This window comes from Magnolia sinica, chromosome 16 (assembly GCF_029962835.1).
Source record: "Magnolia sinica isolate HGM2019 chromosome 16, MsV1, whole genome shotgun sequence".
Taxonomy (NCBI): domain Eukaryota; kingdom Viridiplantae; phylum Streptophyta; class Magnoliopsida; order Magnoliales; family Magnoliaceae; genus Magnolia; species Magnolia sinica.
In genome coordinates this window covers 45,887,820-45,959,908 of record NC_080588.1, presented here as the reverse complement: position 1 = coordinate 45,959,908, position 72,089 = coordinate 45,887,820, and the positions used below count along the sequence as shown (strand labels likewise).

Here is a 72,089-nt window from a genome sequence, read left to right as displayed (position 1 = left end):
CCCTGTGATGTATGTATTTTATTCACGCCGTTTATCCAGTGGATAGCTTACTGTGATGTATGTACTTTATTCAAACCACCCATCCAGTGGACTCCATTACGATGTAGGTGTTGTGTTGTCCACGCTACCCATCCGTTCTTCCAGATCATGTTTAGGCGTGGACCTAAAAATGGTATAGATCCAACGTTCAAGTGGACCCCACCATTGAAACATCCCTGGAACCCACCCTGACGTATGTGTTTTCATCCTCACTGTTCTAACAGTAGGGACCCCATGCTAGGGAGCCCACCCCAATGTGTGGGCCTCATCCATGTTGTCCATCCATTTTTCCAGATCGTCCAGGGCATGATCCTAAAATATGAAGCAGATTCGTACCTCAAGTGGACCGCACCACATGAAACGATGGTGATAGAATAGCCCACCGTTGAAACCTTCCATGGGCCCACCTTGATGTGTGTGTTTTATACACACTGTCCATCCTCCTTGCCAGCTCATCTCAGGGTAGGAGCCCAAAAACGAGGCAGGTCCCAAGTTCAAGTGGACCACGCTGCAAGAAACAGTGGAGATTGAATGCTTACCGTTGAAACCTTCCTGGGGCCACCTTGATGTTTAAATCCCATCCAACCGGTTGATTTGGGGCCACGTGGACCTGAGAGGAGGGGCCCCATCAATTGCAGCTTGATCCATGGTTTTGTGGGCCCCACGGCTAGAAACAGTGGAGATTGAATGCTTACCATTGAAACCTTTTAGGGGTCCACCGTGATGTTTATATGCCATCTAACTTGTTAATAGGGTCACGAAAACCTGCAGGAATTGCAAACACACATATCAGTATGATCTAAAATTTATGTGTGCCCCACTACATGAAATAGCGGTGGTTAGAACACCCACCATTGAAATCTCTGAGGGCCCAGAAGTGGGGCCCACCGTGGAGTTTATCTAACGTCCAACCTGTTGATGAGGTTAGGCAAACCTTGATGGAAGGAAAACACAAATATCAACCTGCTCCAAAACTTTTGTCGACCCCACCCCTTCAAACAGTGGTGATTTATCACCCACCGTTGAAGCTCCAGGGAGTTGGGCAACCGTTATGTTTGTTTGACATACAACATATTGACCAAGTTACTCATATCTGGACGTGTGGAAGGCCCCACACGTAGGGCAGATCCAAAGCCCAAGTGGGCCCCGCCACCCTAAATAGTGGTGATCTTCATTCACTGTTGAAACATTCCTAGGGGCCCACCTTGATGTTTGTTTGGCATCCAACCGGCTGACTAGGTCCATCAGACCTGAATGAAAGGAAAACACAAATATTGGCATGGTCCGAAACACGTGGCCCACTAGATAGTGTGGTCCACCGTGATATATGGGGTTTATACATGTGACCCACTGAACAGTGGGGTCCACCGTGACTTATGTGGTTTATCCACACTGTCCACTGGACAATGGGGCCGCCGTGATGTTTATTTGTCACCAAACCTGTTGGTGAGGACACCCGGACCTTGGCAAGGGCCTGGCCCAAAAATGAGACAGATCTGAAGCGTAAGCAGACCTTGCCATAAGAAAACAGTGTTGATTGCACGCCCATCGTTGAAAATTTCTATGGACCCACCGTAATGCTTGCGTGCCATCTAACCTGAAATGCAATATCAGCTTGATCCTAACTTTCTGTGGGCTCAGAAGACCGTGGGGCCCACTTTATTTCTGTATGTATGGGTTGTGAGGCCCATGTGGCTGCGGAGCCTCTGTGTTGTGTTCGTATGTGCCATGGGCCCATAAGACCGTGGAGCCAATGCGTTAGGTATGTGTATGTTGTGAGGCCCACAAAACCTGTATTTGTGTATGGGCCATGAGGTGTGCGAGGCCGCAGAGTTACCATGTTATGTTTGTTTGTGTATGTTGTGGGGCCCACTGTGTGGTGCATATGTGTAAGGCCTGTACCCTAGTATTTCTTTCCGTACGTCAGAGACTGACTGTCCATTCCAATACTCACCACTAGAGGAAAGATATATGATCATTCGTGTCGATTGGACGGTCAATCTATATCCACTGGTTTACCCATCAAATTAAAATTGCGTTCCATTCATCTTTTTCGTCACCTATAAATATACTCAACGTATCATCAAAACAATGATCCGAGTTACCAGTACACGTACGTGAACAGTCACGTAAATCCATCAATACGCTTAGATCATCCCAAAAACTCACTTGGTGCATGTCCATTTATAAAGTTGACCGTATAGTTGATCAGGGTTCTAACCATCAGTTACTTCAATTTTTGCCCATCATCTAATTGTCTATGGCACTTGTATCCGCCGAATAGGTCACCCAAACAGGAAAGTAAACTGGTTATTGAAAAGCACATGGGATACGACTAAAAACCCCTAGTTAGTTTATCTATGTGAATCACACACGTTATAATGAATTAGGATGACACCTAAACCTCTACAAATACCATCTGTGTCCATTATAGCCACATCAAGGTTTAGGAAAACCTAATCAGGATCTTTTCACGGGTAAAATAATGTTGGTCGACAACTACCAGGTTAGACTATGTCAGATTCAACTCGATTGTACAACATGAAAATATTCCTAATTTTCACAATTTAATTCTACTTCGAATCACACAAGCATCGAACTTGGATCAAGTTCGAACAATCTTATCCCATTTACAATTATGCACACCCCCCAATTCCTCTATTTAAGCAAGTTACTTGCACTCATTTAGAAGGAAAAAAAAAAAGCCTAAGGTAGAGGGTTTAGGAAGCCTAGTGTGCCGTGTGATCTCCAATCCAGTGTGAGTATTTTCTGGCCTATAATGCATTTGTTGTTGGATTTTTTTCAAAATAATTTTATTTTATAAAAGTGAATTTAGAGAAAGAGTTGTGGCTTTTGGTAATTGTTGGTGACCATTCATTTGTGAATGGTAATGCCTCTTGGTAAAAGATGCATCATTTGAAGTTGAAATGGTGAAGAGATGTTATTGTTGAAAAGACACCATGGAAGAATATGTCTTTTCATGTAAAGGGTCTTAAAAGCATCTCTTGTGATTCTATATAAACCCATCTTTGGGTCAATCCGAAAATAACAATTCCAACAATTTCATTTGTCTTCCTCTTCTTCTCCATTTTCAATTTTGAATGGTTTTTAAAAAGTTGCAGTTTTCGGGCGCTAAACTGCAAACAATTTTTCAGGTAGTAAATCACAAATAGTTTTTAGGGGGTAAATTATAATAGCATAGAAGTCAAGGGTGTACTCTGTATAAGTGTGATTGGGGTGCGGTTTTTCAATTTTGTAGGCCAAAACCCACATTTCTCCCGTCTTGGAGAAGAGGCTTATCGTATCATAGAAGTAGATTTGTTGTAACCATATTGCAAATTAGTTTAATCACCGATTGGGTACGAATATCGCCTTAAAGATAGCGACATCGTAACGCGCCTTAAGCCGATCCTTTAACTGATTAATTTTCTATCTTTTCGCCTAAACCTTAACAATTTTAAGGTGATATTATGGCTTCTTCTATGGGTCATCCTAACTTTGTTTGAATTACACCATTTGACGTCTCAAATTTTCTTTGATGGCAATCGAGTGTACATCTCTTCCTTACATCACTCAAGTTAGATCACGTGCTTACTCAAGATCCTCCTTCACAACCATCTAATAATAATACGGCGGAACAAATTCAAAAGCGATAAGATTGGGGGCATAACGACTACCTATGCAAATATCATATCTTTAACGCTCTTTCTAACTCGTTGTATATTGTTTACCGTCAAAAGAAGACCGCTAAGGATTTGTGACAGGCGCTGCTCACAAAATACATATCAGAGGATGAAGGCAACAAAAAATTCCTTGTAAGTCAGTTTTTAGAATTCAAAATGTTAGAAGAAAAATATGTCATTCATCAAGTACATAAGTTACAGGTCATCATCGAATAGATTATTGCCGATGGCACTAATCTCGACAAATATTTCCAAGTATCCACCATTCACCTAAATGGAAGGATATTAGAAAATCATTTAAACAAAAGGAGAGAGAGAGAGAGAGAGAGAGTGTGTGTGTGTGTGTGTGTGTGTGTGTGTGTCCTTAAAGGACCTCCTAATGTTTCTTCGAATAGAAAAACAATATAAACTCCGTGACAAAAAGAAAAAACTATAAGATGTTATAAGTAATGTTAATATAGTTGAGAACAGTGTGAATCAGGAATCAGAGAAGCTACCTTTCAAGAAAAATGATCGGCTCAAACATAATAACCAATTGTTCAAAAAGAACACATCCAAGAATGGTTCATGCTTCTTTTGCAAAATCCCTTCTCACTTTAAGAAAAACTGCTGAAAATACAAAAACAAAATGCAAGAAAAGAAATAGTAAGTCAATATAATAGAAGACATGAATCTGACAATTGTCATCTATGAAGTTAATATAATGAATGAGGATGTTGAATGGTGGGTAGATTCTGGTGCTACTAGATATGTTTGTAGAAATTACAACATGTTCAATTCCTACGAAATAGTGGGGGATAATCAAGAATTATATGGCTAAATGCCTCCACATCCGAGGTCATAAGAAAAGGGAAGGTACGACTTAATCTAACTTCCAGAAAAATTCTTACTCTAAACGATATCTACATATACCAGATATTATGAGGAATCTTATATCAACTAGTCTACCAAATAAGTTTAGATTCAGACTCTTATTTGAATCTGATAAATTCACTATGTCTAAAAATAGGGTGTATGTAGGGAAGCACTGTGTATCCAATGGAATTTTCAAGTTGAACCTTATGAATAAAAATTCTTCTTTCGTTTATATGTTTGATTTACATGATGTTTGGCATGCTAGATTAGGACATATTAGTTATCGTAGTATAAATAATATGTCTAATTTTAATCTAATTCCTAAGTATACAAAACCTAATGACAGATGTAGTATTTATGTACAATACAAAATAACTCAAAAATTATTTTCTAGGGTGGAAAGAGAATCACAACTCCTAGACCTAGTTCATAGTGACATAAATATGTGAAATGAGCGGTCTAATAACAAGATGAGAAAAGAGGTATTTCATAACTTTTATAGATGATTTCTCCCGTTATACCCTAGTATACATATTGAAGAATAAAGATAAGGCATTACAAAAAATCAAGATATATAAGGCAGAAGTAGAAAACTAGTTAGACCGAACGATTAAAATCTTAAAGTCAGACAGGGGAAGAGAATATATATCCTTAGAATTCTTAGAGTTTTGTAAAACTCATGGTGTAATTCACCAAATTACAGCTCCATATTCACCCCAACAAAATCATATAGTAAAACAAAAAAACAGGTCTCTCATATATATGACAAACTCTATGCTCAATAATACATGTTTAAGTTTAGGATTTTGGAGAGAAACCCTATGGATTGCCTGTTATATCTTTAATAGGATACCTCACTTTAAGACTTGTAAAACTCCATATAAACTATGGAAGAATATGATTCCCAACATCTCATACTTTAAGGTATGGAGTTGTAGAGCCTTAGTTAGGCTTACTAAGCCTAAAAAACTCAAGATATAGTTGAGATCTCTTGAGTGTATTTTCACAAAAAAATGCACAAAATAGTAAGGCCTATAGGTTTCTAGTTGTAGAATATAATCATGCGATCCCGGTAAACACCACAATATAATCTAGATATATAGAGTTTTATGAAAACTTATTATTTTATATAATTAGAAAAGAAACAAGATCTCAAGATCCTAGTACAAGCAGTAGTTCTCAGATATCTTAAAATATCAAAAGTCTTGATAAAGAGGACATAGAACCTATAAGGACCAAGAGGATCAAAATAGACACATCTTTTGGACCCGACTTTTACCTTCTGCAAATAAAATGAGATAAAGAAAATATAACAAAGAAAACCATATTGGTATATAATATAGAAAATGATCCGGTGACAATAGATGATACCCTTATGTCTCAGGATGCTTTTTTTTTAAAATGAAGCTATAAACAATGAGATAGATTCTATATTGCAAAATGGAAAATGAAAACTTGTGGATTTGCCCATAGGATCAAAACCAATAAGCTGTAAATGGTTTTTCAAAAGAAAACTAAGACCAAATGAAACCACACAAAGGTTGAAGGCCAAATTAGTTGTTAGAGAATTTACATCAAAAGAATGTATTAATTTTTTCGATACCTATACTCCAGTAGTAAGGATATCAACTATCTGAGTTTTGGTTGCTCTAGCATCCATTTATAAGTTAGAAATTTATCAGATGGATATAAAGATAGTTTTTCTAAATGGTGACCTCGATGAAGAGGTTTATATGGAGCAACCAGAAGATTTTATAGTTCAAGAACAGAAAAATAAAATGTGTAAATTGATCAAATCACTATATGGACTTAAACAGTCACATAAACAATGGCATGAAAAATTAGATAAAGTAGTCACCTCATATGGCTTTAAGATTAATGAATCAGATAAATATGTATATTCGAAATTCTCTAATAATAAAGAAGTAATTATATGTCTCTATGTAGATGATATGTTAATCTTTGGTACATGTTTAGAAGTTATATATAATACTAAAAGATTATTATCATCTAGTTTTGATATGAAGGATATGAGTGAAGCTAATGTGATTCTAGGTATCAAGCTATTAAGAAAAAATGATGATATAACTCTATCTTAATCATATTATATTGAAAATATACTTAAAAAGTTTGATCACTATGATAATAACCCAGTTTCTACTTCTTTTTATTCTAATATCAAGTTAATTAAAAATGAAAGCCATAATGTGTCTCAGTTAGAGTATTCCAAGGTGATTGTCAATCTCGTGTGTGCTATAATTTTTATTCGACCTGATATTGCTTTTGTAGTATGTAAATTGAGTAGGTTTACAAATAATTTAAGTTTAGATCATTAGAATATTGTATCTAAAGTACTAAGATACTTGAAGAAAACAATTCACTATGGTTTACATTTTTTTGATTACCCTAGTGTGCTTGAAAGGTATAGTGATGCAAGTTGGGTCACTAATTATAAAGAATCTAAGTCTACCAATGGATAAATTTTTACACTTGGAGTTAGCTGTCATTTCTTAAGGATTTAAGAAGTAAACTTGCATATCTCACTCTACTATGGAATCTGAATTCATATCTTTGGCGGCTAGTAGTAAAGAGGTAGAATAGTTAAGAAACCTGTTATTTGAAATATCATTATTAGTAAGGCCTTTGCCACCGATCTCTATTTAATATGATAATTAAGCCACACTTTCAAAGGTATATAATAAGACTTATAATGAAAAATCCAGATATATCAGTCTAAGGCATAGTTTTGTGCGGAAACTACTTAGTGACGGTGTTTTAACGAATATTATATACAATTTATACAGAATCTAGCAGACCCGTTGACCAAGGAACTGGCAAGGGATGTTGTCAGTAGAACATTAAGATAAATGGGACTTAAGCCAATTTCACAGATAGCAGATGAGGGAAACCCAACCTAAATTAATAGGTTCAATGGGCAAAGTATCTCGCAAGAGGTGTCTGAAGCAGCACTGTTCGTTTTATATCTGTCTCATTCCTAAATGTATGTATAGTGTTGAGTACTTGTAATAATGAAAAGGAAGATGAGCCACCACTCTTAATGAGTTCTTTTAAGGATGATATAGTTACAGGGGCATTCATAAGGACTCACCTATATGAGTATCGTAAGTAGGGCCGCTTTCTGATGTTCGAGAGTTTTGGTTACTCTCATGAACTCATGAATCCAGGACAGAGTACAACGTCATTAATGTGTTATAATTTTAGAACACATGATAATTGAAACATGTGTGTGTGTGACATGTCCAGTTGTGTCATATAGAATACTTAGTTCAAGACCATATTCACTAAGGATTCTGATACAACTTTAATTTGTTTAAACTAAGTAAATGTTCAAGTTCAGAAGACACATTCTCCTATGCACATATTTTCTGTACATACCCTGACCTCTGTATTTTGAAAAATAGTGGAGGATTGTTGGGTTTTTTCAAAATAATTTTATTTTATAAAAGAGAATTTAGAGAAAGGATCATGGCTTTTGGTAATTGTTGATGACTATTCATTTGTGAATGGTGGTACCTCTTAGTAAAGGGTGCATCATTTGAATTTGAAATGAAGAGATACTATTGTTGAAAAGACACCATGGAAGAAGATGTCTTTTCATAAAATGAGTCTTAAAGCATCTCTTGTGATTCTCTATAAACCCATCTTTAGGTCAATTTGAAAATAACAATTCCAACAATCTCCATCTTCTTTTTTTTCTCCATTTTTAATTTTGGATGGTTTTTGAAAAGTTACAGTTTTCAGGAGCTAAACTACAAAAAATTTTCAAACAATAAATTTCAAACAATTTTCAGGGGGTAAATTGTAACAGCACATAAGTTAAGGGTGTACGCTATAAAAGTGTGTTCAGGGTACGGTTTTTTAGTTTTGCAAGCTGAAACCCACATTTTTCCTGTCTTGGAGAGGATGCTTATTGCATCCTAGAAGCAGATTTGCTGTAACCCTCTTGTAAATTGGTTTAATCACCAATAGGGTGCGAATATCACCTTAAAGATAGTAATATTATAATGCGCCTTAAGCATATCTTTAAGTGATAAATTTTCCATATTTTCACATAGACCCTAACATTTGTTTTTAGTTTAACCGTGTATCCTACATATATGGGTGCTCGGAACTGCCTAAACAGCTAAGGTTGATGATGGAGTGGCCCGAGATGAGGAAGGGTGGGCCACAGACCTATGTTTTGTGTTTTCCCGCGAAGACGATTGTGTCATGGCCATCTCAGCATGGAAACGGCAGCCACTTTTTTTGCATATAAGATTTTTAGCCCACTTGTGGGGTCCAGCATGATGTATATGTTACATCCATATAGTTCATCTACTTTGCCAGCTCATTTTATGCTGGAAGCTCACGAACGGGGCCGATTTAGATTTCAGGTGGATCATATGCCAACAAACAGTGAGGTAAGAGTTGACCGTTAAAACCATTCCAAGGCCCAACATGATGTTCAAACGCCACCAAAACCTATCCGAAATAATTCTTGTTGTGCCACCGTGATCTAGCCAAACTAATGGAAGGACCGGATCATCCAAAACGAGCCCCACCTAGCTCGAAAACAACAGAAAGGGGGCTAATGAGATGAACGACGTCAAGAAGACGCTGCCGTCTAGCAGCGTGACGAGGCGGAAGACCTCTTAGGCGGTAACCAAGGGTCCCCCTAGTGGGACTCACCTTGATGTATATTTGTATCCATGTCGTCCATCTGATTTTTCATATCATTTTAGGAAAAATTCATAAAAATGAAACGTATCCAAATCTCAGATGGGCCACACCACATGAAATGGTGGGTTGAACAACAGCTATTGAAACCTTTAGGACATTAAAGGAAGCCCTTCCTGGGTAGCAAACGAGTGGGACCCACTTTGATGTGTATGTTAAATCCACACTGTCTATCCATATTGTAAGTTCATTTTACACCATAGGCCAGAAGATGAGGGAGATCCGGAGATCATATGGGCCACACCATATGAAGTAGTGGGGATAATGATGTCCACCATTAAAACTTCCTAGGCTTATGCCTAGTAAATGAGGCAGATCTAAATCTTTATAGGACGTCAGCTTAGGGAACGATGGTGATTAGCCACAACATGAAACAGTAGGATAATGACAAGCACTGTTGAAACCTTCCCAGGCCTCACCCATCTAACCTATTTATAAGGCCTCACGTACCTGTTTGAAGGCAAAACACATATATCAGCTTGGTCGGATCCTTACTCTTGCTCCGGTGGTAGACTCTCAGGAGTTTCAACACCTGGTCAAGGGTTCGCGTATCATAGGTGGTGAAATCTCACTATGAGTGTGTGGGGGTGTGTGTGCATGTAAAAAAATAATAATAATAATAAAAAGCTTGTCTAGAAGCTTTGTAGCCCCCACCTACAGTTGAGGTCTCCCTAGGTGCCACCATGATGCATCTATTTCATCTATATGGTCCATCCATCTTTCCATATCATTTTAGGCCTTGAGCCTAGAAACTAGAAATGAGACATATTTACATCTCGTGTAGGCCCCACATTAATGCACCAGTTTATTCATGCTATTCATCCATATACACCTTTTACACGTGACATTCTATTATATTCGTGTACAAGTAACCCACATCTATTGTAAATTTGGTTCTTCGATTACAATTCCATGGTCCACAAATGGTATTTTACTCAATCCACTGTTTTTCCCATGGTAAGAATTTTATTCCAAAAATGGGGATTGAATGCCTAAATACCACAGTATTTCCAGACATGCAAGCATTGTGTAATAATGTTGTTAATCCCATCTAATTCCATTCCATACCATTTAATCCCAAAGACCAAACAGGCCCTCAAGATCCACCATGATGTATCTATTTCATCAACACTGTCCATCTATTTACCAATTTATTTTAGGCCTTGGGGCTAAAAATGAGGAAGATCCGGATCTTAGGTGATCTGACCGCAGAAAACATTTGAGACAGAGATGTTCACTAGTATGCCTTCCTGAGGCCCTGCCATAATGTTTATTTATCATCTAACCCTCACAAGGTCAAGTGACCTTATGCTAAGTGAAACCACCAATTTCAGCTTGTTCACCAAGCTAGTGGCTGAATGAGTATAGATTAAAGACGTGAGAGTGAAAAATCGAAAACCTAGAGCCCGATCACATAAGTAATCAATCAAATTTGTTCTTTATTAATCACTTGGGAGCCTAAGTTCATATATCAAGTTTTTCCAATGTGCTCAGTGAATTTCACTTACTTTCCATAAAAATACTATCATTTCATAATGTTAGCTATGCTCATCACCTCGAAATTAATTGAATAATCAAATGTTGATTCCGAACTTATTCCATTTTTATTTTTTTTTCAGTTTTTAATTTTATATTGACGGTCCCTTTTATTTATTCATTCTTTTTTATCTTTTCATCTTCATTCTTTTCAGACTTTTCATTCTTTTCTAGTCTTTTCATTATGCATGACCTTTTTGTCGATATTTTTATTTTTTAACTGGTTCTTTTCATCTTTTTAAGGTGGATAAAATTCTCCAGACTTAATTCTCAATATCTATCAATGATAGACATGCTAACAATCAGAAGTTCTAGCATTATTCACAGGAAGCAAATTGAATGTGTCTTGTGATTCAGATCAACATGATATTCAAACTTTCTCCTACAATTAAATGCAAGAACTAAAGTGATAGTCTACTTAGTTTATTAAACTCCAACAATTCAAAATTCAATCTCTATCTTATCATCATACTCAAAGCATTCTTGAATACACAAATTATTATTTTCCAAACAGGTTTTTAACTTGAAAGATTGAAAATTTTTAACAATTTTTGCTCAAAACTAAGAAAATGCTGATTAGTTTACCTAATCCACACCCCCCAACCTAAAAGCCACATTGTCATCAATGTAAAAAATATTAGCATCAAATGCATATGAGGCAATGAAAAAAAAGGAGAAGTGATGGGAAGGTAGTACCTAAAGAAGGAGAATCGAAGCTTTTCCATAGTTCTCAATATGTAAATGGGTTAGCACGAAGACTAAACAAATTGAAATCAAAATATCCTAATCTTGTGAAAACAATAAACCTAACTACACTTCCATCAGACTAAGAGGTCAATCCTTATACACAGGATCAATCAAAGGTATGGACATGTCCTCTGAATCAAACCTCTCAACAAATGGCTTTAGATGATAGCTGTTCACTTTGAAAACTTTGCCATTTGTCAGATTCTTTATCTCGACGGCCCCATGAGGATAGACATTCGTAACAGTGAAAGGGTCGGTCCAATGAGAGTGAAGTTTATCTGGAAAAAGATGTAACCGAGAATTGTAAATGACTTTTTGACCAGTTATAAATGATTTTTGAAGGATGTGCCGGTCATGGAACACCTTCATCCTATCCTTGTAAATTTTTGAGTTCTCGTATGCACGTTCCGAATTTCTTCGAGTTCATTCAATTGAAGTTTGCGTAGTGAACCAGCATTGTCCAAGTTAAAGTTTAGATTTTTAATAGCCCTGTAGGCTCTATGTTCCAACTCCACAGACAAGTAACAAGCTTTCCCATAGACGAGTCTAAAGGGAGACATTCCAATATGGGTCTTAAAAGATGTACGGTAAGCCCATAAAGCATCGGTCAAGTGGATTGACCAATCCTTATGGTCAAGGTTAACCATTTTTTTCATAATTTGTTTAATTTCTCTGTTGGAAATCTCAGCTTGTTTGCTTGTCTGCGGGTGGTATGGAGTACTCACTTTATGAGAGATACCATATTTCTTCATTAAGTTCTCGAATGACCTATTGTAATAGTGTAACCCTCCATCACTAATGACGACTCGAGGCATTTTGAACCAGGAAAGGATATTTTCTTTTAAGAATCTAATGATCGTTTGATGATCATTTTTTCGGCACGGGATTGCTTCAACCCACTTAGTGACATAGTTTACTGTTAACAAAATATAAATATTTCCAAAGGATTGGGGGAATGGCCCCATGAAATCGATGCCCCAATAATCGAATGCTTCAATAATTAGAATATAGTTCAGAGGCATCATATTTCAATGGGACAATCTTCCCAATTTTTTATAACTCTCACAAGATTTGTAAAACTCACGAGTATTTTTAAACATAGTGGGCCAATAAAAGTCGCACTGCAGAATTTTGGCAGTAAACTTTTTAGCGGAAAAGTGACCACCACAAGCCTGAGAGTGACAAAAGGAGATAACACTCTGATGTTCATTATTTGGCACACATCTCCTTACGATTTGGTCTGGGCAGTATTTGAACAGATAAGGATCATCCAAGAAAAACTTACATACCTCAGCTAAAAAAAAATTCTTATCTTGCGCAGTCCAATATGTCGGTGTGAAACATATGACAAGATAATTCACAATGTCAGAAACCAAGATAATTGAGAGAGTTTAAATAATTATTTGTCAGGGAACATATCATTTATCAGTATCAGCTCAAGGGAATCGAGAAGATCAAGCTTAGAAAGATGGTCAGTCACTACATTCTCCACTCCCTTTTTGTCTCGTATTTATATGTCGAATTTCTAGAGAAGAAGGATCCATCTTATCAGGCGAGACTTCGTATCCTTCTTAGAAAGAAGGTACTTCAGCATCGCATGGTCTATGTAGATAATGATCTTGGATCCAATCAAGTAGGACCTATATTTGTCTAAAGCAAACACTACGGCTTAGAGTTCTTTCTCTGTGGTAGAGTAGTTCACTTGGGCAGAATTTAAAGTTCTACTCGCATAGTAAATCACATAGGGCTTCTTCTCTTTTCTCTGGCCTAACACTGCCCCAATAGTATAATTAGACACATCACACATAATCTCAAAAGGTATGCTCCAGTCGGGTGGCTGCATGATAGAAGCGGTATCAACATGCCCTTGAGCTTAGTGAAAGTTTCATGGCATTCTTCATTGCACTCGAATGGTATATCCTTTTGAAGGAGATTACATAAAGGATGAGAGAGATAACTAAAGTCCTTTATGAATCGTCTATAAAATCCTGTATATCTTAAGAAAGATCGCACGTCACGTATGCTCTTGTGTGGAGGTAGGTTAGAGATAAGATCAATTTTTGCCTTGTCCACCATAATTCCCTTAAACAAAATTATGTGTCCAAGCACTATTCCCTTAAGAACCATGAAATGTCACTTTTTTCAATTCAAAACCAAATTCTTTTCCTCACATCTCTTTAGCACATTTTTAAGATTTTCCAAACACTCACTGAAGGATGGACCAACGACAGAAAAGTCATCCATGAAGACCTCTAAATATTGCCCCACCATGTCAGAAAATATACTTAACATGCATCGCTGAAAGGTGGAGAGAGTATTACACAACCTGAATGGCATCCTTCGGTAAGAAAATGTGCCAAAAGGGCATGTGAATGTTGTCTTCTCATGATCATCAAGGGCTATATCTATCTGATTATAGGCCGAATATCCATCAAGGAAGCAATAGTAAGAGTGACCAGCTAACCTTTCCAAAATTTGTTCAATGAAAGGTAAAGGAAAGTGGTCATTCCTTGTGATAGTATTCAATTTCCTGTAGTCAATGCACATTCTTCAACCAAAAGTAACTCTAGTTAGCACAGGTTCATTATCGGCATTAGCTACGATGATGATTCCGGACTTTTTAGGAACTACCTAAGTTAGACTCACCCATTGACTGTCAGATATAGGGTATATGATACCCACATCCAACAACTTAAGTACCTTGGCCTTAACCATTTCTTTCATATTTGGATTGAGTCGATGTTTGGTTGTCGGGAGGTTTTCACATTATCCTTAAGATGAATGCGGTGAGTACAAATCAAAGGGTCAATTCCCTTGAGGTCCGCAATCGACCATCCAATGGCTCCTTTATACTCAATAAGAGTAAAAATAAGCATACTCTCTTGTTCTTACTCAAAGTGGGAAGAAATCATCATCAGATATGTCTCATCTTGATCTAAATAAACATAATTAAGATCAGTAGGCAAATGTTTTAGGTCAAGATTCGGTGCTTTGAGGCTAGACGATAAAAGCACTACATCGATTTGGGGCAATTTCTCAAATTATGGCTTTCACTGGTTAACTTCAAGTACCATTGTAGCATCAAGTAGGACATCTATCTCCTTAATCATGTCATCATCTAAATCAGGGGAACAGGCCAAGCACATCTCTAGAGGGTCAGAGTATAGAGTCAAAAGTACTCTATCTTCCACGAAAGAATCGATTATGTTATGTCGTGGGTATCGTCATTATCCTCTAGATGTTTTCTCATATTAAAAAAGATGTTGAGCTCCAACGTCATATTTTTGAAAGATAAATTTATAATTCTATTCCTACAATTAATGATGACATTTGATGTAGCAAGGAATGGGTGACTAAGAATGACGAGTATCAGAGTGCTCACATCCACGATGGGTTGAATATCTAAAACAATAAAATCTACTAGATATCAAAATTTATCAACTTGAACCAACACATCATTAATCATCCCTCTCGGGACACGAATCGATCAATCAACAAGTTGTAACGTGGTCCGGGTGGTTTTAATTCACCTAGGCATAGTTGTTTGTAAACCGAGAAAGGGATTAGATTTATACTTACCCCCAAGTCAATAAGTGCATGCTCAATCCGGTGGTTCCCAATTACACAAGTGATGGTTGGGCTACCAGGATCCTTGTATTTTTGTGGCATATCTTATTTGAGGATGGCACTCACTTTTTCTATCAAACAAATTTTCTTTTGTATGTTTTGCTCTCTTTTGGTAGTGCATAAATCTTTCAGAAATTTGGCATATGAAGGGATTTGTTTAACGGCGTCCAGTAGAGGGATATTGACCTTCACTTGCTTAAACACCTCTAAAATATCCTGAGAGTTAGAGAAAAGTTTTGGTGCAATCAACCATTGGGGGAATGATGCAATCGACTTATTTTGAGATTTCGGTTCTATCTCCTATGGGATGTCGCTAATTCCATCATCCTTAAGTTCTTCCAAGTACTTAGGATTTTTAGCCCTCGTCGGAATATTTTTTTCAATTGTCTTTCCACTTCTAAGAGTGGTGATAGACTTAGCCTGTTCCACATGTTGATTGGAAGAGCTCAGGTCACTTATATCATATTGCAGTTTCAGATTGGGTAGAGGTTGGGATGAAAATATCCCTTTCTCCCCAATCGTTAAGTGTGACTCAATCCTTTGTATAGCCTTTGTAAGGTCTTATAATACTCAAAGTGTGCTTTGCTTGATGAGCTCTTGAGTTTGTGTGGAATTTAAACCGGTTCCTCATGAGGTTTCCCTTGATTAAAGAATTAGGTAGGGATTCCTTGAGGAATAGCAGTTTGTCTGTTCCTCCAACTGAAGTTTGGATGATTCCTCTAACTAGAATTATATGTATTTGAGGTGGGCCCTCTGAAAGGTCTTTGGTAGTTGTTCACGGTATTTGATTGCCCATTCAATATTTCTTAAAAAGCAGAAATTGTTGGGCAATTTTCAATTGTATGTATGTTGCAAGCATAAATACCACTAACAATTTCCGCGGCCTTATTGGGTTTGATAGGTTCTGCCTGCTTAAATTTCATGGCCTCAATTTTCTTGTGAGATTGGTCACTCTTGCATTTATGTCATCTTCTTCCTTCAAAATATAGATTCCTCCCTTCTCCTTTAGTTGAGCAGGCTTAGAAGTGGTGGGTCTTAGGGAGGCATCCCATGATTGCGCATTTTCAACAAGTTTATCAAAATAATCCCACGCATCATCTGCTTCCTTATTCATAAATTCCCCATTACACCATCTCCACAAATTGGCGCATGGGCGAGGTCAACCCATCATAAAAAAAAAAGCTTGTTATCCGCCATATTTCGTAGCCATGTTGTGGACATGAATTTATGAGATCCTTATATCGCTTCCAACATTGAAAGAAGGTCTCACCATCTTTTTGCACAAAATTCATGATTGCTTTCCTTTAAGGTATTTGTTTTATGATACGGGAAGAACTTTTTAAGGAACTCCCTTGTCATCTCAGCCCATGTGCCAATGGACCATGGTCTTAAGGAATGCAGCCACAACTTAGCCATTTCTTTCAAGGAGAAAGCGAACAAGTTCAATCTAACTGTGTCCTCGGACATGTTTGGAAAGTATAGTGTGGATATTATCTCATCAAACTCTTTCATATGCAAGTATGGACTTTCAGATTCTAATCTGTGAAACTTAGGAAGGAGTTTAATCACTTCTGATTTAACATCTACGGTTCCTACATTCAATGGGAATATCATGCAGGAGGGTGTACTCGCCCCCACTGGTTATAAATAATCTCGTAGAGTACGAGGCGGGGGTGCATGATGCACCTCATTCTCATCCTGGACTTCCTCAACTGAGTGTTGAGGTTGATTTATAGCCATCTCTTTTATTAACTCAAAGGATCTCAGGTGGTGTCTAATCCGGTTATGGATACTAGGGGTGCACATCGAACCATTGAACCGTGTAACCAGACTAAAACCGTTGGATTGGTCCAATTTGGTCTAGTTCTAGAGTGCTAACAATCCAGTTCCGGTTCCAAAATTTCTAGAACCGTTGATTACGGATCGATTCCGGTTTAGGGTCCTGTAAAACCGAACCGAACTGTCAACTAAACCGTAGATCCAAACCATTGATCCGAACAGTTACACGAACCATGACACGAACCATGGTTGCCTTCCCTTGTTGTGTTGGTGTCAATAGCTACAAGCTTCTTCACAGCAGATTCAGCACCATATCTTCCAACTTTGATATTTGGCACTAATATCAGTTGGATTTACCTGCATTATCTCCAAAGGAAGCCAGAAGCAAACCTTCAAGGTGACCCAAGTGACGAGTTTGCCTTCTCCACGTTCTTCCTTAAGTCTTTGTGGTAATATGTGTTTCCAATCTTGCAATTTTTCCGATTGAAAGAACCAGTGTCCTTGTTCTCATTCATTAGAATTTGCAGTCCAGTTCTGGATCCTATTGCTTTGGTGTTTGATCAGATGCTTTGTCGAAGAGAATCCAACCAACCATTGCCATTCAATGTGTGAAAGCCCTCCAAGATCTGTAGGTGTAGGGGGAGGGAGGGAGATCAACCTGATCCAAAAACTAAGATGGGCCATCACAAGGAACATATTGAGAGGGAATGCCCATTGTTGATTTTTGCCGAACTCTCTCTCTCTCTCTCTCTCTCTCTCTCTCTCTCTCTCTCCGTTCAACCATCCCTCTCTCGCTAGCCGTCCTAAAACCGTGGAACTGATCCAGAACCGAACCGGTTTTCACAGTCCGGTTCCGGTTCAGTTTTAGGGTGCTAACAGTCCGGCTCCGGTTCCAAAAATCTTAGAACCGTAGGGAACGGTTCGGTTCTAGTATCACCCCAAAACTAGACCGAATCGAACCGTGTGCACCCCTAATGGATAGGAAACCCTTCAACTACTCCTTCACTCAAGAGACAAAGAGTGTTATCACAAACCTACTTAGGCATGAAACACTCACAACCCTCAAATTCCAAACAACTAAAACCTAAGAAAAAGAAAACTAAAAACTATGACAAATAAGAAGTCTACAAATAAGAGAGAGTTAGAGAGAAGTTACCGGATTGAATTTGTTATGTTAGGATTCTATAAAACAGAAAACAAAGTAAGTTCTAAAAATAAATTCAGAAAATCCCAACCTAGGAACAAAAACTTAACCCTAATCCTAAACTAATTCCAATACTAATTATTCTCAGAAAAATAGTCATAGTCCTCGACAATGGCACCAAAAACTTGTTCACAACCCCAAGTGCAGGGTTGCAATGTAGTAATAACTCGGTGAGACCGAGGTCGAATCCACAGGGACTATACTTGTACGTATTCTGAAAGTAAGTAGAACTAGAATTAGAATAAGAACAAAAACTAAGATCTGGGATAGTTGAGAATAATTGTGAAAGAATTATCAATTAAAAGAGGAATTAGAGCGCCAAGGATCCACTTGTAGCTATTAAGATGCTACCTTGATTCAATAAACACAACTAGAATCGAAATCATATCCTATCCAGTTTAGAAGATAAAATAATTGAAGCACAATCTGATCTTCTCATTGAAATAGTTCACACATTAAGAACCATTGTTAAGATGATTGGAAGGGAATTCAACCATCCACCATGCCCAGGAGATGATGGTGAATCATAAAATTTACCAATCTCAACAATATCAAAATAGATAAGAAGATATTTGTAAGCCCCGTATCCTAGACCGTACCGTTCCATAGACTTCCGCGGTCTTTCCGGTCGAATTCCAGCAACATTCGACCCCTAACCGGTATTTACACGCGACCTTGATTCTCTTACCGTCAACCGGAGTCGACTCAACCTAAGACTTGTACCTTAGCGACCGCGTCGTCGCCGCGGTTCCGATGCCGCGACTCGCGCGCCGATGCGATACTCTGGCCAGGAGATGTGGGCCAGCGTTCGATGCGAGGAAAACGCCGCGTGTGCGAATCCCGAGAGAATCTCTACAACATGTCACCTCAATCCATCCCATCATGTCAAGTACACATCACCTTTCACCCTTTCCCAAGCAAGCCCCAAAAGTCAAAAAGTTCTTACACAAGCCCATACCTTTCTTACACCATTAGCCACAAAAGTCAAAAAAGGGGCTCTTACACCCATCACTCACCACATCAACACATCCATCACCCATCCCTCTCCCTTTTCAAGTCTCTATCTCTCATTCATTTTCAAACTCATTCCCAAGCAAGAGAGCACCATCCGTCCAAGCTTCTCCCATTCCTCCCAAGATTCAAGTGTGGCCCATTTCCTACCCTTTCATCTCCCATCTCAACCATCCAAACCTCATCTCCTCCGTTGGAATCAAAGCTAAGGAGCTAAGGAAGCCAAGGGAGCAAGAAGATCAAGTGGTGGGTGCTTTGATAGGGTAGTTTTAATGTTTTTAAGATGGGCCAAGTGAGGCCAACCGATCAATGGTTTGGATCTCACTTTGGACCCTAAGATGTGGCCGATGGCCCACTTGGATCATCATGATCATTCCATGATGGGGCCATTCTCCATGGACCCCATCATGATGTTTATTTTCCTTGCATATTTAGGGTCATCTAGACCGTCTAATTTAGTGGAGAAGGGATCTCCACCGTTGGATTTTGATTTAATGGGCCTATGTGTAATGGGACCCACTTGATGTATGATTTAGTGCAAGGGAGGGCCCATAGTGTCGGGGTCCCTCCATCACGCGTGTCCCACTCTCATCTCTCTCTTTCCCTTTCTATTTTCATTTTTTTATGTGTGATCATAACATGGTTGTATGGCCCACTTGAATGGACCCCACCATGAAGCATGTATTTGATCCAAGCCATTTGTAGGTGGGGGCCCATTTTTCATATATGTTGTGACCACACCATCCATCATTTAGTGGCCCACCTGAACAGGGCCCACCTTAAAGTGTTATGCAACACTGTCCAGCGTCTAGGGACGCTGGATGTGTAAGGGAAACAAAAATATTAGCTTGATTCACAAGCTTTTTGGGTGGACCACTTGTTCAGGCCCCACCTTAATGTATGTGTTCAATCCAAGCCGTCCAACCTTTTCCTCAGACAATTTTAGGCGTTGAGCTGAGAAATGAGGTTGATCCGAGTATCTGGTGGGCCATAGCATTAAAAACGGTGATTTTCACCTTTCAAATGTGCTTAAAATTTCTTACGCGCCAGGACATGTCCAATATTGGGCTCGATAGACTTATCATAGTCTGCAGAGACCAATGGCTGGGATGGATTTACATGATGCGGGCCGCACACTTGAAAAACCACAAGAAAATGCATTTTAAAAAAAATATATACATGTATGCAACAACTGCTGCTGTTGTCAGAATGGCAGCAGGCGCTACCTGCACACGTCCGGGCAGACGGGCTGGCGGGCAGGATCCCACGGCTCCAGCCGTGGGCCCCACCTTACTGTTTATTTGTCATCCAATCCATTCATATGGTGGGCCCTCAGGGCAGTGGACCACCCTCTAAAATCCAGGTCCATCCAAGACTCAGGTGGCCCACATTATAGGAAACAGTGTGAATTGAACTCTACCATTGAAACTCCTTTTGGGTCCACAGAAGTTTAGGATCAATATGAAATTTGTTTTTCCACTTCAATCCAGGTCTGCGTGACCTTCTCAACAGGTTGGATGGAAAGCAAACGTATGGTGGGCCCCACGTGGAGCCCATAGTGATATATGTGCTTCCTTCCCACCGTCCAAGCGGACGGTGGAGCCCCCTGTAATATACGTGTGTGTGTGCATGTGTGTGTGTATATATATATAATATTATATAATATATAATATTGTATATACTATATATAAGTTATATATTATATTATATATAATATACAGGGTGGTGGGCCTTCATGTGGGTCCCACCATTCAAAGTAGTGGTCAATGACGCCCACCGTTCAAAATTCCAAGGGGCCATAGCAGTTTCCCATCAAGTTGATATTAAAAATATTTCATGGTGGGCCTTAGGAATTTTAATGGTGGAAATCATCACCACCACTTTTGTTGGGCATGGCCCATTGGATGTGCATGGAGCCTAATTGGTGCGGCCCATTTGATGCACATATGGCCCATAAGATTAGGCCCATTTGATGCATTTTAAGGCCCACGGGTTATGGCCCATTGCAATGCACATAAGGCCCATTGGTGCGGCCCATTGATGTGGCCCACTTGATGAATATGAGGCCTATATGATATGACCCATTTAATGTATTGAAGGCCCAATGGAATATACCTAAGGTCCATTGCAATGTGCAATCCCAACATGATTTATATAATGATGTTTACGACGGGCTATACCTTAGGAGCAATGGTAGTTTGACGTCCCCATTGCAAGCATAGTGTTGGTTAAATGTCCGCATTATGACTTCCCCTAGGGCCCATACGTATAATGTGTAGGCTGTCTAGGCCCATCTTCGTTATGATCATCATACGTATGCTTGATATGGGAAATGACTGATCATAGCATATGCCTTCGGGCAGATTGTTTAGGGGCTCCCGTACAGGGGGGTGTTGCCCTATATGAGCGCACGATACGCGCAGGATTGCTGTATGACTGGATAGTGTGATTCATGCATTCGCATTGTGTGATATGGTTATTGTATGCCCTAGTGACATCAGAGCCGTAACCTCCACAGACGTATCGTGGTTGGCAGGATTGGATACCAGAAATACTGTTCTACATGGGGTGCTATAGATATCCCTGGGTGAAAATCCATAAACCCTTATGGTACCAAGAGGTTGCTCAAACGTCTAGACCGAGTGGGTGCATGAGCGCCAAGTACCGATTACCAGACGATTGCGCTTTCCACTGTGTCGTGGTCGGTTGGGAGGGGGTGCGGCCTTACCCGCCCGAGAGGAGAGGGCAATGCTAGGCTGAGTCTGACCAGCTCGAGGAATGGGTTCGCTATTGATGAGCCAAGCCCGATATTGGTAGGCGGATAGTGAGGTCTTTTCCACTCACCTTATTGCGCACGATGGAGCGGCAATCTGGCTTAGAGTGTACTAGACCCCGGTGATATTTCAGATTTTGAGCCGTATTGACATGTGGACTTAGGTGAGGATTTGTATGCTTGAGTTGCATTTTGCATTGCATGGCCTTAGTATAGCCGACATCATTCATGCTTTGCACCGCATGGCCTAGGTACGGCTATGGTATTCTTGGCTTTCATCAGCATGTTCCGCATTACTCTGATACTGCATAACTGCATTACCACCTTGAGCACACACTTTCACCACCCTCTAAGCTTCTATAAGCTTATGCGCGACCATTGCGTGCAGGTGACGTTGGATCGCAGCAGCGCTGAGGCTTGAGCACGTGGCAGATTATTTTGGAGTTTTGTTCATCTTCATTATATTTTCCTTTATAGTCATTGTACTTGTAAAGTTTTTGATCATAGTGGAAATGTGATGGAGTTTTTGGTTGTTGTTTGTAGGTTATGCCTTTGGTTATGCTTATTATAAATCAAACTGATGTTAAAAAAGATCCTCCTCGTAGCATCTCAGGATCGGAACCTGGCGAATGGGCGCTGGGAGCTGAGAATGGGGTCCTACGGAGGCTGTCGGTGCCGGATTCGGCGATCGAAAATTTTGTGAGCCCGGTTTCTGAGTTTGGGGCGTGACAATATTCAAAGCTATCACAACATCTATTGTAATTTGAGCCACAATAAACCACAGAAAACTGAAAATGTTCCTTAAATTCAAACTAGAAATCAATGAAGTTCAATATAAACATGAATTAAAGTAAGATAAACATCTCAACCCGCTACAAGCTTCACCTCTTAGCTCTAGCTAAGAAGTTTAGTTAACCATAGACATGACTAAGACTAAAACTCTTAAAGAAAATAAAAAAACTAACTAAAAGAAGAAGAATGGGGAAGAAGGAAGGAGTCCTTAAAGTTCTCCAACACTTTGCTCCACTATTTCAACCCTAATTCGTGTTTATAAACAATTAAGAGACCCATATTTATAGTATTTGCTTGGAGCGACTTTGAAACCGCCTCAAATTTACACAGCAGAGTTATGCTTCAATCGAACCAAAGTCGATTTCGAGTTGTGATTGAATTCTGTCATCAACGGTTGCCCAATTTCGGTCACATCGAGCTTGGGTTCGATCGGACTGAACTTAAGTTTCGGTCGGACCGAATTAACTCCTTTCAGCATTGGAGCTTTTTATGCACTTTTAGTCACACTGAATCCTTCTTTCAGTCGGACAGAATTATCCTTCGGTCGAACTAAATTAGCCCTGAATTTCATTACTAGACTGTTTTGTACGATTTCGGTCGAACCGAACTTGGTTTCAGTCAGACCGAATTTGTCTGTTTTCTGCTGTGCATTAAGCAATCTTCTCCAGTCTTTTCTTCATCATTTGTACTTGGTTTCCTTGGAACTTGAGGTCTTGAAATCTTCAATCTTGGTCTCCTAAGATCCACTCCTTGCTTTGGTGATTCTTGAGTATTAAATCCATGTTTTTAGCATTCTTTTCAATCCAAGCTCTCAAATTCACCTCACAATACAAACATGTATAAAGTATACCAATTAAGCATTATCATGTTCATAAAACCAAGATATAAATATGGGAAAATATGCAATATTTGACACTCAACAGTGGCCCATTGAACGATTGGATTCCACTATGACGTAATTTAACAAGAGGTCAAGTAAACCTATATGCAGTGAAAACACAAATATTTCATTAGTTTGTTATAGAAAACAGTAGGGATTAACTGCCCGCCACTGGAATTTCCTAATGTATTGTATATTTGTTTGAGGTGCATGTTTTATATGAACCGTACATTGGTTTTACCGGTCCATTTTATGCATGTAGGCCTAAGTACGAGGCTATATAAGTCTTATATGGTCCTTGACACTTGATATTTAAATTTTAGTAGGGGATTCCCTTTGGGTTCTCTTAATCTTTGTATTATGCTATTTAATGTTGTTGCACCTTATGTGGTATATATGAATGGTTATACCCATATATGGGTCATAATTGGTAACATGCTAGTATTCCTGACCTCGATAAGATCGACAGTGATAATATGCTTAGTGCAATGCATACCATGCCTATTTCTATGCTCATACGTATCATATGTGTGCATGACTATGGATGTGAATGTATCATAACGTATGCCACGGGGTTGTGGTTGGTACTCAGGTCATGGTTGTTAGCTTGCCTGTAAGCGGCAAAGTTGTGTTGATAACCATGCAATTGGGACTTTTCAAGGGACTCATATGAGATGGGGCCGCCTTTGCTTGTATACATGATTTGCATAACATGGTTGCATGACTCAAATTATGAACTCTAACATTCACGCATTTGCATGCACACCCTAAGAAAATTAGGGTTGTAGGCACCATGGAATTATTATAGTTGACAGTTGTGAGAATTGACACCTAAAATTTTGTTATAGCATATTGGACGCTAAGGATGTCCATGGGTGAAAGACCCTAAACCTTGAGATCACGGGATGCTTTAATGTCTAGAGCAAGTGGAATCATGAGTGTACGAGGGTCGTATACCAATAGGTCACGTCTTCCACTATGTCAAGGTCGGTTGGAAGGGGATGTGACCTTACCCACCCGGGGGAAGGGGATATATACTAGGTTGAGTCTGACCAGCTCTAAAATGGGTTTGTCATTAATGAGCCGAGTGAATTTTAGCATATTACTAATGAAGCGGATAGTGAGGTCTCTTCCACTTGCTTGGTTATGTATGCAATGAGGCAGCAACCGATGTCAAAAGTGTATGAGACCCCAGTGATGTCCAAATGAGAATTTTCACACCCCAAACTCGAAAATCGGAATCACAGGAATCTCGATCGTCGAATCCGGTGCCGACAACCTCCGTAGTACCCCTTTCTCGACTCCTAGTGTCCAGACACCAGATTCCGATCCTGAGATTCTACAAGGAGGATTTTTTTATATACATTTAACTCGTAATAAGCATAACCACAAGATTACCCAATTCACAAAGGCAACATCATCATCACATATCCACTAATATAATTATTTGAGTACAATGCTGAAAGGGAAATACATAAATCGAAAATCAACCTCCAGAAGACGCTGCACGCTCCAAGCTCAACAGTGCTGCAACCTAACATCACCTGTACGCATTTATCGTACATAAGCTTATAGAAAGCTTAGAGGGTGGTGTAAGTGTGTGCACAAGGTAAGTGCCAAGTATTCAACGCAATGTCATAATCATACAATGTCAAAATAGTCGCAAGGTCATGAATCATACATTATCAGAGTAAGCAAAAATACTGATAAGTCCATAAATCAAACAATATCAGAATACGCAATACAGATCAACTATACAAATAAGGAACAATATCAGAATACACGATACAGATCAATTATACAAATGAGGAACAATATCAGAATACAAGATATAGATCAATTATACAAATGAGGAACAATATCAGAATACGCGATACAGATCAACAATACAAATGAGGAGTCATAAAGAGTCAAATATCAAATGTCGTATCTAAACCATATAAATGCAGAAACACAGGTAACTCAAAATGCCATATGCCGCGAATGTAATGCAATATGCGGTGCGAATGAAATGACCATGATAGAGTGCGAAGTCAGGATGATAATACGTAGTATCGCTGGCTACGGGGTCTATCACAAGGGAATTCTATCCAAACCAGTCTCATACCTAAATTTGGATAGTCAGACTTAATGTGGTAAACTCCTGATCTCAGGTTAGTCGCGCGCCCCAACTGAAATCCTCACCATTATGAAGGTACACGTAACAAATAGTTGCGCACCACCAGCCCGAGTGGATAGTGAATGAATGAATGAATGAGTACGCAACTCCTACTCAATAAGTTCACATATTAGTATTGTTCATCTTTGGGATCATCACTGGGGTTTAGTACACTCCAAATGGCACTATCGCTCTCCCAGCCGCACAGTCCAAGTGAGCGTAAGAAACCTCACTATCCGCCTAGCCAATAGTCTACCAATACCTATCCGGCACGTCGATAGCAGACCCATTCATGAGCTGTTCAAACTCAGCCTAGCAATGCCCCCTATGCTCAGGCGGGTAAGGCCACACTCTCTCCCAACCGACCACGACACAGTGGGAGACGCTGCCTCCTGGTATTCGGCACTCGGGCGTTCATGTATCCACTCGGTCTCGACATTGGGGCGTCCTCTGGTACCAAGAGGGTTTAGAGATTTTTACCCAGGGCCTTCTATGGCAACCCGATGCTAGAACAAATTTCCAGTGTCCCTTCTGGCCAACCACGATATGCCTGTGGAGGCTATGGCCCTAATGTCACTAGGTCGTGTAGTAATCATAATGCAAGATGCATGAGTCATACGAACCAGCCATGCATCAATCCTATGCATACCGTGTGCTCATGTGAGATAACCTCTGCCTATCAGGAAGTCTCATAACAACATGCTCAATGACATATGCAATAATCAACCACATCTCATAACAAGCATACAGATGATGCGTATGGGCATGTATCATGATGCTATGCTGTCACATACTCATAATCGATATCAATAACCGACATCGACAATCAACCTCGACAATGTGGACATTTAACCAACATTGCCCTCAAGGAATGACCCACATAGAGCCTAACATATAGTGGACCCATGGCCTCACACAAGGGCCGAATATACAACACCATGGGCATCACTCAAGAGTTTAATACACATCATGACGGGCCTTTCACATAGGCCTAACATATATCACAATGGGCTCCATCGCCTGGTCCTCAAATGCATCACAATAGGCGTCATCACATAGGCCTCAATACTCGGCCTCGACAATCGGAATTGGCCTATACAATCGGCCTCGACAATTTGGAATCGATCGATAATCGAAATCGGCAAATCGGTCACGTCAATCGGCAATCGGTCACGACAATCAAAATTGATCGATAATCAGAATGACAAACCGGTCATGTCAATCAGAATCAGTAATCGGTCACGACAATCAGGGTCGCTCGCTAGTCAGAATCGGCAAATCAGTCATGTCAATCGGCAATCAGTCACGACAATCGAAATCGATCGATAATCAGAATCAGCAAACCGGTCATGTCAATTAAAATCAGCAATCGGTCACGACAATTGGAATCGATCGATAGTCAGAATCGGCAAATCGGTCACATCAATCGGCAATCGGTCATGACAATCAAAATCGATCAATAATCAGAATCGGCAAACCGGTCATGACGATCAAAATCGGCAGACAGACATGACAATCGGAATCGATTGATAATCGACCTTGATACTCGAAATTGGCAATCGGTCAAGATAATCAGCCTCGATAATCAGAATCGGCGTCAATAATCGGCCTCGATACTCGGAATCGGCAATCGGTCACGATAATCAGCCTTAATAATCAGAATCGGCTTCGATAATCGGCCTCAATGAGAATGGGCCGAACAAGGGCTAAGGGAAGGTCACAGCGTGGACATTAAACCATCATTGCCCATCAATGTGGCCATTTAACCAACATTGCTCCCAAGGAGTGGCCCACATAAAGCCAAATATAATATATAGTGGGCCCATGGCCTCACACAATGGCCCAATACACATCACTTATGGGCCTTACTCATGGGCCTCACATACATCACATCAAGCTTCATACAAGGGCCTCAAATATATCACAATGGGCCACGCCCACGGAGCTCGAATACATTACAATGGGCCTTGAATACATCATATTGGGTCTTGCCCATGGGCCTTGAATACATCTCAATGGGCCACACCCATGGGCCTCGGATATATCACAATGGGCCTCGTCAAATCGACCGTAAATGCATCACCATGGGCCTCATATGTGGGCCTCATATACAACAGTGGGCCGCGCTCCTTGGGCCTCGTGTACACAACAGGTGGGCACTGTACCTGGGCCTCAAATATATATCATGATGGGCCTCATGGATGAGCCTCAGATATATCACAATGGGCCTTACTCATGGACTTCATGTACATCAAAGTGGGCCACGTGACATGGACAACTCGGATCAAACATGTACATCACGTGGGGGCCACATGAATGGACGGTGTGAATATAAAACATATAAATCACGGTGGGTCCTATGTCTTGATGGACAGTGGGAGCTTGGATTACATCTAAGATCATTTCAATAGTGGCAGGTGCAACATGTGTATCCACGATCATAAGGGTACATGGCCACTAATGATGATCAGCACTGTCCAGCACAATCGGGACGGTATGGATGAAATAAATACATCACGGTGGGTCCCACATAACCTGCTGACGTCCTACTACTGTGTAACCCTAGAAATGGATGGACGGTAGGGATACAACACAAGCATTAGTGGCCCACAGAAGTGTTGATGTTATCACATCAGTTATATTGCTGGTGTGGGGTCCACATGCTGCTAGGTAGTGTGGATAGACAGTTCAGGTGTAACACATACATCGGTGTGTAGGTCCCACCGTCCAACGATCTGGACAGTGTAGTTAAGACCCATACAACACGGTGGTCCTCATGAAAATCGATGGACGGAGGAGATATGGGGACCACAACATTATATATATCACAGCAGGTGGGCTTGGATGAATCAAATACACCAGGTGGGTTTGAATGAATCAAATACATCAGGTGGGTCCCACGTACGTGGGCCATGCACATAGTATTATTAATATAACATATATTTTATAATATAATATTTTATATTATACAATGGCAGAAGGCTGCCCAAACTCACCGTCCAGATTCATCTGGACGGTGCAAATAATATATATATATATATATATATATATATATATATATATATATATATATATATATATATATGTATGTATATATACCACGCATGTGGGCCACCATTTCATTGTGTAATATAAATATTATATTATAAAATAATATATCATATAAGTGTATACACACGTGTGTGTGGGAGGGTGTAAGTGTTAGTGTTTAGTACAGCCTGATGAATAGACGATTTGGATGAAACATCACAGTGGCTACTCAAAGCTCCTGCCCGTCCCAGCTCTATCTGGTTGGACGGTTGATATGCAACGCATGCATCATGGTAGGGTCCACACACGTGGGGTGCACACGTCACCAAGATGGGCTCCACGGAACCTGCTGCTTCAACAGTAGCTATAGGCTAGTGTGTGGTACACTGCCATTCTAATCCCATCACAAGTGGGTCCCAAGTGGGGCCCACCATAATGGTTATCTATCATCCAATCTGTTCATAAGGTCACACTGACCTGGATGCAGAGAAAAAAACAAATTTCATATTAATCCAAAATTTTTGTGACACCGAAAAAGGGTTTCAAGGGCAGACATTCATTCACACTATTTCCTGTGATGTGGGCCACCTAAGCACCACATAAGGCTGATTTTTAGAGGGACCACTGCCCTAAGGGGCCCCGTCAAAATGCACGGTGTAGATGTTCTACACACATCACGGTGGGTCCCACGGCAGGGACCCACGTCCCTGCCTCTAGCATCATAGCAGCAAGGGGACGCTGCTGGCGTCAGCGGCAGCAGCAGGCGCTGCTGCCTTTTTTTTTTTTAATTAGTTTTTCTGAGGTCTTTTACACATGAAGCCCGCATCAGCAAAATCCACCCCAGCCATTGGATTTCAGGACTCAAGATGGACCAAACAAGCCCAATATGTGATGTGTTTTGGCGGGTAGAAAAATCAAGGTAGATTTCAACGGTAACAACTACTGTTTTCAACGCTATGGCCCACTAGAAAATCAGATTGACTCCATTTTTTGGCTCAACGCCTAAAATGAGCCAGGGAATAGAATAGACGGCGTGGATTGACTTCATACATCAAGGTGGGACCTGCATAAGCGACCCTTTCTAAAGCTTGTTAAATCAAGCTATTATTTTTGTTTCCACCTGCCAGTGCACGACCCTTCACACTCCACTAACCACGTCCAGCGTCCAGGGATGCTGGACAGATGGTCAGAATATACAATCAAGGTGGGTCCCACATGGACGTGGCCCACTTGATTTGGGTCAACCTTACATTTGTGTTTTCCCAACATCTATAAGGTAGGGCCCACATGGTTTAGATGGCCATGAGGTCCATTTGATGGACAGTCTAGATATCACATACATATCATGGGGACCACAAATAAAAGGGAGGAGAGAGAGAGAAAGAGAGAGATCGAGTGATGGAGGGACCCCGACAGTATGGGCCCTCCGTTCCATGCTTTCAATCGTACCTCAAATGGGTCCCAATACATGTGGGCCCACCAAATCAAAAATCAACGGTGGAGATTACTTCTCCACCACAATGGAAGGTCTAGATGACCTCTATCAAACTAGGAAGTAAACATCATGATGGGGTCCATGGAGAATAGTCCCATCATGGAATGATCATGATAATCAAGGTGGGCCATCGGCCACATCTAGGGTCCAAAGTGAGATCCATACCATCAATCAGTAGGCCTCACTTGGCCCATCATAAAAACATCAAATCTAGGCTATAGAAGCACCCACCTCTAGATCTTGAACTCCTCCTTCCTCCAATAGATCTTAGAGCTCCAAGGAAAGAATTTCAACGGTTGAGATTGGTTTCAGAGGGTGGAGATGAGAGATAGAAAGGTGGGCCACACTAGCTCCTCTCATGGAGCCATGGACGTTGGGTGCTCTCATGGGGTGTTGTTTGAAAAATGGAGAGAGAGAATGAGAGGGAGAGAGGGGTGATGGGAGAGGAGTGATGGGAGAGAGGGATGGATGGGTGTACTTGAGTAAGGGATAGAGTTGACTTTTAAGGGTTGCTTTTGTACTTGGGGATGGGATAGATTAATGGGTGTACTTTGCAAGTGAAGTGATTGATGTGATAAATTTTTTAGGAATTGCAATGCATGACATTTTTTCTCGAACTGAATTCGGGCCCACATCTCCTGGCCTGGGTATCGCCTTAGCGGACGAGATACGACATCAGAACCGCGGCGACGGCGCGGTCGTGACGGTACAAGTTTCGACTCGAGCTGACTCAGATATACTGGACACGACTCAGAGTTAATTGCAAACACTGATAACAGATTGCAGGTAACCAAAATTCGACCGGTAGGACTGCAGAAGCCTATAGAACGGTACGGGCTAGGATACGGGCCTTACAAGAATTGTATTGAGATGTAGATTAGATATCAGAATTGTAATGATACATCGCATATGACATTCATGCATTACATCATATTTGGCATTCATGCATTCAGAATTATGGATGCGTAAATATAATCTATGTGACTTACAATTATGCATGTGTTTTATTCATGTTGCTCATCCATATACGTCCTTTACGCGTGGCATTCTATTATATATATGTACAAGTAACATACATCTATTGTGAATTTAGTTCTTCAATTACAATTCCATGGTCCACTAAATGGGATTTTGCTCAAGCCAATGTTTTTCACATGATAAGAATCTTATCCTAAACATGGGGATTGAATGCCTAAATACCATGGTATTTTTAGACATGCAAGCATTGCGCAACCATTTAATACCATTTCATACCATTAAATCCCATGAACCAAACAAGCCCTGAAATTGCGATTATGGGCTGCAATGCGTCTAAGTACAAAATATGGCAGAGCTATAGAATGTAGACTAAGTCCTAGAGGGGAGGGTGATTAGGATCAATTAAAAATTATGCCAATTTAAAATCCTATTTGCCTAACTTAAACTAATTTGTAATTAAACTAAGTAAGGAAATATAACTCTAAAGGCTTCCAAGCTAATAGAGGGTCCAATCACATAGGTTAATCAAGATATGCAAATTAAGCAACTAGCCTATAGTATAGTGAATATGTGTGTATGGAATATGCTACCTATCAATCCTAGGCATTCATCTAATCATGCATATATAATTAAGAATTCAAACACATAAGCATAATTAAACAGATGCGCAAATGACAATCCTAAGCACAAGCATGTATAGTGGTTAGGCTACGTGCCTACTCCACTCCCGGCAGACGCACTCAACCCATGAGTATATCAGATTTCACTATCGGAGGTTTTAAACCAGGTCCACCTCAAACCCTTACATCCCTACACAAGGACTCTACAATTTATGCCCTACACAAGAGCAAAGGTCCTACTCCCGAACCTGATAATTTAGGCCACACATACCAAGGTCTTAATCCCGAACCTAAGATTTATGCTTTACACAAGAGCAAGGGTCTTACTCCCAAACCCAACAATTTAGGCCACATAGGCAAAGGTCCTACTCCTGAACCTAACAATTTAGGCCACACAGGCCAAGGTCCTACTTAAGAACCTAGTCGAGTTTAAGGATAGAAAACTCGTAGCCTCAATCCTACATAAGGAATTAGGCTAACCTATGGACTCCTAACAATGACACTTACTTGTCTAATTGAGTCCCTTTTTATAGCTCCTCTTGGGTTGTTTGATCTCCACTCTCTCGTGCTTCAATCAGCTCCCTAATGATCCCCCGATAATGTTGTTGTTGCTTTACTAAGGATTCAGCTCCATAATCAATCTTCTTACATTTGATGCTTCTTTCAAAATGACCAAGGTGATGGGAGTAAGTTAAATCTTCTATTCCTAATGGGAAGTTATTTTCCTAGGGGATTCAATCGATGGACATTCTAGAATATCATAGAGACTATAGATATACCTATAAGGTTGGTCTCAATACTCTAGAGAAGGCATGAGATCATGTTCTTCCTTAATAGAAGCATGAAATACTTGTTTGAGTGATGAATCACAAGGAAGAAGGAATGAGTCTCAATGGAAAAGAATTTTAGGCTATAGATTAGGGTTGGAATGCATTGGAGGCTTTTGAATGCCAAATTCCATCATTTTCGTAAAGATCTGGATGCTATTTTTATAGGGAAAAAGTCTCAATGGATCTTTAACCTCTAGTTTTCGGTTATATTGAGGAGTCTTTCAGTCAGACCGAAATATGTTCAGTCGGACCAAATTAACTCCAAAACTTGGTGGATAGTTTTGGGCTATTTTGATCGGACCCAAGGTGTCATTTGGTCGGACCGAGTCCACCTGAATAGAGATAGATTTTCCTGTTAAGTTTTTGTCCTGCAATAGCCATGTTCGGTTGGACCGACGCTATAATCAGTTAGACCAGGTTGCTGTTTTTTAATGTATGCTTCAGTAACTTTAAACCTCTGAGGTCAAATCTAAGAAGATAGAAAATATGAACTTTATGGCTTAAGGGATGATCAAAATGGAGTTTCCTATTTGGGTCAAGATTATCTAGAAGCTATAGGGTTGTTTTAGGTCAAGGGTTAGGGTCACCAAGGCCACCTATTTACCTGTACTTGTCGCCTTGATGCTTTTGCTCCGCTGTGTCTTCGATCTTCGCTTTCCAAAGGCTCAACTGACTTTATGACAAGACAACTCACGTGATTGACAAACCAGTGTGCAAAAATGAGTGCACTAACAGGCCCCTAGGATTCACCATGATGTATATGTTTCATCCACATTGTCTATCTATTCTGCCTGTTTATTTTAGGCCTTGGGGCCAAAATTGAGGAAGATCCGAATCTCATGTGATCCACCTTGCATAAAATAGTTAAAACAAATATGTTCATTGTTGAAGCCTTCATAAGGCCCTGCCATGATGTTTATCTACCATCTGACCCTCTTAAGGTCAAGTGACTTTACATGAAGTGAAACTACCAATTTCAACTTATTCATCAAGCTAGTGGCCCACTGAATAGTGGGGTCCATTGTGACATAATTTGACAAGAGGTCATGCAAATATGTATGAAGTGAAAACATAAATATTTCTTTGGTTTGTTTCAGAAAAAGTAGGGATTTATTGCCCGCCATTAGAATTTCCTAATGACATGTATATTTGTCTGAGGTGCATGTTTTATCTAAACTGTACATCACTTTACTAGTCTATTTTATACATGCAGGCTTAATTATGAGGCCATGTAAGTCTTAAATGGTCCTTGACACCTTATATTTAAATTCTAGTATGGGCCTCCCTTTGGGTTCTCTTAATCTGTATATTGTCCTATTTAAAACTAATGCACCCTACGTGGTATATTTGAATGGATATATGCATGTGCCATGATTGGTAACATGTTAGTATTACTGACCTCGATAAGATCGACATTGATAATATGCTTAGTGCAATGCATACCATGCCTATTTCTATGCTCATACGTATCATATGTGTGCCTGACTATAGATGTGAATATATCATAACGTATACTATGGGATTGTAGTTGGTACTCAGGTCATGGTTGTTGGCTTGCCTGTATTTAACAGAGCTGTATTGATAACCTTATAATTGAGACTTTTTAAGGGACCCGTATGAGATGGGGACGCCTTGCATATATACATGATTTACATAACATGATTGCTTAACTTGAATTATGAACACTGACATTCATGTATTTACATAGCGCATTTGCATGCACTCCCTAAACACATCAGGGTTGTGGCGACCATAGAATTATTACACTTAAGAGTTGTGAGAATCGACATTGAAAATTTTATTACAGCATATTGGGCACTAAGGTTGTCTATGGGTGAAAAGCCCTAAATCCTGAAATCACAGAATGCTCCAATGTCTAAATCGAGTGAAATATACCAGTAGGTCGTGTCTTCTAATGTATTGAGGTTGATTTGAATAGGGTGTGACCTTACCCACCCAGGCGAAGAGGGCTATCTGATAGTTTGAGTCTAACTAACTCCATAATAGGTTTGTTATCGACGAGCCGAAAAGATTTGGCATACCACTAATGAGCAGATAATGAGGCCCCTTCGACTTGCTTGGTTATGTACGCAATGAGGCACCAACCAGTGTCGGAAGTGTACGAGATCACGGGAATGTCCAAATGAGAACCGTATTGAGATGTGGATTAGATATCAGGATTATCATGATACATCGCATATGATATTCATGCATTACATCATATTTAGCATTCATGCAGTCGAGATTGTGGATGCATAAATATAATCCAAGTGACTTACAATCATGAACCACGAATAAGTATGAGACTATTCAACATCAGGAGTCTATCATCTTGGAATTACTTCACACGTTAGGAATGAGACTAACATGGGTTGTAAACCTGACTATGAGACCCCTATCGGTTCACGATACTACGCACCATGACTCAATTATTTAGTATGTGCTTTTGTATTCTTGTACCATGTCGATAGTAATAATATGCATCGTTTACTTTATTTCATAGCATATATTGTATAGTTTTGGTTCGGTTAGTTGTATAATTAACTTTCATCATTTCTACTTAATTTGATATTAATATTTATGTAATATATCTATCATATGTATTATGAACACATACGCAGGCTCTATTAAGCTTCATAAAAAGTTTAGCAAGTTATTTAATATACAGGTTAAATTAGACAGCAACAGTAGTTCGACGGGAGCATATGATAGATCTTTTTTTGGAGTTTTAGTTACGCTTTGTATTTTTCTTTCCAATATTGTACTAAAAAACTCTTTATAATAAGATATATGTGAAGATGACTTAGTTTGTGGTACCTTGTGGTTATACTCCTTTATAAGAAAAGGCAAACTACCATAAAAATCCTCCTTGTGGGATTCTGCTTTCGAATCTTGGTGCAAGTTAGGAGTCAAAATCGAGGCATCACAAAGGTTGTCAGCATTGGATTCAATCTATGATGAATGGGCTCCGAAAATTGAATTTGAGGTGTGACAATATGTGTAGTGTAGACTCATTAATTAGATAGTTGGGCCTCATCATGAGTGTGTGAATGTGTGATCCACCGCCGGGGGTAACAAGGTCCGCCTTATGGTTTATATGAGGCTCGTAAGTTAGAAACATGATTCTTAGTGTAGTAATTATTATTTAATGGTTAATCACAAGAACGACAAGCAAATTAGTAGTTTCATGTTGTGATTGTTAAGCCTAAGCTAGTCTACGCATTAATTGATAACTAAACTGGTTTACTTGAACTTGATCAATGGTGCTTAGAGATGATACTTGCACATGAGAGGGGAGAGGGGAGATAAGCCTATTTGACTTGTGAAATGTACTAACCCATGTTCAAATATACTCTTAAGGTAATATTAGACTAATGAAATGTGCATTAATGATGTGCACGCAAAGGCTAATATCCGATTATATCAATACTAATATGGTGTATAAGTAGCCTCGTTCGAGTACACTACTGTAATCCTTGCACAACACATAAATAAACTATTTTGTTAAAGATGTCTAGTGCGATGTAATGACTTCCTTAGGAGGGCTTAAGTGTACAGATACGAATATTCATAGATCTTTAAATTATGATATTATGAATTGTGATTGGACTTGTATTACAGACTTTGAATATGTTGTACCTTAAGTTTGATAAATGTTGATTTTAGTAATATATGCAAATTTGCCGTATAAGTGAATGCGTTCCAAACATATGATTTATACATGTTCATTATGATTAGTGTGGAGGGTGGATTCATGGAGTGAGACTTTTGGACATTGTGATAGGATATGGTTTCTTTTGCCCCTACACTTTGAATCTTCACTGTCGACCCAGGTAGGTGAGTACAGAGGTACCTCACTGTTGAGGTATAGTAGTGGTAGGACTGGCAGGCCATGTGAGGGAGTACGTAGTACCTCACTGCTAAGGTTGGGTAGTAGTAGTACTGGCGGGCCGAGTAGTGAGTACAGAGGTACCTCATTACTAAGGTTGAGTAGTATTAGTATTGGTGCCCCGGGTGGCTGAGTGCAAAGGTACCCCACTACCGAGGTCAGGGTAATATCACTACCGACGAGTTGGGGGGAGGGGTAGACAGATACCTCACTATCAATATTGGGTAGTATAAGTGTCAGTAGGTCGGGTGTGTGAGTACAAAGGTACTCTAATGCTAAGGTTGAATAGTATCAGTATCGGCGGGCTAAGTGGGTGAGTATAGAGATACCCCACTACCGAGGTCGGTTAGTATCAGTATTGGTGGGCCGGGTGGGTGAGTATGGGGGTACCCCATTGCTGAGGTCGGGTTGGTGGTGAGTAAAAGGGTATCCTACTGGTGAGCTTGGGTAGTATCGATACTGGTGGAACAGGTGGGTGAGTATCTAGTACCCCACTGATGAGGTCGGGTATTGGCATGAGAGATAGGCCACTTAGCAGGTATGACTGGTTGTTTATTCTATTGATAGTTTTGGGAGGTGGTGGAGATGACATTCATAGTTGCATTTCATTCATGATTTTACCTAATTGATGATTGGTATCCGACACCTGTATTTATGTTTTCGTATATTCTAATTATTCTACTTATTATGATTCCATCATTAGTCATGATTAGAGATATACCCACTAGGGTTATAAAGCTCAACCCAATTATTGTTTAACCTTTTAGGGAACCATAGCCGATCGAGGTAGTTGGACAAGTAGCGGATTATATTTTCATATTTTTACTTAGCCTTTATTTAGGAATATAACAATATAATTGAACTAATGTATATTTTGGATGATGTTATATTATATTTTGGATGTTTCTATGTCTTATTTTAGATATTGTCACATCATTGTTGAAAGGAGATACTAACGAACCAATTATAAAAAGAAATTTCCCTAAGTTGCACCCTAATAACGGGGTTAGGGGCTCAGGTATCATTTTAATGGTGTGATACAGGGTAACTACTCATTTTAAACGAGCAGTCTTACAAGTCATCTTAGAGGATTGTGCAGCATTATGAACTACTATTCCATATCGAAGTGTGTTAGAGGATTCCCATAAAGCCCAGAAAGCACAGGGCACTACCCACATAAAATCCAGTTTGTAACAAATCCAATGTGCACTGCTGATCATGACATGAAAGAGTTGCACATGGACAAATCATACTATTTTCCCCAACCCTCGAGAGGCGCCTGAGTTATTCTTCAACTAGATAAATTTTTGACAAAAACATTCCAATTGGAATAGACTATACCACGTCTATGCCTGACCAATAAAGTGGGGTGTCTACTCGCTTTAGCATTTAATTACGTGCAACTTCCTTTAAAGATGGGCATTTGTAGACACCCCACCTAAAATTATAAATGATACTTTGTACAATTGCAATGAATTCTTAAATTTGGTATGAGATTGACGTAATGAAGCATTGCGAATGGAAACAAAGTGCACCAAAGGGGTACTTGGGCCCATTTAGAACCACTTGATGGTCCAATAAGCCAGACGTGACCGGTGAGAATCCAATTCCCACTAGTCATGTGGCTCTGATCTGGGCCAATAAATGAGGCCCTATGACAGTTGAGGAGGAAAAATGCCTCGAAAAATGTGAAATACAATTGATGGGAATTAGATTTCCACTAGCTCAAAAAGTCCACTTATCAGACGTAGTGACTCATATCACCCCCAGCACCTTAAAAAATGTACAAACAGGCCACGTCAGCACCACGCGGGAATCTGATTCCCATATGTCATGTTTATATATTAGGCCATTCTCCCTCATTTACAATAGGTACGAAAAGTGCTAACAACCATAGTTAAGAGGATAGCTCTTACCTTACCTAAAAGTAAGGTCTAAGTGAAAACTTTTTTTAAGCTTGGGAGGGTTTTGTGGGCTTAGGGAAAGTCATGCCCTAAGGGACTGTCTCTATGCCAATAGGCTACTAACTATCTCTTTTTGCTTGTCAACATCCCACACATAACACATCAACACCACATTCTCATCTCCTTTTATTTTCTTTTTCTTTTTAAGTGTTTGTCTGCTTGGACCGTATATGTAGTTACTTTTTGAGCTCTCTGAATCTCCAAAAAATTTAAAATCCCATCAAGTAGAGACCACACTCAATGTAGGCTAAAAAGAGTATCGAACCCCTTCTTTTTTCCATCACCAAGGCCTAATTTTCGATCGTAGACCAACTGCATGAGTCATTCGAATAAAAATATCTTCAGCTCTTTCATTTTATAAGCGATTATATAGTTTCTAACCAGTTGTAAATTCTAAGCTTTTATTGGCTAGTGACAACTTCAAAATATATACATAGCTTCATTTGAGTTAATACCAACCCATCTGCACAGAAGTGTAAAAGAAGAAACCAAGAGTGAGGCGACTAGCTCATGTGGTATTGTTGAGTACCTTTTTGTGACTCACCGGGATGAAAAAGTACCATAATCCAAAACTCAATGGAGCCACGCCATGTGAACTTAGAGGTTTTAGGCGCAATTATACACTGTTCTCATTGGTGACTCCCATTAGAGGACTTTATTGGACTGATTTTTTATATGTATTGTGAGTGTAAGAGTTTTCACTTGATGGAGTGGATTTCAGATACACAATGGTTCTGCCAATTCAATCAAACACGAGGCCACACGTGTGATTGAGTGCCTGTATTCAGATTATAATACGCGGGCATACTAGAGTCTACTCGATTCAAATGTTTTGATTGAATTGCTAGTGTCCCCCGTGTCAAGATGGATAGATTAGAGACTGGACCGGGATCCAATTATCCTCTCAACCATTGGTTTGCGCTCAATTTTGGCAATTTGTAAAAATTTAGGGGTTAACCCTTACGAATAGATTCTTATTTTTTCTTGTGACAATAGATGTATGTCTACGGACTTAAAGACTTGTTCTTTCAGCGTGATTCGCTACTATAGTTGAATAGTAAAAGTAGTGAAAGAAAATAACATTTAAAAGTGTTATTCTATGAATGATTTTTACAATAATGGTACTCATGATCGGCTTAAGGGACGACGATCCATTTGTTGTCCAATTGGGATTGATCTTCATAGTGGGACGATTATGATGTGCAAGATAATCATTTGTTCTTCACTTATTTGGAAGGTGAGGGCCTATTCGTGGTCTTGGTAGGAACTAAGCACGTGGTGAGACGATTGTGATTTGACTTTCCATTCATCGTCTGGTATCGACCAAACTTCGTGGTGAGATGGTTGGTGGAATCACCCATAATGTAGCAGAAAACTTCGAAAGCTTCCTTCGAAATTGAGCGATCTTTCTTACGATCCAACCAGATGCTACGGATGAAGGGTGGTTCGATAAACTAAGAACTAAAACTAACTAAGGCCCCATGTAATGAGTAGCGATTTTTTTTTTTTTTTTTTTTGGGATAAACTAAAATAAATAAATAAATGTCCATAGTAGACAGATAAATAAAGATAGTTTTAATTGTAATGACGTCAAGCTTGGAACTCTTCATGGAGTGTTATTTATATAAGCTTTTGTGAGGCGGTAGCTTCGTGTAATCTTCAACATCGTGAAGGATTTAGACATTTGGTTGTGAAAATCTCATTGATTCTTTAATATTAGAGTAGCCTATCGAGTGCGGCCATGTGTACAAGAGATATACTCTCGATTTTTTGGATCGTGAGTTAGCTGGAGTCCTCACGTCAATAGACTCCCGCATTAGAAAATTATTGTGGTCCTTATGTCACTTAGCTTTGACATTCGTAGAGAATTGTTTTTGATAAGCTCTAGCATTTAATGCTATATAGAGATCTCCTTTGATGGGATTCTAGTATTTATGCTTAAAGAGAAGCCTCTTTTAATGAGACTCTTTTCTTTTGTATAAAGTACTTTTGATACAACTCTAACATTTAATGCTCTCTCATATACACGTCTCTACTTCCTCCTCTTAAAGTCATCTACACCACATATGATATGGCTGCCATGTGGCGTCTTTTGGATTGTTTAATTTGGAGACGTCAGATCAAGTGTAAATAATGATGGAGGGTGCAAGTAGGATTTAGTCGAAGTGTTGACACGTGGTAGCATCTTATTAGCCTACATAAGTATGTAAAAAATAGGTGTAAATAATGCCCCGACATCTCTTTGCATTCGTAGAATGTACTTGAAAAATATGAAGAGACGTTGAACAATAGTTTTTTGCCATTTTCTCATTTTTTAACTATTCATATCCATTTAATTATTCACGATGCTATTCACCCTAGTCACTATTCACCGATTGACACTATTCATGGGCTACTATTCACCTAAGCACTATTCACCCGACTGATTCACTATTCATTCGGCTGATTTTATTATTCATACGGTTGACAACATTATTTATACGACCATTTTTACTATTCATTCGGCCGATTTCATTATTCACCTAACTAGAGGACAATATTCACCTGACCAATGACATTATTCATTCAGGCACTATTCACCAAACATTTTTACCATTTATTATGCTAACGATACCATTCATTCGAACAATTTTACTATTCATCAACGATTTCACTATTCACTAGCTGACATTATTCATCCAGCCAAATTTACTATTTATCCGGCTATTTTTTTTTTGTGCCACTGGTATCAGAGGTTGCCCATCGGGTTACTCGATGCCTAAAGGTGTGGCACCAGAGCTAGTCGGTGCCGATGCAGTACTGTCACCTTACGATATGAGTTAGGGGGGCATACTGGTCATATTGGCCATATGGTCGGTCGTCGGTTATCGTTCGTTAATTGACTTGATAAAAGACAATTTGATTTGATTGGGCAGGCCTTGATTAAGGCTTTGCCGCTCTTCGTATGCTTGCCTTAATTGGAATGAACGTATTTTAAGCCGACTGCTAAGAAGTAGCATTCTCTCTGCAAGATAAAATAAAAATTCTGTAAACTTACACATGTACTTGGATTGCATTATCCACTATTCTAAGAGAGTAATCATATTTTCCAGGTGCCCAATAATGCTTTGCAATGAGTGGTCGTTGGAGGAAGATCCAGACTCATGAATTACAAATGCTAGGAGATGATTGGCTTTGAAGGGCGCATCCTTTTGTATAAGCCTTCCTTAATCTTTTGGCTTCTTCTTTAGTTAAAATCTTCTAACCATATTGTTGAACAATTGAATTTTTGGTTGCACACATGTCCCACCGGGTGTGCCAAAATTACTATTACAGCCAATTCAATCAAACACGAAGCTACAAGTGTGATCGAGGGCCTGTATTTAGATTATGATACACGGGCATGCCAAAGTTTACTTGACTGAAAGGTTTTGATTGAATCGCTAGTGTCCCCAGTGTCGAGATAGACATATTAGAGACTAAACTAGGATCTAATTATCCTTTCAACCATTGGTTTGTGCTTTCTTCAAGCGATTTGTGAAAGGCTACGGGTTAGCCCTTCTGAATGGATTCTTTTTACCTTGTGACAATAGACTTGCGTCTGCGAACATAAGGACTTGTTCGTTCAGATTTGCTACCGTAGTGCAATAGTAAAATTAGAGAAAGAAGATAAAAGCCGAAAGTGTTATTCTATTAATGATTTTTACAATAATGACACTCACAATCGTCTTGAGGGACGGTGATTCGTTCGTTGCCCAATCAGGACTGAGTTTCATAGCGAGACAATCGTCATGTGCGGGATGATTCTTTGTTCGTCGCTCGACTAAAAATCGGGCCTCGTGGCAAGACGGTTGATGAAGGCCAGATGTTCCCGTTCGTTGTTTGGTGTAAACCAGATTTCATAGCAAGATGACCAATAGAATCAACTAACACATAGTAAGAAAGCTCCACAACCTTCCGTTCGAAAATTGAGCGGTCTTCCTTGTGATCCAACGAGATGCTGTGGATGAAGGGTGGAAGGATAAACTAAGAACTAAAACTAACTAGAAGCCCCATGCTATGAGCAATGATGTGAGTTAAACTAAAATAAATAAATAACAAGATAAATATCTATGATGGACGAATAAATAAAGCTAGGCTTGATTGTAATGGCATCAGGCTTGCAACTCTTCATGGAATGTTGTTTATATAGGCTTTTGGGAGGCAATGGTCTTATGTAGTCTTTAACATCGTGAATGATTTGGATGTTCGAATGTGAAAATTTCATTTATTCTTCCACGTTAGAGTAGCCTATCGCCTGTGATCACGTGTGTAAGAGATATATTTCGCTTCTTCGAATTGTCTGTTAGCTAAATTCCTCACGTCACTGGATTCATGCGTTAGAAAGGTACTTTGTTCCTTACATCACTTATCTTTAGCATTCATAAAGTTGTTTTTGATAAGGCTCTAGCATTTAATACTAGATAGATATATCATTTAATAGGATTTTGCATTTAATGCTTAGATAGATGCATGCTTTGATGATACCTTTTATTTTTTTAAGAGTGTTTTCTTTTATACAACTCTAACATTTAATGATATTTCTTATGTGCATATCTTTACATCCTCATTTTGAAGTCATCTACATCACATATGACATGGTTGCCACATGGTGTCTTATGAATTATTTAATTTAGGGATGCCAGATCAGATGTAAACATTGATGGAGGGCGTGAGTAGGATTTTGCACATCATTTAGTGTATAGTGTGAACACGAGGTGACATCTCATTAACCCACATAAATATTCCAAAAGCATGTGTAAACACATAATATGATGGGCCTCACAAAACTTGTTTGTTTCCGGTGCTGTAAATGATTCCAATCCCTAAGATTGTTACATTTGGCATAAAAAAAAACATGAATTGAGCCATTCAAATTGTGAGTCATACGCCAAAATTGTTTTGATTGACTAATAGACTGATGGACATATATTCACAGTATAAATAAATAACATCCAATGTTTCTCATTTAGTAAATAAAGTCCCATCATTGGATGATAAAATCTAATTAATCACGGTATAAATAAATAACATCCAATGTTTCTCATTTAGCAAATAAAGTCCCATCATCGGTTCATAAATCTAATTAACCACTCTAATTTTAGGGTTGCGACCTATCAACAGTTGGTCCAGAAATTTGGACGGTTTGATTTGAGTGCCTGCATATCAATCATGCTTGGGCCAATCTGGATGCAGTTTGGCTGGTGAACCCAATAACAGCCAGCCAGCCAGCCAGTTTTAAAGCCCTGTTGGCCCACCAGGACGTGTGTGTTTTATAACTTGTCAGCTCATTTTGAGTGCATGAGCAAAAAATGAGGTATATCCAAAGTTCAAGTGGACCATATCACACGGAACAGTGAGGATTGAAATCTACCATTAAAAACTTCAGGGAAACATTGGATGAAGATAATATTTATATTTTCATCACTTCATTAATATGTTAAATGAAAAATAAGCGTCAAGGTTGCCTCAAAAAGTTGTAACGATAACCACTTAATTCCCTTGTGGTGCAACGCAATTGAGCCTGGGATCTGCCATAAAATAATTTATAAAAATGGATGACAGCGTGGATTAAACAAACATATGCTAGGTCCACATAGCTTTGACAGTGTTTATTTACCGTCCAATCTGTTTATAAGGTCACGTAAGCTCGGATGAATAGAAAAAACAAATTTTAGCTTTATCTAAAACTTTTGTAACTTATTAATGGTCAATCAACACTGGTTTCTATGGTATGGTTCACCTGATTATTTCATAAAATGATACGTAAAAACGGATGGACGGTGTGGATACATAATACATACATTAAGGTGGACCCCATGGTAACCCTATGGTAAGGGCCGTACCGGCTTGGGTGAGGCCGAGGTCTCACATGATCCGCTCTCCTTAAAGCCGCCCTCTTCCTCTCCCTTCTCCCTCTCCCTCTCCCTCTCAAAAGCAGCGATGGGTGCTGTTCCCATCGCGTGCTTATGAAGGATAAGCGGTTCATTTTCTCACTACCGTTCTACCCCCGAAAGTCAGTTCCTTTCCCTTTCCATCTTTCTACACCGAAATCTTTCATGGCCACTCTCGTTTCCCAACTCCTCGACGATGACGAAGACAGCCAGCCCTGCTCCAATCTCCACCGCTCATCCCTCTCCCATCACTCATCTCCTCCTCCCTCCCAGTTGGAGTCTCCGCCGGTCCCTTTCTTGAACGGCGAGTCGCGCATACATCGAGCGTGGGCCCACTGGAAGCGGCTGGGCCAGCCGAAGCTGCTGGTGGCCCCCATGGTCGACAACTCCGAGCTGCCGTTCCGGATGCTCTGCCGCAAGTACGGGGCTGAGGCCGCGTACACGCCCATGCTTCATTCCCGCATCTTCTCGGAGAACGAGAAGCACCGGAGCTTGGAGTTCACCACCTGCAAGGTAATCGAAAGAATGCCCTGTTTGTGTTTGGGATTTTGACCTGCGTTTTAATGGACTATCCAAGTGAATTGCAATAGCTTATTAGAAATATTCCAATGGCTAATTGTATGGAAACCTTCTCATGCACTTTGTTGTATTTGGACATGTAGACAATCCATATCATCATTCATCAATCAGGACGGTGTGTCTGGGTCCGACCTACAATTCCTAGTCTGCTTTGCGAAAACCATGCTGATTTGATGATTCCATTTGTCTGGTCAGTGGCATTAAAAAATGACGAGCAAGCTTGTTCGTAGAAGATGTGACCAAGAATGGATGTTGAAGGCCATCAGGTTTCTGTGATTTAATGCAACTGAACCAAGAAAGAAACTTATTGCAAATGAAATCTGACTCAGCAGATTTGATTGTTCAAATCAAGCACAAGTGTGGGAAGAGCCACAAGCAACAAGTAATAAGAAGAAGAAGCAAAGACTGTGAGCAAGCTTAACAGCTCTCTAGTCTTGTACAAGACTACCACTGCTGATAAATAAAGAAATTTTGCTAAAAGAATCGTTTATCTGTATTATTCATATGGCTTGTACCTTATTATAACTGAGGCATCTTTATTACAATATAGAAGATATAAAATAAGGAATCATATCTCTAGCAAAAATCGAGGAGATTTAATAATAAAGATTCTTTGCTAGCAAAGATCTCTAGATTTCTAAGGGCCTGTTTGATTTTCCATGTCATTGGTAAATACCTTGTAAATGGATAATAATTATTAACTTAAGAAATTATCGCATTGTTCCCAATGTAGACAGTGATGGCCTACTTTTTAAATGCTAAAACCGAGGATGTTGCGAAATAAATTTGGGGCTCAACATGATGTATGTGGCTAATCCACACCGTCCATTTGTTATGCCAGCTGAATTAGTGCATGAGCCCAAAAATGAGGCAGATCCAAAGCTCAAGTGGATCACACCACAAGAAATAGTGGGTATCGAATGCCTACCATTAAAAACTTCTTGGGACCCCCATAAGTTTTGGATCAAGCTAATATTTGTGTTTTTCCCCTTATTGATGTCTGTGTGACCTTATGAACAGGTTAGATAATAAATAAACATCAATGTGGGTCTAGTGAAGGAAACAACTTTCAATGGTGGACGTATTAAGTTCACTGTTTCCTTTGGCGTGGGCCACTTGAGCGTTGGATCTATCTTATTTTTCGGTTCATGCTCCAAAATGTTTTGGTAAAATGGATGGATGGCATGGATATGTCATATACATCATGATGGAGCCTACAAATTTAAGTCAATCCTTTTGGACCGGTTTTCGAAGCGGAAATACTCACGTATTTTCAAACAGGGTGAAAGAGTAATAATTACTTATTTACAAGGTATTTTCAGTGGACATGGAAAATCAAACAGGCTCTAAGGGCCCGTTTGATTTTTCACCGTAACTGTAAATACATGGTAAATGGGTAATTTTTACTTATTGGGCCTGTTTGATAATCCGGTTGTATTTCTGCTTTGAAAAATGGTCCAGAAAAATTGACTTAAATTTGTGGGCTGCACTGTGATATATTTGACATATCCATGTCGTTAATCCATTTTAGCAGAACATTGTGGGGCATGATCTGAAAAAAGAGGCAAATCCAATGCTCAATTGGCCCACACCAAATGAAATAGTGTCCGTAAAACGTATACCATTGAGAGTTGTTTCTTTCACCACGCCCACATCGAAGTTTATTTGTCATCTAAACCCTTCATAAGGTCACACAGGCATGGATAAAGGGAAAACACAAATATCAGCTTCATCCAAACCATCTAGGAGCCTCAAGAAGTATTTAATGGTGGGTGAATGATTTATCACAGTTTCCTGTGGTGTAGTCAACTTAAGCTTTGGATCTACCTCATTTTTGGGCTCATGCCCTAAATGAGGCTGACATATAAAATGAACGGTGTGGATAAGCCACACATATCACAGTGGGCCCTACATTCATTTTGCAGCCATCCTCGATTCTAGTGCTCAAAAGTTAAGTTGTCAACATCTGCATCGGAAACGATGCGGTAATTACCTGAGTAAGTAATTATTACCCATTTACAAGGTAATTACCTGTGAAATGAAAAATCAAACAGGCCCTAAAAGTAAAAAACCTGTAAAACAGGAAAATCTCAACGACATTTAATTCCCTAACAATAGAAAAAGGAAACCGCATCTTTGTGGCCACCTATATGCTCAAATGGGCCCCATCTGAGCCTTCTCTTGTGCACACGTGTGGGATGATGCACAATCGCACCAATTCCCCCTTGCCTTGGAAGAACTTGGCTTTGTCGAATTAATGGCAATGTACTCCTCACATAACTTTGGGCTGATACGATTGAAATCGTTTGTTGAAACCTGCACGTTGTTGGACCTTGGTCAATCACTCCATTGTACGTGAAATATCTGACACCCTTTTTGGTGAGTGGAAACATCTTACTATCCAACACATCTTCAATGACTTCCTTGAACTAGGGTGCTACTTAAGAGTATCTGGATAGCTCATTTTTCTATGACCTTGTTGTCATGATGTCCAAGATATACCGTAAGGACTTCCACATTAAAAATAGGGTCAATTTTTCTGAAGTTTGATCAGGTATGCATTATCACCTAGCTTATTCAAAACATGATAGGGACCCCACGAGTGGAGCTTGTTGCAAGTCCTTGATGAAACCCCACAGGCTTAAGCGAACCATTATCTTATCACTTTGTTAAAATTGTCCGAAATGACGTCTATCATTTACATGCCTCTAGTAATTTTCATTACTAACGGTGATCTTCTGCCTAACTTCCTCATTTATCTCTTTGATATGCTATACAAAAGCCTCAGCGTCTTAGCTCGTTGTAGTCGCCATAGGAATTAAGACTAAATCGATAACTTGCTAAGGTCGAATACTAATAGCCATTTCAAAAAGAGAAAGTGCCATAGTGTAGTTCACATTACTATTATAGGAAAACTTGGTTTGCGATAACATGAGGTAATGCAGTCACCAAACAAATATCGAAGCAGATTCACAACATAGAGGACCTTGGTCCATCTATTCGTGGATGATAAGTACTTCAGAATTTTAATTTAGTTCCACTTAGATCACAGGGTTTGTTAGAAAAGTAACTTATGAAGTTAACATTGCAATCATATGCAATTGTCTTAGGAATGTCATGTAGGTGAAGTGGTGAACCACCTACTTGAGGAAAACATTATCGATGTCTAGAGCGTCCGATGCTTTCTTACAAGGGATGAAATGGGCCATCTTAGAAAACCTATCGACCATAAGGTGAATAGAGTCATAATTAGATGAGCTGGTAGAGACAATATAGTGTGTGTGAGTGATCCAGGGTTCAATCTCTGGTAATGTTACCTTTAAAAAAAAAAACGAAGGTCAATAGAGTCATAACCACATTTGTTGAGTTTTCGGCATTCCCAAAATGAAATTCATGCTGATGTCTTCTCATGGGGCATGGTGGTGTACAAAAATTGGTGTTTTGCCGATTTCCTTTTTCTAGGCTCCTAGCTGACATGCTTGACACTGCTGAACAATGAGTCCAACATCTCTCTTCAAACCCAAATAGTAGGAATGGTCCTTGACGAGGGCTGTTGTTTTATTGATCCGAAAGTGACCACCAAGGCTGCCTGAATGGATTTCTCGTATTATTAGCTTTTGCAAGGAGCTTTTAGAAAGACACAACCTCATGTTATATAAAAAGTATCCATGGTGTAGACTATATAGTGGGTACTCGGTGCTTGAGCCACTTGGTGCCAAGGATACCTTCCTAAAATCATCATTAGCTACATGGTTTCTCTTGAGTTCTTCGAACTGAACAACGGAGACTGACAAGGTAAACAAGAATGTGATTTTTGGCCTAAACATGTGCTCTACTTACCATTCCATGCACTCAATTTCTTCTGGGAGTGTGCATGGTCCCCATCCCACATGTGCACGCTCCACATTGTGCATAAGATAAGGTTACGGATGGGGGTCCATTTGAGCATATACGTGGTAACATCCTAAAGATCCAGTTTTCTTTTTTAATTAATAGGAATAAATGTTATTTTAAATTTCCTATTTTATAGTTTTATTTTATTTTATTTTAGAAATCTGGAGATCTTTGCTAGCAAGGAATCTTTATTTTTAAATCTCCTACATTTCTGTTAGAGATATGAATCGGTGCTTTAGATCTTCTAGATTGTAATAGAAGTCATAGGGCAAGCATGATAATATAGTTGGTTGATATTTTTCTTGATCAGACATTTTGCATTTCTTTATGGTTGTAGTGTTGAGGAGTTGCGATCTCTAGTTGTAGACAGAGGGCCGTTGAGCACTTCTCACAGTCTTGATTTTCTTCTTTTTTCTTTATCATTACCAGTGTTCGAATTATCTCCGATATTATCGAAATATCTCTGATATTATCTTTATCTCCAGCTCAGCGATACCGATAATACTGGTAGTGATACTGATAACGCTGTTAGTATCGGAATTTCCAGTTATTAGCAATGTATCGCTAAGTATCACCAACGTATCAATATAGCTAATGTAATCGCCAATATTTTCAATTATGTAAATTCTAGGTGTCGCTTGTATTGCCAATGCATCAATATCGCTAATGCATCACCAATATTTTTTACTATGTAAGTTCTATGTAATGCTTGTATCATAAATGTATCGAGGATATTTCAATAATATAGCCAACATATTGATATCATCAAAATTTTGTTTATTAGAAAAAAAAATTTATTTCAATTTTTTTTTTCATGGGCACATGGTTGTATGTAGTGTTCAATTTGTCATTGATAATATCTCGATATTATTGATATCGCAACATGAGCAATATTGATTCCATGATCTTTCATTTCCCTTACAATTGTTGATGATTTCTTGGTGAAATATCATGTGTTGTTGATATGTTGCAATATTGATGGATGTTTGGATGGAATGTTGAATGGTTAAATAGGCCGGATGGGATGGTTGGACTGATTCCTTACAACAACGCATGCTTTTAAGGCCCCATTAAATGAAAACTTGTTATGTATGCATTCTTTTTACCTTTTTTTTAAAAATAAAAATAAAAATTCTAAATATGCAAATATGTACATTTTAACATCTCCTAAAGTTTCGCTAAAAATTCCATCGTTTTTCCCATGTTTCCTTGCATTTTCGGTTATCAACGATATTATCGGCGATATCGATATTGTTTCCGTATCTCTGACCAGCGAAACTTGTAGCGATACTGATACTTCGAACGCTGATCATTACTGCCGAATTTGGTTAGAGAACTCAGATTTACAATAAGTTCTTTGAAAACGTGTTGCAATCCTTTTGGTATTGGAGCAAGTTCTGCTTGCAAAAATTTTCCTCTTTTCTTCCCCATATTTTTCTGCAAAATTTACCCCGAACTTCAACCCAAACCACACCTTTAAACTGTTCTCTAAACCAGTCTATTATTCAACCTTCCACCACAAACCTATTAAAGCCCTACTTTTCACCCCATTAAACCTAAACTTGCCCCCTGCTTCCATCCCAAGCCAAGCCGTAGCCGTTTCATAAATAGCCCTGTTTGAAACCTGAATCCTAGTCCCAAATTCAGCCCTATCTCAGTCCAATTTTTAAGCCAAAACAGTCCAAACATTTGCACCTTAATAAAAGCCCCTAAAGTTTTCTCCTTACCTTGTCCCAAAATAACCTATAGCTGTCCATAAAACTTCAGCCAAAATCTATTATAAATTTCTACCAAATCTGTCCAACTCTCCCATAAAAGTCATCCCATCCAAGGTATTCCATAACAGTAACAGTGGCCGGAACGGCCACCACTGTTACCATTACAGATTTTTAAAAAAAATGTATTTTGCCGTCCATTACAAGGCCATTATGGGTCAATTTTTTCGTAATGCCTGTTACGACCCCATAATGTCAGTGGGTCATGCCTTCTCATGGAACTTGCCGGAGAAGTGTGGTTGGCAATCCTCCTCAAATTCAACTGTCACTGGGTCATGCCTTCTAATGTGCTTGCTATGCTCCTATCCTGGCATGCTGGATATGCAATCAAAGAAGGCAATTCGATCTGGCATCTGTTGGCCCTGGTCGTGCTTTGGGGAATCTGGAGAGAGAGAAACAGCTGATGCTTCCGCGACCTCTCTTCCTCCCCTTCCAGAGTCTTGGCTTCGGTCCTTAGTGAAGCTGAAGACTGGATACGGGCTTTTACTTCTTAGTGAGTTTTCTTCTATCGTCTTTGGGCTGCTCTCTGTCTCAGGCCTTGCCTGTCTAGGTTGTTCGAGTTGTATTGTTATTTGAGTCGTATAGTTTTGTTTGGCTTTGTTTCTTTTCGTGTTTTGTTTCTTCTTCTTTTTGTTTTGTTTTTTGTCTGTTTTTCTGTTCCTTTTGGGTTGCTTTTGCTCCCTTTAATAGTATCTTCAATCTTTTTTTTTAAAAAAAAAAAAAAAAGAGGAAAAGAAAAGAAAAGAAAAGAAAAAGACCCTGTAATGTGTGACAGCTACCACCACTACTATTAGGTGACTGTTTTGGAACACCTTGATCCCATCCTTCACCCGAGCATTTGCCAAACCTACCTGCAGTTGACCTAAATTCAATGTTTGTGACATCCCTATTTCTTCACTTTCTTTGACTTTTTTTTTTTTTTTGGGTGATACCCATTATTTATGCCCAGAAGAAATGGAGTTTTCTTTAGTTCTACGATGGTGGGAGGAAGTTGGGATGATGTATCGTTAGGACTCAACAAAATTTGAAAATACTGACAACCATTTGGAAGGCAACAGTAAGGAGGACGGTACTGACCCTTGGGTCAGTGGGACCCTTAAGGAGCACCCAGCGTCGGAAAGATACTTGGAGCCGGGAACCACTGGTTGTCAGCAACAACCCAACCCTCAATTGCTGAAGAGATGTAACATTAATTACGGGTTTGAATATGAGGCTTCTCGAGTATATCGACAACCCGGGTATCAAGGGCCACAGGCACTTGTGGCTCCTTGTCATGATTATTGGGATCATGTATTAGGCAACCCAACTGACTTGGACAGATCTGACCAGGCGTGTGAAAGTGGAGAGTTCAGACTACAGCGATAGTGTAGATCCTGACATTTTACATGATTAGTGGAATCAATGGAAAAATATTTTGAGTGGTTTCAGCTCTTTGAGGAAGTCAAGTTATGGTTTGCAGCATTGAAATTAGTGGTGCACTTGAGTAGTACTGTACCAACATAAGATCACAGTGGTACTGTACCACTGTAAGATCACAGTGGTATCAGGCAGATGTGGGTCCCACATGGTGTATTAAAGCCATCCAACCCATCCATCAGATGTATCACCTCATATTACCTCCAGTTGCCAAAAATCAGATTGATCCAACACTCACGTGGGCCACAACACAGGAAACAATGTAAGAGGCACCCTTGATTTAGTCCATGGAACTCTTCACACCCACCCACCATATAGTTCTTGATCATCTCAATGATCCTTTTTGCAGCAGGGATATATTTTTTACTGTTAAAGGAAATTTCATGCTAAATAAACCATTTTTTTGATCATTGCCAAATAAACCATTGATTCATGATCATGATTAATTTTACGACCTATGCAGGAGGACCGACCCCTATTCGTCCAATTTTGTGCAAACGATCCTGATATTTTATTGGAAGCAGCACGACTGGTTGAACCTCATTGCGATTATGTGGACATTAATCTGGGGTAACTTTTGATGGCTTTCTGACATATTGAAAGATGAAATTTCCAACCATTCGGTAGAATACTGATATTATGAGTATTTATGTCATATTTATTGTCATTCGACATGATTTCATGGATTTTTATAGCAAAGACCATAACTTTTAATATGCTTCAGTCAACTCTTTTACAGAAAATACACAGCATAAAGCCACACAAAACACATGATAGTAAAAGTTAAATCCCTTGAATGAACTATGTTATACTGGGAGAACAATGGACAATATCATAAGCTTCAAGCTAATGTAGAGAAATTTTCTGAAGTCAGTGCAAACTCTGAAAGACGCAGATATGGAAATGACTCATTCAAGAACAAACGTGTTCCATACCGGGTGTGAAAATCTGAAATGCACCTTTATATACTTGGATTATGTTATACTGACACAAACTAGTATGATTAGATTATACCATGAAAAGAGCATCACGGAGGTACATCTTACCACTACCAGTTAAGCTTAACAATCAACATCGAAAAATAGATGTAGCTAGAAAACAAATTCCTTTTCTCTTAACAATGATTTTGTTGAGTAGATAGGATTTCTTTTGTTTACTTTGTGCTCTACTTCTCCATGTAGTACAAATAGTATATTCTTTGCTCGTTCCTTGTGAGCCTTTTAATAAAATAGTTGTTCTCCCTCAAAGAACATAGGACAAGTAGTACATGATATAATATCACTCTACCTATATAAGATTGTTCTCCCTGATAAAAGAAAAAAAAAATCATTCTTGAATACAATATATCCCATAATACTATAAAACAACAATACTACTATTATGAAGAAATTTTGTTGGTGATGTGCGTCTCAAAAAAAAATTAAATTTTTTTTTTTGCTGGTAACACCTTTTTGACAACTTTGCTAACATTGTTTGCAAGGCATATGAGCATGCGGGTGTGTTCTCAGAAGCATCTACATGAAGAAGTCTCAGAGTGGGAACGCCTCATCACCCCTAGAATAGCCATCTTAGGTTTTTGGTTGACTCAATAGGCCATAGGTCTCCCCCGATGTTCGGAGTATCAGTACTGCACTATGTAACGCACCCCTGGGATTCAAAAATATTGTGGAAAACATTAGAAAATACATATCATGCAATGTATTGCAGTCTGAGGGAGAAATTAGTGAAACTTTACGAAAATGGTGAAAATTTTTGGTGAAACTTTAGGAGATGCTTAAAGACACATGATTACACACTTAAAACTCAGATAACATTATAGAAAAAAAAAACCCTATGCAAATAGCTTTCCGTTGTTTAGGGTACAAAAAATGCGTTGTTGGACAAATCTAGGCTAAAAATTCCCAATTGGATCATGGTTTTTCCACCATATTCATGTTTGATGTGAAACAACTCAAGTGTAGTTGTTAAAATAAAACTACAATGAGAATCCTAAAAAAGAAAAAAATTTGGACAAAAACAGTTTCATCTGTGGAGGTTCGGGATTTGCTAATTTGTGCTGGTTTCAATCGAATTATTGCAAATATCACCCAAATATAGACGATATATTGGCATGTGTCGATGATGCATGTGAATTTTGTGAGTAAGAGTTTTTTTTTTTTTTTTTTTTTAAAAATTATTTTTTAAATCGCCAATGTGCAATAATGATAATGTCAGCCATTTTTTTTTTGGCTGATACCATTGATACATTGATCACTGGTCTCATCCTTTGACTGAGAACGGAGGGGAGATTAGTGCGATTCGTAATTGCGTTAGAAGCCGATTTGTTTGGTAAGATCCGAAATTCGTTATAGTTTTGATAGGGGATGAGAGGGTGGAGGTAGGGGATGAGGGAGGTTAGCTAGGGTGAGCACAATTTTGGTGCTCTGCTGGAAGGTTCTACTGAGCGGGAAGGGGGGTGGGCTTCTATACGTACTGGGGTAGGTGTGGGAGGTCAGTGGGTGGATGACGTGGCGCAATCACCACCATCTACGTGTGTCTATCGTCTTCTAACAAGACGGATGCTAACTTGATTTAGGGGGCTTGGGTGAAAAGTCATGTTGGGAGGTGGATCGGGTACATATTCAAGCATCTGTGGAGGTTCGGGAGACGGGTGATTGTGGAGACGACACGTGGCCCATTTTCGGAGGCTCAGAAGGACGTTTCCGGCTTCGGATCTCAGCTAGATGCCCAATTTGTGCCTTTGGCAAGAGAGTCATCTGCCTTGGTGTCATGTGTTGAGCCCTCTTATCCCACGTGCCAATTGTCTCAAACGGGCGATGGTATTTCCCAACAAACGCCTATGAGCTTTGCACTTGTGCCGTTCTCCACACGAGGAAGTGATGTGTTTCATGACTAACACATGTCACACCTTTTGAATCACACGTGGGAAGTTAATCGAAACGTTTAGGAGTCTCCTGTTCAATGAAGAAGCCTTCGACCTAGCCAAACTGTCTTCCACAGATCCTTTGAAGCTGAAACTCAGAGCCATGAGTCGAACGATGGTTCTTCCCAAGAGGGTTTCTCTTCTGAAGAAGCATGGGCAATTTTTGCCGATAACCTCCCCATCCTTCTAGATGATCCTAATGTATCTTCCGTAGATGATGCGGCACAGATGGTCTAACCTAGAATGATGTGTCGAAACTAAATAACAGATTAATTAAATCAATCAAAAGACAATAAAACTACTCCATCACAAAGTTAAAGAATCCAAGTAACAAAACATGTTCCAGTTCAAAGTCGTAAACAATCATGCAATGCATATCTAACAAAATATGAATCGATTAGGATCTATGAAAGGTAGAACTTCCATCTAGTATAGGAATTACTCTTGATTCGAAGGGAATCACTTGTGCTAGTTAGGGTTTTGGTGGGTTAGGGTTAAATTTGAGGATTATGAAATTAGGGAGTTGGATTAGGGAGGCTAGGATTTGGGGATTAGGGTTTTGAGATTTTGGAGATTTTGGGTAAGAGTTTTGTGATTCGGGAAGCTAGGATTTGGGGATTAGGGTTTTGAGAATCTAGGTTCTAGGTTAGGGGTTTTAGTTATGAGATTTAAGGGAAAAGGACAAGGCATTCTGTATCGGTAAGGGTGGTCGTAATGGATCTATGAAAGGTAGAACTTCCATCTAGCATAGGAATTACTCTTGATTCAAAGGGAATCGCTTGTCCTAGTTAGGGTGTTGGTGGGTTAGGGTTAAATTTGAGGATTATGAAATTGGGGAGTTGGATTAGGGAGGCTGGGATTTGGGGATTAGGGTTTTGAGATTTGAGAGATTTTGGGTTAGAGTTTTGTGATTTGGGAAGCTAGGATTTGGGGATTAGGGTTTTGGAAATTAGGTTTTTGAGAATCTAGGTTCTAGGTTAGGGGTTTTAGTTATAAGATTTAAGGGGAAAGGACAAGGTATTCCGTATCGGTAATGGTGGCCGTAATGGTCACCACCATTACCGATACAAGTATCAGTCATAATGACCTACACGGGCGTAATGACCATTACGACCCCTATAATGATTTTTTATTATTTTTTTAATTTTATAAATATCTATAAAATCTAGAATAAATAAATATTCCAAATTTGTATTCATTTTCTTTTTTGTTTTGAACATGTTTATGGTAGCATGCTGTATTAGGTTCTTTAGTGAATTTATGAACATGGTTATGTGTCTCTAATGTTTACACATCCCAAGCAAACATTAGAATTAGAAATCGAAAAAAAAAAAAAAAAAACATGCATATGTACCACTTTTTTCAATAAATTTTTTTTTGTTTTTTAAAGAAGACTCTTGGAGCTTATATTCGCCCAAATCGCTTCAATTTGCTATTAAATGATGTAAGAAAGTTTTTGGGATGAGAAAAGTGGAATGATAAGAAAAAATAAGGATTTACATAGAAAAAAGAAGTGGTTTTTTTTTTAAAAAAACTGTTATGGAGGTAACAGTCGTTATGCCCTGTAATGGCCGTTACGACCCTAGTAACAGCTAGTGCTGTACACGAGCAGAGTATACTCATTAACTCGGAAAAACTCGACTCGAAATGAGTTAGAGCCAAGTACGAGCAGATTTTTGGTGCTCAAAATCATTTCGAGCCAAGCTTGACCCTACTTGACTCGGCTTGACTTGAGTAATACTCGAAATCGACTCGACTCGGTACTCGACCAGGGGTATATATATATACCCCCCCCAAAAAAAAACCCTAAGCTACTCACCCACCCCGCCCATCCCTTTCCCAGCGCCCCTACCCTCTCTCAGCCCATTAAAAAAAAAAAAAAACCCCAACGCCCTTCCTTCCTAGCGCCCCTACCTTCTCTCAGCCCATCCTTGCGCTCGTTCAGCGTCCATCCAGTGCCGATCGTCCCTGCCGCTCGTCCCTGCCCTGCCCGGTGCCGCTGCTCCGTCCCTGCCGCTCATCCGTTGCCGTAGCTCGTCCCTGCCGCCGGTCGTCCCCGCCGCTCATCCCTACCCTGCATGCATGGTGCCGATCGTTCCTGCCGCATCTCGCTTGATAAGTACTTAATACCCTCGACCTCTTTTTGTGTGTGTGTGTGTGTGTGTGTGTGTGTGTGTGTGTGTGTGTTTTGATTATATATTCAATGGTACATCAGACCATTCTTTAGTAAGAATGCTATATCAGACTCGAAAACTTGGACTCGACTCGGCTCGATATTTGCTTGAATTCCGCTTAAACTCGGATGAGCAGAGCACGAGCTAGGCATCCGAGCTCGAAGCCCGAGCCGAGCCGAGTATGAGCTGGGACTCAGGCAGTGCGAGCTGAGCATGAGCTGGACAATATTCGGCTCGGTTCGACTCGTGTACAGCTCTAGTAACAGCCGATATGGTCCCAAAAAATCAGCTGTCCCATTTTGCCCTCGTATCGCGTAAGGCGTAACGGTCACGGCCGTTACCTATATGTATCGGCCTTTACGGCTGTATCATAATGGATACGGAACACCTTGGGAAAGGATGAATGATCAAGGAGGGAGAGAGATGGAATGAGCTGGCTATACGGTCGTACGGTCGAGGGTAGATTCTCGACGACGCCCTTATCTCTCATGAATACATTGATTCGAGGTAGAGAAAGGAGAAGCGGCGTGGTTTGTAAATTGGATTTGGAAAAGGCCTATGAACACGTCGACTAGTAGTTTCTGGACTATATGTTGGACAGATTGGGTTGTGGCCAAAAGTGAAGAGGTTGGATGCGGGCTTGCATTCAATCCACATATTTTTCTATGCTAGTTAATGGTTCGCCCAATGGTTTTTTCAAGACTTCTTGGGGTTTGAGGCAAGGGGATTTTCTCTCCTTAGCTTTTTGTGGTTATTGGTGAGGTCTTTAGCAAGATGATTTACCGACGGGAGGTTAGTGGCTGGTTACGGGTTTCAAAGTTTTTGATGACGAATCGATTATTAGTCATCTCCAAAATGCAGATGATATTATTCTATTTTGTGATGCGGATGCAACATCTGTGGATAATCTCAATAAATCACTAGTATGTTTTGAACTAGTATCGAGGTTGAAAATTAATGCGGCCAAGAGTGAGATGTTGGGGATCCATGTTTCTCCCGGCGAGCTAACTTCTTTGGCAAGTGTGTTTGGATGCAGAGTCGGTTCGTTCCCATTTATGTATCTTGGTCTGCCTTTGTGTATTAGTAAGCTTGCTAAACATTTATGGAATAAGGTGATAGAAAGAATTGAAAGAAAACTGGTTACCCGGAAATGTAGATCTCCCTCTTTGGGAGGAAGGTTGACCCTCATTAAAATAACTCTCTCAAATATGCCAGTATATTTTTTGTCTTTGTTCAAGTGTACAAAGTCGGTTTTGGATAGACTTGATAAGTTGAGAAGGGATTTTTTTTTCGTGGAAAAGGAATATGGAATGCTGAAAATTCCACCTCCGATGGGGAGAGGCTTGCAAGCTGATAGCCCAAGGGGGTGTGGAGATCAATGACCTGGGGCTTGTGAATTTGGCTTTTCTTGGTAACTGACACTGGAAGTTCGGCACTGAAGTGGGTAAGCTGTGAAGAGTGGTTGTCGCCAGCAAGTATGGAGCCCAAGAGGCTGATTGTTCGTTAAGAGATCATCTCTTTATCGCGCCTCTAGCCTCTGTGGAAAGTGATAACATCTCTACTGAAACTCCTAGTTTGCAAGAAGATCGCTATCATGGTTGGGGTTGAGAATTGCATTCAGTCCTAGATGGACATCTGGTGCGGTGAGAGGTCGCTTCAAGATGTCTTCCCAAGAATAGCTACTCTTGACCCCAATCATTTCACCAGTGTCTCATCGTTTCTCTATGTGCGGTGGTACAATCGTTTGGAATCCTCTCTATTATAGGATTGTAGGAGTCTCTTAGATGAAGAGGCGGTTGAGTATATCGCTTTGTTGAATCATCTTAAGCAGGCTGTTCCTTTGATTCTAGAAGAAGGCTCCATGTTCTAGATTGGGCACCATTCCAACAAATTCTCTATTTGCTCTCTTTGTAGATCTATAGCAAATCCAGATCCATCTCCCGTCCTCCCCATTCATATCATCACTGGTTTTATGGTGCCCCTCCTTGGGTGGTGCCTTCGTTTGGTTGGTGGGCTGAACAAGAGTGTTGATGATCGATAATTTGCCAAGTAGATCCGTTGTGCTTCCTAAGATCTGGTTGATGTGTATGGCGGATGCAAAGTCCATTGAGCACTTATTCACTGTCCGTTTGTTCGAAGAGTGTGGGATTATTTTCTAGCTGTGGCTTAAGTGGATTGGGTAATGCCAGAATTGGTGGAAAACCTTTTTCGGGCATGGCATGGCAATGGAGTGGGAAAACTGGAAAAATTGCTTGGAGGCTTCTCATTTTGGCTGTTTTTTGGGCTACGTGGAAAGAAAGGAATGAGTGATGTTTCAGAAATAAAGGGACTTTGGTTGAGGGGTGATTTGTACATTTAAAGGCTATGTAAAGGATTGGGCTCCTTTTGTTGGTGCAGCTAAGACTCTGTTTGTTTCCTCCTTTTGCGATGTATTCTTTTCCTGCCTCGCAGCAGGTGTTCTAATGATTTTTTTTTACTCTCTCAAAGAAAAAAAGAAGAAGAATAATTTGGACCATTGACTGTTTTCATTCAGCTTTCTATTAACTATCCACCAAACAGCTGGTTTTAAAAAAAAATCACTATATATTCATGTTTAAGATCCATCTGAATAAAAGCCCCATGATTTGTATGATTTAGTTTGAATTCATGTGTTCCACTTGTATGATCTTTTAGTGCCGGCTGATCAACCATATTTCTTTACTAGAGTGTCAAAGTTTCTCTCATTGTAAAAAGATACAGAAGGTCAAACAAACGTCGGCCACACAACACTATTTAATTACTCAAATACCTTTTTCTGGGGAAAAACCCTTCGGTATCCTTTAAGAAGGCAAAGGTTTAGCTTTTAAAACTAGAGTGGGAAATTTTTGCTTTGCTACTCATGTTATATATATTAGAGATATTATCAACAAAATGACTTGATTAGAAGTCTAAACAGATTTTCCAATAAGTCCAAAATTTGAAAACTACAAAAAAATTGTTTTTCAAAATTTTACCAAATCATCAGTTTAAAGTCTCATATAGATATTACATAATCAATACATCCATTGCTCTTAATTTTGGAGAAATTTCAATAATATCACTGATAATTTTGGTGTCGCTGGTTATTTTTCACGTCTCTAGAGAATATCGTGGGTTGTCGGCAGTTTTTTCGCTGAAAACGATAATATGAGAATATCGCCAGCTATCGTCATTTTTTCACTGTAGCCAACTACTACGCAGGAGAGAAATCTGATAAAATGCCCCCATTTTCGCCAGTTATCGCTGGAAATATCAATCGCTTGCGTAAATGGGTCAGAAATTCCAGAAAAAAATTGAAAAAAAAGAGGGAAATGACAAAAACCCAGAAAATGATTACTTCTAGAAGCTCCCCCCTCCTTTTCTTCTTCTCCTCTTCTTATTTTTCTTCTTCTGCGGGTGGTGTTCTCTCTCTCTCTCTCTCTCAATCAATGAGCCTGAAAAAGCTCTATTTTGTAATAAATGAGAGGTTGCAAAACTGTTTTGTAATAAATGAGAGGCTGCATTTCTTCCTCTTTAATAAATGAGAAGCTTTTTCAGGACCTTGCTTGTGCACGTGGCATAGACATTAACCTATGATTCATGGACACTTGCTTGTCAAAATTTATTGTGAAATAAAATCTGTTGGATGGATGGATGGTTGGAAAAGGTACTGCTTTCTGAAAAAAGTCACTGTTTTCTGTCCTTTTAAAAAATGAGAGGCTCTTTCTTAATGAGTTGGCACTTAGAACTTGTGTACGTGGCATATACATTAACCTTTGATTCATGGATATTGTAAAATAAAATCTGTTGGATGGATGAGTGAATGGATGGTTGGATGGATGGATAGAGGGGATGGATGGATACAGGAGATGGATGGTTGGATGGATAGATGAATGTTTGGATGATTGGATGGGATAAGATGGTTGGATGGATAGGTGGGATGGTTGGATGGTTGGATGGATGGTTGTTTGGGTGATTGGATGGGATGGATGGATTAGATGTTTGGACGAATTGATAGGATGGATGGATTGGATGTTTTTATGGATAAATGAGATGGATGGTTGGATGGATAGATGAATGTTTGGATGATGGGATGGGATAGTTGGATGGATGGTTGTTTGGGTGATTGGATGGGATGGATGGATTGGATGTTTGGACGGATGGATAGATGGGATGGATGTTTGGATGATTGCATGGGATGGGATGGGACGAATATTTGGATGATTGGATGGATAGATGGGATTGGATGAAATGGTTGGATAGATGTGATGGATGGATAGATGCGAATGGATGTTTGGATGATTGGATGGTTGGATAGATGTGATAATTGGATGGAAATAGATGGATGGGATGGGATGATTGCATGGTTGGTTGGATGGATATATGGATGGGATGGGATGGTTGGATGGTTGGTTGGATGGATGGATGGATGGATGGATGGGATGACTGGATGGTTGGATGGTTTGGATGGTTCGATGGGATGGATGGTTGGATCATTATGCAGGTATTGTGTTTATATGCTCATTTATGCATGTATATATGATATATGAATGCATGAATGCATTATTGCTTGCTTGTTAATTTAATGGAATTTAAGTGAATGTTGTGTTACTATTAGACTGGTTTCTTACGACAACACATGCTTTTAGGCTCCCATTAAGTGGAAACTTATAATGTATGTATTCTTCTTATATATATATATATATATATATATATATATATATATAAACTAAATATGCAAATGTGTATTTTAGCCTATCTTAAAGTTTCATTGAAAATTTCCACCATTTCCCCAATGTTTCTCCAATGTTTCCCTGCATTTTTGGTTATCAGCATTAATGATATTGTTTCCACATATCCCCGGCCAACGAAACTTGTAGTGATACTTTGAACACCGAATATATCAACATAAATACAAAAAGTAGTAATTTAAACCTAAATGGTATTGTGACCAACTCGATCATCATCATCATCATCATCATCTAAGCCTTATCCCAACTAATTGCGGTCGGCTACATGAATCCTTTTCTGTCATTCCACTCTATCAAGGGCCATTACTTCAGATTGTGACCAACTCGATGTTTTCAAACCAAATTTCCCAACAAAGCATAATGTTGTCACGTTAAAAGTCAAAGCCATAAATTGTGAAATCCTAATCAAGCCTTGAACAACAATCTTTTAGTAAGTTTTTCATTATTATACAAAGAATCAAATAAACCTTGTATATAAAATCACATAATGAGATATTGAAAAACACAACAAATAAAAAGCAAACTTTGAATTCAGGATACACGATAAAAAATAAGCAATAGGTATAGGACTTAAAGGGGAAGTCATGCCATAACCACCATTACTACAAGACATATAGGGGAGGATAATGCAACTTAATTGCGGGTACTACAAAACATGGATTCAAGTGATTTCAAGCGTGACTCGCTGGGAAACCGAAACTATTGAAATTGCCCTGATTGGTTCAGTTTTGGTCCGTGAATAATTTTTTGAATGGATACGGCTGAGTCTTATCAAATTTTATTTTGAAAGATGCCATGCAAGTCCACTAGTGGGCTGGTGATCTGTCCAATCAAAGATCTGGGCCCCATAATCTGTCAAGACAATTTTGTGGGCCCCCGATGGTGGTCTGATCATTCTGTGAGCTCCTCATGGGTGGTTCATCAGTTAGTCGACTCCATGTGTGATGCTGTCAAACCTTGGGTGCACAAGTCAATTGGGATTATTGTTTAGTTAGTTGTTAGAGCTAGAGTTACTGATTAGTTGAACAAGTTTCGTCTTTAGTATTTTTGCCACTTATTCTCGGGGTATATTCCAGGTACCAAACGATGCCCGACTTTCCTGAAATTTGATCCAGTTGGAAGCTTATCAAGTTCTAACAAGCTCAAGATCACGTGACTCTAACATTCATTTAGTTATGAACCATTTATGGAAGGCCCATATGGTTGTGATAAGTTTTAGGAATAGTCTGTCATTTCTAATAATATTTTGGTAGATAGATGGTTAGGATTAGATAATGAATGGCTAGAATAGTTCAATGAGACACTGAATTTTTTATCATATAGAGATTCTCTTGCTTCAAGGAATGATTCCTCAAAAATGTTTTGGTTGTGATGCTCAATGCAATGGTGTTGTGATGTTATGCCACCATTGCATTGATGGACGATGCAATGCCATCCCACTTGTGTGATGGGGTCTAAATCTACAAATCCAGTAGTTTTAAGCATTTATCTGTTCTCGAAGTATGATTTGAGATTGCGGGGTGATTGGGACCATACAATGGCCACTGCCCTGCATTAGAATGCTGAGAAATGATTTTTTTTTTCTTTTGCCGCGGGGGGTAGGAGGATCATGATGACCTTTTTGGGCTTTCTGATCTAATGGGGTCCAATGACCTTGTGGTAAACGATCGCCACTTGTAATGGGTGATTATCACAGGGTCGAGTCCCATAGTTTCTAACTGTAACAGCTTTTGATCTGTCTGAGGCTGCGATTTGACAGGAAATCCCCAACAAAAATTTCTTGGGGGGACACCCTGCCCCCACGTTGTCATGTATTTTTTCTTTCTACTACCATTGCAAGGCCACAATGAATTTGATCACCAACTCCAATCTTTTCATCTGGGGCGCCTTGGTTTAGGCTCTTAGGTGTGGATGGTTTCAAAAGCACAGCGGTTCTGTCATGTAGCTTGTGTACACTACAATTACTAGTTAAGAAAGATTATTAGGAGCTTTGGCCCATCTCCACAACAATGTTATGTTGGAGACTGTTCACCTGGAAGGTCCCAGCATTGTGGGCCATGTGGCGAAAATTTCACCGATAAGAGATATGAGATTTGCCTGTCTGCACAAAGCTGAGATGGAAACAATGGTCCAAAACTGAATACCTTTTTGTGGACAGTGAGGATATCTGATTAGTGAGACCTTTACCATGTGGTACCTATATGCTGTGACCTTCTATATCAGAAGTTTTTTTTTTTTTTATATTACACACACTCACACCAATACACGCCACAAAGTGTACTCGGACCCATGACCTCTGTGTTGAAACTCTTATGAGTCTACCACTGAGCCATGAGTAGAGACCCATAACTTCAATATCGGCAGTTTGGATCATCATGTGGTGGAGCAGAAGGGGCAAGCAGTTTGAGTCATCTTCTTAAGGGATGAGCCTCAGCATGTCTAATCAAGTTAATCCTTGTTGTCTCTTTCTCTGATGTGCAGTTGCCCACAGCGGATAGCAAAGCGGGGGAATTATGGAGCTTTCCTAATGGACAACCTACCCATTATAAAATCACTTGTGCAAAAGCTGGCCGACAACCTTCACGTCCCTGTCTCATGCAAAATCAGAATCTTCCCAAGCCTACAGGACACTATTGCATATGCTAGAATGCTCGAGGATGCTGGCTGCTCCCTCTTAGCTGTCCATGGTCGAACCAGAGACGAAAAAGATGGGAAGAAGTTCCGAGCCAACTGGAATGCAATCAAGGCCGTGAGGAGTGCTGTTCGGATTCCTGTCCTTGCCAATGGAAATGTACGCCACATGGATGATGTCCATAGCTGTTTGGAGGAGACGGGTGCTGAGGGGGTGCTTTCAGCTGAATCTCTTCTTGAGAATCCGGCGCTCTTTGCGGGCTACCGGACAGCTGAATGGGGAGAAGTAGAAAAAGGAAGCAGTAAAGATGGTGGTTTAGACCAGGCGGATTTAGTTGTTGAGTATTTGAAGCTGTGCGAGAAACACCCAGTGCCATGGAGAATGATCCGATCACATGTGCACAAAATGTTGGGGGAGTGGTTCAGGTTGCATCCGCACGTGAGAGAGGAGCTCAATGCTCAATCGAAGCTCACCTTTGAGTGGCTCTATGACATGGTGAATCGGCTCAGGGAGCAAGGCACAAGGATTCCACTCTATGTGAAGAGTACTACAGTGAGTGAGATCTCGGCAAATGGGTTTGCTACTTGAACACGTGATTTTTGTCATTGTTTAGGGGAACAAAGTTGGCGATTTGAAGGCAAAACAGGGTCAGATAATCTTGACCATTGGATTCAGGCCGTTTGATAATTTATGGATCTGTGGTTGATGCTTCCATTGGTGCCGTAGCATTTAGGTCGTGCCATGATTCTTGGTACTGATGGAGTTGCGGTTTTGTTTTTTGGATCATCGGAATTTAATGTGGAATTTGATCATGTTAAGATGGAATGAATTTTTTCATCTAGAATGAGAATAGGGGAAATTCAGTTAGGTTTTTGTTCTTGTAAGGAAAGGATTCTTTTTGTACTTGTATTGATTACTAGGTGGATTAGCAGTGTGAAATTCTGTTGATGTACTAATAACATTCAATTGATAAAGGTGTTCATTACAAATTCAGGGGTGAACATTGAATTCATTTATCCAATCTCTTCCAAGTACTGTTTTCTAGAATAATCTTAATTTCGTGAGCATGACTAGGCCTAGCAATGTGTGCATGTTTATGGGCCCCACTTTGAAGATGGCCAGGCCAAAAGGTTGGGTCGATCAACCTATCCGGTGGGGCGCTTGTAAGAAAATAATGGGAGGCTTTAAAAGAGAGGTATTGTGAAATGATGAGCCCAGCGACTGCACTTTCAACTTGTACAAGCGGGGCCCATGGTTAATTGATCTGAAATTTAGACACAATGGACTCACCTTAGATGGTCCATGCACCAAAAATTCCCTACTTTGGAAGATCCTAGATATGGATATTTGGCATTCTATTGGTTGAATGTGAATTTTTTACTTTATTTGCAAGATGTGGAGTGGTGGTGGAGCTAACTTGAGAGGGAACTTATTTGTTTCTCTAAAAGGGCACCCCACTTGGTACGATATGTTTGGAAAATTAGCCATTATCCAGGTTTTCTACCGTGACTGAAATTCAAAATTGTTTATATGATGGTTGGTGGGGTATATCATTACTCTCATATTGAAGTATTTTAACCTTTTGGTTATTTGTAGGTTACAAACACCATCCAAATTCAAAGGAAAAGAGTCAAATGATTAAAGCGATGAATTATCCAAACCGAACAGGTTTATTTTTTGTATGTATCTTATCTAAGGTGAGGCCTACCATACATGTTTTAGATAATTGTAAGATGACCCTAGATTGAAAGGTTAACGTCCTGATGTATCTAATTGCCAAAGTATTCTGGCAATCCTTGTTTTGAGTGAGGCAACAAGTTATTTATTGTAATATATATATATATATATATATATATATATATATATATATATATATATATATATATATATATATATATATATATATATATAAGGGGAAATGGTTCTATGCCGTCAAGCTAATGGGAACTTCCCATGAGATCGAGCTGTGTGGGCCCCACCATGATGTGTGTCGAATATCAACACTGTGCATTTGATGGATCCCCTTTAAATTAATACACGAAACTCAGGTGGGCCATACCATCTAAAATCAAATGAAGACATGCCTAAAACATATAAAAGCACTTGGTGGGGCCCACCTGAAATTTGGATGCATCCGAAACTTGGTGTGACCCCTCATCCAAGTGGGACACACATAATGGATTGACTTGATTTTTAAGGCCGAGGCCCACCATGGAATGGTGCATCTGATTGATGGGGTAGATGTTCAGCACGCATCACGGCGGGGCGACACAGCTCGAACTAATGGGAAGTTCCCATGAGTTCGACAGCATAGAACCATCTCCCCATATATATACATATATATGTGTGTGTGGAAATGGTTCTATAAGGTCGAGCTGTGTGGCCCCACCATGATACTTGTCGAACATCAACACCGTGCATTTGATGGGTCCCCTTTAAATTATGGGATATCCCAAAAATCAGCTGTATACGGAACTCAGGTGGGCCATACCATCTAAAACCATGCGAAGACATGCCTAAAACATAGAAAGGGCTTGGTGGGGCCCAATTGACATTTGGATGCATTTGAAACTAGGTCTGACCCCTCATCCAAGTGGGACACACATAATGGATGGGCTGGATTTGTGAACCACATCTCGGTGGGCCCAACAAATGATTATGAATGTTTTAATAGGAGGGTAACCCCTCTAAACTTTTGTATGTGGTGTGGCCCACACAAGTAATCGATTGACTTAATTTCTAAGCCTGAAGCCCACATGGAATGGTGCATCCGACTAATGGGGTAGATGTTCGACATGCATCATGGTGGGCCTACACAGCTCGACCTCATGGGAAGTTTCCGTAAGGTTGCATGAACCATTTCCCATATATATATATATATATATATATATAGAGAGAGAGAGAGAGAGAGAGAGAGAGAGAGAGAGAGAGAGAGAGAGAGAGAGAGAGAGAGAGGAATTCTCATCTGCACACCTTACACCACACGTGTCTTAGGCACAGAATTTGAGCAGTCCACCTGATGCAGCACCCCTTGAAACTCTGGCCCAATTTTCAACATGATCCAAAACTCTAGTGGGTCATGGCAAAGAGATGCAAATGAAGGGAGGAAAATGTTTCCTTTTGCCATGGCCCACTAGAGTTTTGTATTGGGTTGAAAGTTGGGTTTGTGGGTGCAACATGACATTGATTGTTCAAATTTTGTGCCTATGACCTGTGTGCAAAGGTGCACAGGTGAGCATTCCTCTCTCTCTCTCTCTCTCTCTCTCTGGAGCTCATGGGAACTTCCCATGAGGTTGAGCTCTGTGGGCCCCTCCATGATGTATGTTGAACATCTACCCCATTAGTCAGATGCACCATTCCATGTTGTGCCTAGTGCTTAAAAATCAACTCAATCTGTGACTTGTGTGGGCCACACCACATACAAAAGTTGAGAGGGGTTACCCTCCATTAAAACATTCATAATCATTTGTTGGACCCACAGAGATGTGGTTCACAAATCCAGCCCATCCATTATGTGTGTCCCACTTGAATGAAGGGTCACACCAAGTTTCAAACGCATCCGAATTTCAGGTGGGCCCCACCAAGTGCTTTTATATGTTTTAGGCATGTCTTCACATGATTTTAGATGGTATGGCCCACCTGAGTTTCATTTACCGCTGATTTTTGGGATATCCCATAATTTAAAGGGGACCCATCAAATGCGCGGTGTTGATGTTCGACATACATCATGGTGGGGCCCACAGCTCGATCTCATGGGAAGTTCCCATGAGCTCGACCGCGTAGAACCTTTTCTCATATATATATATATATATAAATTTAGAATATCACAATTGTTTTGGTGGATATATTGAAAAGAATATTTAGATTTCAAGCGTATTTCATTTATTCTCCCAAGTCATTTACACTTGAAATGAGAGTAAACGTAAGCTGTATTCCATTTACCTTCATTTACAAGTTCTCCGATGACCCCTATGTAAACTCTACTTTGACTACTAGGGCATGTTAGCTTCGTGAATTAGGCACGGAAACCAAAGAAAATAGATTGGAGAGGGCCATCCATCCTTGATTTTTTACCTGGCTTAGTACGGTGTCTACGTAAAATCAACTTTGATGATTATACGAAATCCACTCTCATCCTTGGATAATACACTTAAAATTTAGGTACGTGACTCAAAATTCAAACCCATCCATGATTCAAGTGGGCCACATGAAGAGGAACTGTTTGAAAGTTGAGTGTTTCCCTGTACACCATTTCATATGGTGTGGCCCACCTGAATCATGGAATGTAAGTTTTGGCTCCTGGGCTAACATAGGGTGATGCACCTGGTGGTTGGGGATGATTCCATGTAAACATCATGGTGGGCCCATTAAAAAAATAAGGGTGGGTGGATGATTTCATGTAAACATCATGGTGAGCGCATTAAAAAAATAAGGGTAGGCATCCACTTCCCAACTATTTCCCCTTTGTGTGCCCACCTAATCACGAATCTTCCTAGTTTTTGAGCCCTAAGTCTAAAACACAGTCATACATCATATGGTTGGAGTGGATTTTGAAAAGACATCATGTATTGGTGTGGCCCACCTGAATACGAATCTCTTTAGTTTTTCAGCGATATCTAAAACGCGGTCATACACGTCATATGGTGGCAGTGTATTTTGAGAACACATCATGTAGGGCCTATGTGAGGAGGTCCCTAATCCAACTTGCTCGACCACAAGTTATAGTCACACATTTGATGACCTTTGGCCTATTAAGTGCATGTGACATTTGTCCCTTCCATAGGTCTGTTCCACCATAAGGATAGTGTAAAGGTATTCTCTTGCAACTTAACTTTTATCGAGGAAAATGCCCGAGGAATCCACCACCTACACGGTGATGCCTTAGGGCCTGTTTGGATGCTTGTAAGTTGGGTAAGTGGAAAGTTACTTATAGGGAAGTCACTTACAGGTGGTGTTTGGGGGAGAAAAATCACTTGTAAGTAACTTACAATCTGTAAGTCATTTACAGGCAAATCTACCAAAAAACTGCAGGGAGATGGGGGTGGGAAGTCACTTCCCTGTAAGTCACTTACAGGCTCAACGGTCAGATTTTTAAAAAGAGGGGAAGAGGGAGAAACGCACCAACCCACCAAATCTCTCTCCGTCTCTGCAATCTCTCGCTGCAGTTACTGCCTTCCGTCTCTTCTCCTCCTAAAACGGTAGGGTTTCATCTACCCTTTTTTTCTCCTTTGAAAATGGGAGTGGTTTGACGTTACTCTATAAGGCACGCTGGCATCCAAACAGTCACTTATACGCACCTGCGTATTTTTTCACACGTGTCATGGGCCTCTAATCCGAATGAACCATGTGATGCAGCATCCCATGAAACCGTTAGCGACTGTGGCCTGTGGTTGGTGATCCTATAGATCGTTTATTTGGTTGGTCTCACAGTGGCCTGTGGTTGGTGATCCTGTGATGTACTCGCAGTGTTGGTGAATCTCTTAGATTGCATAGTTAGAATGCAAGTAATTTAACGATCTACATCAGTGTTTGTGAATCTCTTAGATCCTGAGCATCAAACTCCTCATTAGAGAATGAGAAAAACTTTGATGATAGAGTGGGATTGATGATGCGCTGGCCCTTGGAAATTACATCTGCACAGTTGGAATGCAAGTAATTTAATTATTATATTTTCTATTAATGTTTTTAAGTTTATTCTCAATGCTTAAATTGAGTTATTACTCCATATTATAGATTTTTTGAATTCGTGGGCCCACTTTTATAGCCCACTTAATGATTGGTTTAGTTTAATAATTATCTCAAATATTCGTCTTGATGGGCTTAACAAAATAATATATTTGATCCCATGTTTTTTTATATGATTATAACATTTTAGAATGATTCCCCAATCTAAGATATGCTTGATGTGAATATACAGCTTTCTACTTGTAAGTAACTTACAGGTTATCCAAACAGAAAAAGTAACTTACCTGTAAGTGACTTACAACTTACATCCAAACAGGTTACCTGTAAGTAACTTTCACATGTAAGTTACTTACAACTTAAAAGAACTTACAGGCATGCAAACAGGCCCTTAGTGGTGACCATGATGGTGGCCAACCAAAAGGTGCACCGTATACTGGTGGACACCGACTGCTCGGCCGACATCCTTTTCATCTCTGTATTGGACAAAATGGGAATCGAGAGGTCCAGATTACATCTTGTCCGCACTTCCTAACTCAGGTTCGCGAGGGAGAAAATCACTTTCGAAGGAAGCATACTGCTATCCGTGATTGCAGGAGAGGGTCATTACTAGACCACTATGATGATCGACTTCCTCATAGTTGACTGCCCCTTCATCTACAACATAATATTGGGATGACCATCCCTCAATGCCATGAGACCAGCAGTATCTACCTACTACCTCGCAATAAAGTTCTCGACCGATCATGGTGTTGGTCAGGTTAGAGGTGATTAACACGAAGCCCAATAGTGCTACTTAACGGTGCTTAGGGAAAAAGTGCGACAATAGAATATGGCTATTACCTCTCTCGACCCCCGAGAAGAATATGTCGAAAGAGGGTCTCCTGTGGAGGACCTAGTGGTTGTACCCCTCTGCGAGACCAACCCAACCTGCACAATTCAAATCGGCTCATTGCTAGCTCCATATTAGCGAGAAAATATCATTAGTCTATTGAAGCGGCATGCCAATGTCTTTGCATGGTCCCACCAGGACATGCTCGGCATCAACCCAAACGTAATGTTTCATAGATTGAATGCAATCCCGACCACCTACTAGTGAGACAAAAATGACGAACGTTCGAATCCGAGTGGTACACAATCATTGATGAAGAGGTCGGCAAGCTTCTCGAGGCTGGGTTCATTGAAAAAATCTACTATCCTGATTAGATAATGAATGTAGTGCTGGTGAAGAAACCAAATGAAAAGTGGCAAGTATGTGTCGACTACATGTACTTGAATAAGGTGTGTCTGAAAGATAGTTTCTCTTTCTTAAGGATTAACCAGCTGGTCGACAGTACAGCCGTGCACTAGCTCCTCAGCTTCATGGATGCCTACTCGGGTTATAAACTGGATCGCCATGCACATAAATGACAAGTAGAAAATGACCTTTGTCATCGACAAAGGGCTCTACTGTTACAAGGTCATACCTTTTGGGCTGAAGAATACCGGAGCAACATATTAACGCCTCGTCAACAAGATGTTCTCTAAACAAATCGGGCACTCTATGGAAGCCTACGTCAACGACATGCTGGTTAAAGGCATTAGGGCAACATACCATGTGATCGACCTCGAAGAAATGTTCGCCATCCTGAAGAAATACCAAATGATATTAAACCTGAGCAAGTGCGCCTTCGGAGTGAGTCCTGGAAAGTTCCTCGACTTCCTAATCAGCCGGAGGGGATTGAAGC

The 72,089-nt window shown here is 39.8% G+C and overlaps 1 protein-coding gene and 1 non-coding gene across 2 annotated transcripts; both read left to right on the top strand.

The window, feature by feature from the left end:
* The first annotated feature begins 16,427 nt into the window (after nt 1-16,427).
* LOC131229989 (small nucleolar RNA R71) lies at nt 16,428-16,536 on the top strand. Its single transcript, XR_009163721.1, has one exon. It is a non-coding gene; the product is annotated as a small nucleolar RNA R71 (small nucleolar RNA).
* A 28,011-nt stretch (nt 16,537-44,547) lies between these two features.
* On the top strand, nt 44,548-65,391 carry LOC131228547 (uncharacterized). The gene is made up of 3 exons (XM_058224281.1): nt 44,548-45,052; nt 52,667-52,773; nt 64,530-65,391. The coding sequence occupies exons 1-3, from the start codon at nt 44,615-44,617 to the stop codon at nt 65,266-65,268; spliced, it is 1,284 nt and encodes a 427-aa protein (XP_058080264.1). The 5' UTR covers nt 44,548-44,614; the 3' UTR covers nt 65,269-65,391.
* Nucleotides 65,392-72,089: the final 6,698 nt, after the last annotated feature.

Excerpts from the sequence above, each read along its gene's own strand:
- LOC131228547 (XM_058224281.1), top strand. The coding sequence starts at position 44,615 with ATGAAGGATAAGCGGTTCATTTTCTCACTACCGTTCTACCCCCGAAAG. Across the intron at positions 45,053-52,666 it reads TGGAGTTCACCACCTGCAAG|GAGGACCGACCCCTATTCGT; the intron begins GTAATCGAAAGA and ends CGACCTATGCAG. Across the intron at positions 52,774-64,529 it reads TATGTGGACATTAATCTGGG|TTGCCCACAGCGGATAGCAA; the intron begins GTAACTTTTGAT and ends TCTGATGTGCAG.